The sequence below is a fragment of the Gopherus evgoodei genome, unplaced genomic scaffold (genome assembly GCF_007399415.2).
Source record: "Gopherus evgoodei ecotype Sinaloan lineage unplaced genomic scaffold, rGopEvg1_v1.p scaffold_32_arrow_ctg1, whole genome shotgun sequence".
Lineage (NCBI taxonomy): Eukaryota > Metazoa > Chordata > Testudines > Testudinidae > Gopherus > Gopherus evgoodei.
This window is the reverse complement of record NW_022059994.1, coordinates 16710-87490: the sequence shown is the minus strand read 5'-3', so window position 1 is coordinate 87490 and position 70781 is coordinate 16710. Positions and strand designations below refer to the sequence as shown.

Sequence of the window (70781 nt, the reverse complement as noted above, 5' to 3'; positions counted from 1 at the left end):
TTGACAATTAAAACCCAAATATGTAATTTCTGCACAATTCTGGAGTCCTTTCAGGATGCAGAATAAAAGCGACATTTGAAAATGTGACTCAAAATAATTATTGCAAATTTTGTTTTAAAATTAATGAAACAGCAAATACAAATGTTGAAGAACCTCTAAAATGAGCTGGACTTGGCATGTGAAGAAATGATGAATTGTGGGTATCACCTTTCCACAGACTAAAATCTCACCATCTTAGGAGCTACAGGAAGTAATGGAGTAATAGACAGTCATAAAAAATCTTTGCTGAATAATGGTTAATAAGGAGTACTTATAACAAAATCATGATGTGGACAAAGATAATCATTAATATGAAAAGAAGCACATTAATTTTCATAGATCATTTATTATCTAGCTAGCTAACGTAATTCACAATCAAATAGAAATCTATCTTTATGACTAAATGAGGTTGTGTGTAAGGAGAAGAAATGGTCGTATCTATCTGTCTCTCTATCTAATTACATGATCTGTTTTGTACAGAATCATGCACAAAGATGGTATACTAATACTAATAACTTCTTAGCTCCTTTCTCAGCTTGGAAGTGAGTAGATCTATATGGCATAGCGTACGGAACACCAGATCACTGCAGGCAGATCAATGCATGCAGCCCTGTCTGGGATGATTTAGTTGGTGTTGGTCATCCTTTCAGCAGAGGATTGCATTAGATGCCCTCCTGAGGTCTCTTCTAACCCTAATATTCTATGATTCTATGAATCTGTGTGATGGCACATTTCCACTTACACTAAAGCTAGAACTAAATGACCCCCAAGAAGTAACTTACACCAGTGTTTATGTCACTACTGAGGAGCCCAGAGACTTTGGGCCAGAACCTCATAAGTTTTAAATTGGTAATGTCAATGGGTCTACTCTACATTGGTGCTGGTTTAGATGAGTTGGGATATCAGACCCTTACATATACACCTCTACCCCAATATAATGGGACCCAATATAGCACGAATTCGGATATAATGCGGTAAAGCAGCTCTCCAGTGGAGCTGGGATTCACGCTCTGGCAGATCAAAGCAAGTTCAATATAACGCGGTTTCACCTATAACGCGGTAAGATTTTTAGGCCCCCGAGGACAGCGTTATATCAGGGTAGAGGTGTATGTCACACTCACTTTCTCCAGGCGTCTGTCAGTCATTCTGGATCCTTCTGTATATATACTATTGGCCAAATCCTAATTTCTCTGAAGAGAGGGGCTAAACCTCAGGGAATTCAATGGGATCCAGATTTGGCCTTATCATCCCGAGTTAGATTTTCTTTAGAAAACACTGGAAAAAGTTTCTTTTCAAAACAGGCTTTGTACCATAGCAAGAATGACACAGTTCTTACATAGAGAACATGGTGAGGTAATATCTTTTATTGGATCATCTTCTGTTCATGAGACGGACAAGGTTTTGAGCTACACAGAGATCTTCTTCAGGTTTAAATAATAAAAGACAGCTACCTGAGGCTTTTTGTCATCTAACACACCATTAATAATACAATAATATCCCAACAGTATATTCACAATTACTTCAGGACGAACTTAGCCATGCAGAAACTTCTTTTGCACCCTTTTATGATTGTGGGAGCAAACCTTCAGCTCACTCAGAAGACCCCATCAAAGAGATGACGTATGAGCACTCTCAAGAGAAGGCAAAGATTGAAAATCCTGTCTAGGAAAATACTCACCGTCTCTCCAGCCCTTCCCACCTGCAAATCCACCTGGAACAAAGAAACAAATAAAAACAACAAACAACCAAACAAAAATAAAATAAATATTTGACAAAAAAACAAACAGAAAAAAAACAAAGAACAAATGAATTGATACCTCAGTCAGAGTTATTATCCTGAAAAATAAGAACCAGAGAACCCACTAGGGATTTTGCTGTGGCTACTGATTTTATGTGCAAGATTATCACATAGAAGGGTGATGGCTAGCAGTGCATAGATAGATAGATAGATAGATAGATAGATAGATAGATAGATTCTGATCTTAATTACATCGATAAAAACCTCTAATAACTACTTTTTTTCTTGACTTAAGTTTGTCTGGATTTTTATTAGTGGAAATACCCAATTCTGCATAAACAGATTGCACAGTATGTTCTCATGAAGCCGATAATGTTATCAGCCGATTACATTTATAAAAAACACAGAATGAAACTGTGATCAGTGGAGAAATACAGACATTTTATTCTTGCTGAATAACCTCCAACCTATCAGTTTACTGAGTGCACCTTTCATTTCCTTGTTTCTCATGCTGTAGATGATTGGATTCATCATTGGGGGCATTATGGAATAGAGAACAGCCACCAAGAGATTCCGATCTGAGGTTGAGTTGGAGGTGGGTTTCAGAAAGGCAAAGGTGCCAGTGAAAAGGAATAAGGAGACCACAGTGAGATGAGGGAGGCAGGTGGAGAAGGCTTTATGCCGGCCTTGCTCAGAAGGGATTCTCAGCACTGCTTTGTAGATCTGAACATACGATACAATTATAAAAGCAAAGCAGATTAAAAATAAAAGCACACTAAAAGAAATAACAACAACTTCACCAAGGTATGAGTTAGAGCAGGCGAGGTGGAGGAGCTGGGGGATTTCACAGAAGAACTGATCCACCATGTTGCCTCCACAGAAGGATATGGCAAATGTGTTTCCGGTGTGCAGTGCAGAGTAGAGAATACCACTGATCCAGGCACTGGCTGCCATTTGGACACAAGCTCTCCTGTTCATCACCATCTCATAGTGCAGTGGTTGGCAGATGGCAATGTATCGGTCATACGCCATTATGGTCAGTAAGGCAAAATTTGCTGAAGCAAAGAATATGTAAAAAAAGACTTGGGCAACACATCCCGAATAAGGAATCGATCTGTTGTTTGTGAGGGAATTGGCCATGGATTTGGGGATGGTGACAGAGAGGGAGCCGAAGTCTAGGATGGACAGATTCATCAGGAAGAAGTACATGGGGTTGTGAAGGTGGCGGTCAAAGGCTATGGCTATGATGATGAGAAGGTTCCCCAGCAGGGATGCCAGGTAAAGCAGTAGAAACACCACAAAGTGTAAAATTTGCAGTTCCCGAACGTCTGAGAATTCCAGGAGAAGAAATTCGGTCACAGTGGTTTGGTTGGACATTTTCTTCCTCAGTACGCTGTGCGATGGCTGTGCACGGAATTAGAAGGACAATGGTCAGGATCAGAGTGACAGAAACAATTGCCCAGATTCCCCTATCTTTAATATTTTATTATATGAATGTCAAAGGTGCACAGAACTCATCACTTATAAAGACTAGGTGTTGTTAGTGCTCCTCAGCTCTGACAATCCATCAGTCATATTATCATACTAGTACAACCTCCTTTAAACTCAACAGAGCTTCATCACTGTACAAGATCTGAGGATTTGGCCCAAGGTGTGGCTTGATAAATGCACTGTGAAGGATGGAACAAAGCACACTCCAAATCCAACAAGTCTTGTAGTGAAGGTCCTTCTATAGTGACCATCACCAAGCTCACAACTTGGGCATGAAACTAATAGACTAAAATGCCAACACAGCCTGAGTACCACTTGGAAGAGCAATATGAAAGACTCCTCCAGCATCATAAGTAGCAGCTCATCTGCAAGCTCTGTGCCTAGATGACCTGATACCTGCTTACAAATTGATTTATGGGAAATACTCCCAGCTGCACTTCTGTCTGCGTGTAACAATGGACTGGCAGCATCCCTCTCTCACCACTATGTTGTATCATTTACCCTGCGCTATCCAGTTCAGCAGTTGTCAGGACACCTAGGCTCTACTCTAGTATCTGCTAGTGACATGCTGTGTGACCTTAGGCCAGTCATTTCCCCTCTTTCTGCCTCTTTTTCCCACCCTCCCTTTCTCTGCCATGTCTACAAGGACAGTAAGGGCTCTCGAAGAGGGGCGGTGGAGCTGACTGTTAGAGGCACTTAGTGAGATTTTCAAAAGCATCTAGGCCACCAAAACCCTTTTGAATCAATGAGATGTGAGCTCCTAGGTACTTCTGAAAATCCCACTAGATACCTAAATACCTTTGAAAACATGGCGCCATGTCTTACTCTGTGAAAGTTCTGTGAACCCATTTACAGTGTTTATACTCAGCTGGCAGAAGCGTGGAGCTAGACCAGGAGATCAGGGTTCTACTCCCAGTGAGCTCTTGTTTGTCCTTGAATGGGGTCAAGAGAGACAGGGTTTGGCTGCCTGGTTCAACTCTAAACCGGGGTTTAAAGAGACTCGTCTGTATAAAATATTCTGTGCGCTGCCAACTTTACTAGTTATTTAATTGTTACCTCTACACAACAATTCCTTGGAAAGAGAAATCACACAGCTGCAATAGAATAAATGGGTTTGAAATCAAGCTCTTATCAGGTAATATTAATGTTCCCCAATTCATTTAAAATTTATGGATGGTTGGGAATTTTCAGCTGTGTTATTTCTAATGGAGATTGGTGTTTCATCTAAACAACACCACCAACAAAATTGTTGAATCTGTCTACTTCCCTCTAACATTTTGGGATTCTTTTGTAAAGAATCTGAAAACTCAAAACTCAACCTTTTTTGGTTTTGTGATTAAAAAAATCCAGTTTTCAGCAGAAAGTTTTCAATTGGCAAAATCTGAGGGAAAAAATGATTTGGGGTTTGCTGTGAAAAGTCAAAATTTTCCCTAAGGGGGGGAAAATTCCAATCAGTAGCAAGTATTTGATTAAACTGAGAGTAAAAGTCTTAATGAGTTCATAAAGTAAGTCTTATTTAGCATCTTCAGTTTCCCCTGTATGTTGATCCCCCAACATATTTAATTCAAATAGCAAACTTACTGTGCAGATCTTTGCGGATTTTTTTCCCAACATATGACGCATTCAGTCATCCAGCACCAGGATTCTTTGGTCAATATCTATCTATATACCACAATCTAGAAGCTAAAGGCACAGGTATCCGAGAATCCTTTCCACACCTCCTTATTCTGAGACAGAACTAGACTCAAACCTGTTGCTCTTTGCAGATGAGCTGTGTGTATCTGGTGTTCAGCATCACTGACATTAAAGGACCGATGCTGCGGGAAGGTGATTTATTCATGTCTATTTCCTAAGGGCTAGTGGGACTCACTCCCTGGAGCCCTGCACAGCTCAGCAGCAGATTCCTAGAGCCAAGTGCATAGATGAATAGGTGATAAAGCCAAAATAACCATTCTGTCTCTCAAGTCTGACCCCCTCATAGCACAGGCCTATGATCTCCCACAGCGTTCCCTGATTCCAGCCCAGCTTCGGTGTTATCTGTGGGCCAGGATCAAAGAGATGGAGACAGGCACCTACAGGGATTGATCAATGCTCCCAAATTTGCTAGGTGGCCAAGTCCCATGGTCATTCAGTGAGAGTGAGGATCTTAACTTGCTTAGATGCTATTGTCAATTCCAATAGGCACCTGTCTCCTTCTTTACGTGTCTTTGTCTGCTCCTGTGTCTATCTTGTTCACTTCCAAGGCCCAGGCTTCTCCTGAATTTCAGATAATGAACTCTGGGATTCGCAAATGAGCCTATGGGAGTAAGGCATGTACCTTTTGGGCTCCTAAATTCCTTAGACTCCCTTGAGAATCCCAGCCTGAAATGGTAACTAGTACAGCCAGGGATCTAGAGAGAGGAGGTCACAAGATGCCAAAAACTAGACAGCTATGTTACTTCAACTCTCTGTGGCTCACTTCACCAAAATTTAGGGCATAATAATTGAGGCTGCATGAGAAAATTCATCATGAAACTTTGATTTAGAGATGATCCATGATTCAGTTTTCTTTGAGCTCTTAATGAATTTTCATAGATCTGGGTGAAGTATTTGTCTTTTTATTTCCCAAACAGAATTTGCCTGTGTTCCACAGGAATATAGAAATGACCAGAGTCCAGTGTCCTGGCTCTGACAGGGGCCAGCAACAGATACTGCATCACCCGCAGCCTGGAACAATAAGGATAGGATGGGGAGATCTGGGGAGATCTGCCCCCACTGAGTCTGAAGAGAGCCTGAGACAATGGCTCTGGGAGAAGGGAACTACCCCAGGCATCTCCATAGGGTATGAACTCGCAGCCCCATGGCTCTGGAGGACTCCACCAACCCCGTCTTAGCAGATTGCTCGACATTCAGGAGGAGGGGAAGAGCACAGCAGTCCTGACCCCCTCATCCAAGCAGATCCACCCTGGTTAGGGAGGTAAGGACTCAGAGTACCATGACTGCCCCCTGCCTGTCTGTGGGCACCATGCTGATCCCAAGGGGTTGGGAGACAGTCACCTGCTCCTCTTCTGGGACAGAGCAGAGGTCCAATGCCACAGTCCCAGCCTGTCTTTGAGGGCCTCCTGCCAGTGACAGTCCATGTGGGACACTGGATCAAGGGGACAGAGTCCCTTGCATGGCCCTGGAGTGTCTGAATCCAACCCTGAGAATCAGCAGAGCTTGATGAGACTAAATGTGCCTCTTTCCCCAGGCTCCTGGGAACAGCTCAGCTCAGATTTCCCTATGATGATGCAAGGGTTCCCCAGAAGGGATGCCAGGTAAAGCAGTAGAAACACCACAAAGTGTAAAATCTGCAGTTTCCGAACGTCAGAGAATTCCAGGAGAAGAAATTCGGTCACAGTAGTTTGGTTGGACATTTTCTTCCTCAGTACACTGTGTGATGAGAAGGACAGAGTCCCTTGCATGGCCCTGGAGTGTCTGAATCCAGCCCTGAGAGTAAGCAGAGCTTTATGGGAATAAATTTGCTGCTTTCCCCAGGGTCCTGGGAACAGCTCTGCTGAGAGCAGTGACTCCTGAAGGGACCAGCGCCACCTACTGTAGAGGGAGGGGCAGGGATCCTGCCCGTCCTCAATGGACAATTCTGCACTAACCTCCACGTCAGGGTGATTCCCTGTGAGTGAGTGGCTGGTTGGAGACCTGCACCATGGTGGTTTAATTCATTTTCTGATCGAATGTAACTGTGAAGGCTTTCATGATCCCTGTCAGTGTCTCACCCTTCTGGTCATTTTGTCTCAGCGATATCTTGTGGCAGTGAGTTCCCCAGGTTAGCTGTGTACTGGGTGAGGCTGGGCAGAGGCCAGCCTGAAAATACTGTTCAGAAAAGGGACTGGGCTATGCAGAGGAAGAATGAGAGTTGGGAAGGAAGGAAATGGTGGCCAGGTCTTGTCAATGTGGAGAAGGAGGAGAGAATGGGCAGGTATTTGGAGTTGAGGTGGGGCATGCTCCCTGGGGCTGGGGCCACTTTAGGGGAGTGGGGCTGAGCACAGGAGGGGACAGGTGGACAAAAGGGTTAAGCAGGGATCTCTGAGAAAGCTCAGTCAGGAACTCAGGGTGGGGGAATTGGTTCTGGGCCATGGAAAGAGGAACCTCAAAGAACAGGGGCTGAGAGGGTCTGTGGGGTGGAGGGTTGCAAGAGGGAGGGAGAGGATTAGGGGCTGTGGGTGTTTGTTTGGGGGTCTGGGTTGCGTGAGGCAGAGGGAGGGAAACACTCAGGGAGTAGGATAAGGGGGTTCAGGGGGTGGAGGATGCAGCAGGGTCTGGAGTCAAAGGGCCTGAATCTCCTCTTCCTTAGAGCAGACCTACTCCATTGTAACACCATGGACTTACCCTGCGGAGAGTGAGAGGGGAATCAGGCTCCTTGACTGCAATGGAATTACTCCTGATTTACACCAAGGTGAGCAAGAAGAAATCAGCCCCATTGACTCCAAAGGAGTTACTTCTAACTTTTCTTAATGTTGGTGTGTTTTGGTGCTTGGTGTTTGGTGATTTTTTGTGCCCAGATAGAGGTCAAACCAGGGCTCAGATCCTCACAGTAGGAAGCATTTCCAGTGCTCAAGGCCACCCCAGCTCCCTTCAGGGGAAATAAAGGTACAGTGTTATTAGTCAGAGAGTTTAGCTCTCAGTTGTGTCCTTTAGCCTCAGAAGTGCTTGGAGTCATGCCGAATGGATTAAACTGACCACGTGCATGGAGAGAGCATGAGCTGGTTGAAAGCTACCTATAAGGTGGAGTGTTCTGGCTGGCAAAATTTCAGGCCAGCTGAGCACTTTGAGTTGAGATCTAACCCCATGCAGAAATCTGAGACTAAGAACAGGAGGCACCTGACTCTCTCTCAGTGGTTTGAATTGTGGGGAAATGTCACCTGAGTACAGCAGGATATTTAAGAGGTGCTGAAACTATTTTTGAAATGCACTTACCTTCTGGGAGGGGAGGATGATGAGGATGGGAATTAGGGGAGAAGGGTTTTGGGGGCAGGGAGGACAAGGGTGATTATGGGGCGGAGGATGAAAAGGGTGGGTGGGTAGGAGGTGGGTTGGGGGTCAGGAGATGAGGAGGGGTGGAACACTGGGAATGGGGGATATGAGGGTGAGTGACAGGGGGACTGAGACAACAGAGGGGTGTGATGTCCTCTTTCAATGTTCAGGGGGCTCTATGCTCTGCTCTCCCCACCCCCAGCGGAAAGCCTCACTTTCCTTTTTTAGTTTCAATTTTTCAATGGCGAATACAGCACCCTGCTGTCTTTTCATCAGCACCGTCTGTGCGTGTGTGTCTATCTCAGGGATCAGCAACCTTTCAGAAGTGGTGTGCCGAGTCGTCATTTATTCAGTCTGATTTAAGGTTTTGTGTGCCAGTCATACATGTTAATGTTTTTAGAAGGTCTCTTTCTATAAGTCTATAATATATAACTAAACTATTGTATGTAAAGTAAATAAGGTTTTTAAAATGTTTAAGAAGCTTCACATAAAATTAAATTAAAATGCAGAGCCCCCCAGATGGGTGGCTAGGACCTGGGCAATGTGAGTGCCACTGAAAATCAGCTCGTGTGGCGCCTTCGGCACGCGTGCCATAGGTTGCCTACCCCTGGTCTATCTCCTTCTGTGCTGGATCCAGATCTAGAATAAGGGGCAGGGCACCCGACAGCCCCACAATCCCCTTCCTTGTGTGTGCCAATATCGGTGGGGGGCTCTCTCTGCATCTTTGGGGATCGGACCCCCCTTCCTCTCTCCCTTTTGTGATCTTGCGGGCTTTGATCTTGCCCTTTGGCAAGGCGGGGGGAGAGATGAGGCTGTCTCCTTAACACCCACCCCAAAATGTGTGCCAGGGTCTGGGGAAGCGCTGCCCTTCAGGGTGTCAAGCTGTGAAGAGGCAAACAGGGACATGCACTCACAACACACAGAACAGCCTGCTGGCACCTGGGTGCCTGATATGAGTGGAGCAGTTCACACCTCTCTGAGCGATTGTTTCAGGCTGTACCATCTCCTGGAGGTGTTTCTCACTCTGCTGAGAATAGCTCATTGAGATGAACAGCCCACTTCACACGTCTCTGAGCCTGCATTACTGCAGATGGCTGTGTCCAGCTTTGTGCTGCGTTTACCGAGAGGTGGGGGATGGATGCGAGGGGACCCCAGATTGGTAAAGCAGTGCACAGATTACAGCTCCTTTCCAGAAAAATGTAATGGTTCTTAAAAAAGCCTTTTGCTCTACTCATCATTCATATCCACGGCCACCTACAGCTGCCACAATGACCACTAATTCTGACCAACAAACTTTCTTTCTCTTAAAAAATTAGGAAATAAAATGGCTGAAAATTTCATTAACACAGAGTTAAGGTTTCCCAGTGACAGCTCATGCCTGTCCAGAAGGTCGAGTTCAGCTAACCTCACGCTTCTAACAAGGAAATGCAGAAGTGAATTAAATGCTCTCATAAACATAACTCCCCTGTCCCTGTGCGATGCCCCACAACACCCATAACACACATGATGTCCTGTCCCTTTCCATGTTTGAGCACTCTTCCCTCCCCAGTGCACAGCCTCACTTTCATGTTACTTTCCATTGTGGAGCTAGAAAAAGAGCATAGCACTCAACTGTGTTCCTGTCAGCTTCCTTGGTTTTATGTCTACCTTAGAATCATAGAATATCAGGGTTGGAAGGGACTTCAGGAGGTAATCTACTCCAACCCCCTGCTCAAAGCAGGACCAATTCCCAACTAAATCATCCCAGTTAGGGCTTTGTCAAGCATGACCTTAAAAACTTCTAAGGAAGGAGATTCCACTGCCTCCCTAGGTAACCCATTCCAGTGCTTCACCACTCTCTGAGTGAAAAAGTTTTTCCTAAAATCCAATCTAAACCTCCCCCACTGCAACTTGAGACCATTATTCCTTCTTCTGTCATCAGGTACCACTGAGAACAATCTAGATCCATCCTCTTTGTAACCCCCTTTCAGGTATCTTCTTCTCTGCAGGGTGCAAACATAACAGCACACACTTCCACTCTGCCTTGTCACTGGAGCTACCTTCACCTCCCCCACCCTCAAACACAGCCTGCTCCCCTGACAGAACACCACACTGTGAAATTTAACAGCCACTTCATGCCCTTTTACAGCCTCTTTACATAGGAGATCACCTAAATTTATACTTCCCTACTCATCATTAAATCCACAGCCTGCTCTCATATCCCACTTCATTACTGGCTATACCGTGGCAAGAAGACACCAGTGCTACTGACACGACCTACACATTTCCGTATTGAATTGATGCAGACAGGTCCCTTGAGGGACAGGTACACCTCTCTCCTTTGATCACATACATGGGGGGGACTCAGACCCAGATCTTGTTATATCACAGTCATGGCTCTGTGTTGTTCCTCAGCTAATCCTAAAATCTCCTCATATGACAATCACACCTCCACCAACTTGCCCCACCTACTGCCTCCATTATTCAATACAGGTACAGCTAGCACGGTAAATGCAGCTGGGGGCAGAATTAAGGTTATGTGAGCATGTACCTTAACTCTATTTCTTGGGTTTCCAAAGTTTAAGTATTGCTGAACTTAATGTTCTGGTACAGCAAGAGCTATCACTAGATGATAGATAGGTAGGTAGGTAGATAGATAGATAGATAGATAGATTCTTTAAAAGCAGCAAAGAATCCTGTAGCACCTTATAGACTAACAGACGTTTTGGAGCATGAGCTTTCGTGGGTGAATACCCACTTCACCAGATGCATGTAGTGGAAATTTCCAGGGGCAGGTATATATATGCAAGCAAGCTAGAGATAACGAGGTTAGTTCAATCAGGGAGGATGAGGCCCTGTTCTAGCAGTTGAGGTGCAGAAGCCAAGGAAGGAGAAACTGGTTTTGTAGTTGACAAGCCATTCACAGTCTTTGTTTAATCCTGAGCTGATGGTGTCAAATTTGCAGACGAACTGAAGCTCAGCAGTTTCTCTTTGAAGTCTGGTCCTGAAGTTTTTTTTGCTGCAGGATGACCACCTTAAGATCTGCTATAGTGTGGCCAGAGAGGTTTACACTTAAACCTACAGTATCTCCACTGACTTCAGTGAACTTAATCTGGATTATTACTACTGTGAACATAGAGTTTTTGCATAAAAAGACTGCACATCACATTCCCATGGAGACAATAATGTCATCAGTTGATTATATCTGTAAAGAAGCACAGTATGCAAGCATGGCCACTGGAGAAATCTGGAAATTTTATTCTTCTTGAATAACTTCCCCTCAGTTCGTTGATCTCCTTGTTCCGCCTGCTTTAGATGACTGGATTCATCACTGGAGGTGCCACAGAATAGAGAGCAGTCACCATGACATCCAGCCCTGATGCTGAGCTGGAGGTGGGATTCAGGTAGGCAAAGGTACCAGTGCAAAGTAACAAGGAGATCACAGTGAGGTGAGGAGGACAAGTGGAGAAGGCTTTGTGCCGGCCCTGCTCAAAGGGGATTCTCAGCACTGTTTTGAAGATCTGAACATATGATACAATTATAAAAGCAGAGCAGTTTAAGCCTAAGAACAAGAGAAAAAAAGTAACAATAACTTCACCAAGGTATGAGTCAGAGCAGGAGATCCTGAGTAGCTGGGCGATTTCACAGAACTGATCCACCATGTTGCCTCAACAAAAGGTTAGTGCAAATATTTTCCCAGTCTGCATAGTAGAAACCTGAATTCCACTAATTCAGGCACTAGCTGCCATTTGGACACAAGCTCCCCTGTTCATTATAATCTCATAGTGCAGTGGTTGGCAGATGGTGATGTACCGGTCGTAAACCATGATAGTGAGAAAAGCAGTCAGCCACAGTGACGGAAATGAAGAGAAAAACTTGGGCAACGAATCCAGCATAAGAAAACTACCTGGTGTTCAATAGAGAATTGAGCATGGACTTGGAGACAAGACGGAGGTGGATCTGAGGTCTAGTATGGACAAATTCATCAGGAAGAAGTGCATGGGGGTGTCATAATATAATTCCCAATTCTGGACCTTAGCGTCCAAAATATGGGTATTAGCATGAATTCCCCTAAGCTTAATTACCAGCTTAGATCTGGTAGGCTGCCACCAATCAGGACTTAGAGTAGAGCGCCTGATCGACTTTAGTCTCCCCCAAAAACCTTCCCTGGGGGTCCCAAGACCCAAATTCCCTGAGTCTCACAACAAAAGGGAATAAACCATTTCCTTCCTCCTCCCTCCTTCCTCCCCAGCTCCTTCCCGCCCTGGGAACACTAGGAGATCACCTGATTCAATTCCGTGAATCTAACACAAAGAGGAACTTTACCATTCCCTCCCTCAGGCAATACAGACTCAAGCTTCTTTGAGCCTTAACTAGGAGAAAACACTCAAACAGGTCTTAAAGCAAAGCTTTTAATAAAAAAAGAAAGAAAAAAGTAACAGGTTTATCTCTGCACTTTAGATGGTAAAAAGTTACAGGGTCTTTCAACTTATAAACAATAGAAAGAAACTTTCTCCAGCAGAAACACAATTTAAGCTACTTCCAGCAAGTACACATATGCAAATGAAAAAGAAAACAAATTAAAATACTATGACCACCTTTTCTACTTACAATTCTGAACAGATAAGAGACGGTAGCAGGGAGATTGGCAGAAACCTGGTTACACCTCTAGCCCCGTCCAGGACTCAAAGAGAACAACACCAAACCCCAAACCCACAAACAAAGGCTTCCCTCCCATGAGATTTTAAACTATCTTGTCTCCTGATTGGTCCTCTGGTCAGGTGTTTGGGGTCCCTGTTTGTTAACCCTTTACAGGTAAGAGAGACATTAACCCTTAACTATCTGTTTATGACAGGGGGTGTGAAGGCGGTGGTCAAGCACTAAAAGGATGGTAACAAGGAGATTTCTCACCAGGGCTGCCAGGTAAATCCCTAGAAACACCACAGAGTGTAAAATCTGCAGCTCCTGAATCTCAGACAATCCCAGGAGAAGGAACTCAGTCATGGTGGTTCAGTTGGACATTTTATTTCTCAGTACATCATGGGCTGCCTATGGAAGGAAGGGCAAGGGCAGTGGTCAGGCTAGAGCTCTCCTGCCCCCTCACTTCTGACAATCACACTATTAGTGAGGATTATTGTCGCACCAGTGTAAATCGCCACAGATCCCTGTAACAGGGTGGTCACCCACTCCTGCCCTGAGGGATTTAAAGACAGCCCTGGGAGAGGGCTGTGGCAGGGGAAAAGCTACTAGGCTGATGGGGGAAGCAGCTGCAGCTGAGCCACACCCTAATCAGACTTCAGCTGGCCCTATATAAGAAGCGGGGAGGCAGGAGCTCAGTAGTCTCTCTCTAGCTGTAGAGCGGGATGGGCCTGGTTGCAGGGAGCAAGAGACAGGGTACCTGAGTGGAGCAGGGGAGAGGCAGAGGATCTGGGGAACTCCAGCCTGGAAAGCCTCAGGCTGTGGCCTAGCATAAAGCAAATAGGTACTGGGGGTTGCAGAGGGCAGCCCAGGGGTAGGCAAAGGCAAGAGGTCCAAGCCCAACCTTGCCAGTGATGAGTGGCTGATACTGCAGTCTGCCCCAGGGCACAGGGGCTAGATGGTGACTGGCGGTAGCCTTATACTGAGGCGAGGTGGGGATAGTGGGTGGGAGTTCCCTGGGGAGGGGAGACCATGAAAGAAAGGGGTTACTGTCAAAGGGCAGCACCCCAGATAACAGGGCACTGGGTCTGGGAGGAACACGGGGGCCAAGCGGCAGCAGGACACCAGCCTGCAAAGGGTGCTCTGGAGGCTGCATGAGCTAATTCTCAGAGACAACCAGCAGAAGGTGCCGCAGAGGTGAGTCTGCACTCGCTACAAGTGGTGGAGAATGTGGGCACAGGCAGTTTGCCCTGATACAAGGGAAAGGCAAGGACTGGGACTATTGCCTGGAGAAACTGAGGAAGGGGACAATGGAACCTGCGTATACTGGGGCTTACTTTGCAGAGGCCCCAGGTGTTAACTCTGGTTGGGGACAGGCATCAGTGCCCTAGCAGAAGGGGGCTGATGACCTACAGAGACTATGGGAGGTGCAGTGGGCCCTCCATGGACAGTTGGGCCAGCTGGCGGAAGAGCAGGAGGCCCTAGTAAAACTCCTCCAACAGGAGTTTTGGAGGAAACAGGGAGAGTGGTGTGGGAGGCCAAGCACCAGGGCCAGGAGGTCTGTGGCAGAGCGTAGGGCTTGCTATGCCTGAGGCTGGCGAGGACATTTCAGGGTGGACTGTCCCTCCTGGGATGGGGGCCAAGAGCCTCACCCAGAACAGGGGAAGGGACAAATCCCTACAAGAGTCTGCCAGGTGAGGGAACCCAGGCGACTGAGGACCTGTTGGGCCTGTGGCTGACAAGCCCACATGCAGTGGGCACGCCCAGGCCTGAGGTGGAGGGTCCAGGTCAGCCCCAGTGGGGGGGGAGGGCCCAGAAGGACCCCAAAGGGTCCAAGGCAACCAAGAGGTGAGGAACCTGCTGGGACTGCCACACACTGGGCCACATTAGGAGGCACTGCTCCCGCAAGGGAACTGAGGGGCAGCTGAAGGAAGTGCCTAGGGGCCCGGAAGGGGCGAAATTGGACCAGGTGGAGGTGGCCAGACAGCAGGGCCACCCGCAAGAGGTGGCGGAGACAGCAGGCGGGACGCAAGGAACCCAGAGAGAGGTCAGGATCAGACTGTTGCCAGGCAGGTCTCACACCAAGGGATGGAGACCAAGTGGGCCCGGAAAGAGACTGGGACCCAAGTGGTCCACAATCAGGCCACCAAATGGACCCAAACCCTGAGGGTGGAGGGTCGGGGGAGGCTGATCTGAGGGTGTGGTTGGAAACTGCGGAGCACGCCCGCTGGAAGACGGAGGCCAACACCTGGGAGATGGCCTGAAACTGGGAGGAATCTGAAAGTAAGCGAGAGGCTCTGCAAGGCTAATTTCGAGGAGCCCAGGCCATGAATCCCTCCATCCACAGGGTTGGGGATTTTGAGGAGGGGTGCGTGTAGTGGGGTGGTCACCTGCTCTGGCCTGGAAAGGGTTAAAGCCAGCCCTAGGAGAGGGTTGGGGCTGTGAGAAGCAGCTAGTCTGATGTGGAAGGCAGCCACAGCTGGGGCCATGCCCCAATCAAGTTGCAACTGGCCCTGTAAAAGGCCAGTGAGCCTAGAGCTTAGGAGACTCCCTCTCCAGCTTTTGAGAGGGAAGGACCTAGCTGCCTGGGAGCTGAGCAGGGACCTGAGGTAAGGCAATGCTGGGGGAAAGGCAAAAGGGGCTGGAGAGCTCCAGCCTTGTGTGGGGCCTAAACCATGTACTGGGGTTGCCCAGGGGCAGCCCAGGGCTAGGCAGTGGAAGCAGGTCCTACCCACCCCTTGCCAATGATGAGTGGCTATTACAGTCTGCAGTCTGCCCTAGGGAGCGGGGGCTAAATGATGACTAGCAGTTGGCACTGAGCCAAGGTGGGATTAGGGGATTTCTGGGGACGGGAGACCCAGAGACTGAGGGGATACTGATGGAGCAAAACCCCCAGATAAAGGGGCACCAGTGTCCGGGAGGGACAAGGGGGGGCAGCCAGCGGTGATGACAGCAGCCTGCAGAGGGCGCTCTGGAGCTGGAAAGCAAGCCAATTCCCAGACAGCCAGCAGGAGGCGCCACAGGGATGAGTCCTGAATTGCTACTGTAAATAGATGGTGGCCCGTTCCATGATCTGAGGATCTGGTCCAAGATGAGGCTTGATAAATGCAGTGTAAATATGGAAAAAGTTACAACCCAAACCCAACAATCTTAGGAATGATGGTTATCCTATTGCTACAAGGGAGAGCTATTTGAGGAGAGAATAAGGCTACATCTACACTACAAAATAGGGGGAGTGATTCCCAGATCGCATACATTACTTGCAATAGCTCGACGACAGCTAGCACAAGTCTGAAAAGTAGTATAGCCATGGTAGCATGGGAAACTGTACGAATACAGTACATAGCCCCAGACTTCAGGTGGGTTTGTACTCAGCATGGCTAACCCATGCTGCCAACCATGCCACCGCAGCTACCCTGCTATTTATACTCCTCAAGCTAGTGTGAGTACATGTATGCCAGCTGATGAAATACAGCCCTAACTTGTTGAGTAGATGCAGCCTAAAAGAGCTTGGCTAATTTAACCTGGCAAACGCCAGCTGAGAGGGGTAATAATCACTCTTGTTATAAATATATCAAAGGAGTAAATACGAGGGAGGGAGCAGAGCTATTGATGCTAAAGGACAATTTCGGCACAAGAAGGAATGGGGATAAATTGGCCGGGAGTAAATTCAGCTTGGAAATGAGAAGAAGGTTTGTCCCCATCAGAGGAGGGAAGCTCTGCCACAGAGTCCAAATAGGAGCAGTTGGGGACAAACAAGCTAACTGGTGTTAACATGGGGCTGGATCAGTTTTTGATGGGGATTATATGACTGGGTTTCCAGTCAGAGCAGGGAATTGGACTCGATGATCCAAGTCCCTTCCAGTCAGTTCTTCTTAGGACAAACAGCAAGGTAACAACTTGGACAGGAAACTTCTAAACCACCAGCACTGCCTGATTCCTTCTTCTCAGGGAAACACGACCAGGGGCAGCTCCAGGCACCAGCACAGCAAGTGAGTGCCTGGACTGGCAAGACGCAGGGGGCGGCCTGCCGGTTGCTGTGAGGGCGGCAGTCAGGCAGCCGTTTCTGTAGCGGTGTTTCTGTGGGAGGTCTGCTGGTCCCGCAGTTTTGGCAGCAGTTCGGTGGCAGGTACGCCAAAGGCGCGGGACCAGCAGAACCGCCGCTGAATCCGCGTGACTGGTGGACCTCCTGCAGAAACGCTGCCGAAGGCTGCCCGATTGCTGTTCTTGGGGAGGCAAAAACCTTGGGTTGCCCCTGAACACGACACAGACACACACAGTGTGCTGAGCGCCAGCTCATCTGTGATTCCACACTGAGTTCTGAGACGGCCTGCTACCTGCTTAGAGATTGATTCATGGCTGCAAATACCAGCTGCGCTTGTGTCTCTGTTTGATGATGGGCTAGGTGACTCCTTCTGTTACTGCTCTGTTTTATCGTTTCCCTTTCTACCTTCATGTCTGTGCCCTGTGGGTCAGTGGCAATCAAGAAACTTGGGTTCTGTTCTTGATTCTGCCACTGACCTGCTGGGTGACCATGAGCAAATCACTTCCCCTCCCTGTGCCTCTGTTTCCTTCCCTCGCCCTCCCCTCCGGGTCCCTCCCTCCCCTGCTTTCTCTGCCTTGTCTACTAGGACTGTGATCTCAATTATAGAAGGGCTGTGTTTTACTATGTGTGTGTTCTGTGCATCTGTTTACAGCATTGGTGTTCAGCTGGCAGCAGTGTGGTTCAGAGGATACGAGGTGCAAGCAGGAGATCTTCCTTCTATCCTACTTGACCTCCTCTCTGTCCTTGAGCAGGACTGAGCTAGAGAGGCATCAGGTGGCTGGTGCATCTCTGAATCTGAGTTTACAAGTGCTAGTGTGTATAAAACACAATCTGCGGGCTTTGCTGCTTGCTTGTATTTTACCTTGCCTTAAGTATTCCTTTGAAACAGAAATAAACATGGTTGCAATAGAACAAACAGGTTTGAAATTGCTGTATTAAAAATAATAAAAAAAAGGTTCCCCACCTTTCTTTAAAGTTCAGTTTCCAATTTGGGGTGGTTAGAAATTTTCCGTCCATTTTTTCCCCCCAAAATGGGATTTTGAACGAAGCAAATATGTCTGGGGAAAGATTCTTCTCTACTTAGAAAAAATCTATTTAATTTTTTTGGAAAACTGAAAACCACAATTTTCCTCTGCTCTTAACTTAATATTTCCAGTTAACATAAGTAATTTAGATAAAAACAAATACATTTTTGATTGACAAATCCTGAAAAAAAATCTGATTTTGGGCTTCAATACCAAGTCAAAATTTTGCACTGATTTTTTTTTCTGATTGGGTCTAGATGTCTGACTTAATTGACAGCTAAAGCCTTAAAGGGTTCAAATTGTAATTTATGTTTAGCGTCTTACATGTCTCTGTATATTAATCAACAACAATATTTATATAGTGAACTTACTGTGCTGGTCACTGTGGATTCTTCCCCAGCTTGTGATGCATTCGATCCTCCAGTACCAGGCTTCTTTGGTCATTATTTCTCTCTCCATTGTTCCTACTGCTGTAGTATCTAGAAGCCAAAGACACAGATGTGTAAGAGCCCGTTTCCCCCTCACTTTGAGAATGAACTGACAGAATTAGATTCAAACCTGTTATTCTCTGTAGGTGAGCTGTGTGTAGCTGACATTGAGCTTCACAGACACTAGAGGACTGACACTGTAGAAGGCTGTCTATCTACGTCTGTTTCCTAAGGGCCTGCAGGACTCCCTCCCTGAAGCTCTGCACAGCTCAGAAGCTGAGGCTTAGAGGCAAAGTTCATAAATTAATGGATTTCAAGCCAAAAGGTGCAATTATGAGCCCCTTGTCTGACCCCTGCATGGCACAGGCCTTAGGATCTCCCGCCGGTACACTTCCTCTACCCTAGCTTCTGTAGGCCAGGATTATGGAAAGATTTGGGCATCTAAAGATGGAGACAAGCACCCAGTAGGATTTATCAAAACTCCTAAGTGAGCTAGTTGGCTAAACCCCATGAACATTCAATGAGAATTAGGTGCCTAACCTGCTTAGGTGGTATTGAAAATCCCAATAGGCATCTATCTCCATACTGAGGTGCCTAAACCCATTTGTAATCTGGCCCTGTGTCTATCTTGTTATTTCTAAGCGCTGGGCTTTTCTTGAATCTCAGAAAATGAAGGGTGGGATTCCCAAAGGAGCCTAAGGAAGTAAGGCATGTACATCTTGGTTGCCTAAGTCCCTTATACTCCCTTGAGAATCCCAGCCTCAAATGATAACAAGTACAGCTAGGCAGCAGGGACTAGAGAAGTGATCAAGACACTAGAGCTACTGTGATCTAAGCTCAGATATGTGAATAAATTACCTCAAATCTCTGTGCCTTGGTTTCTTCAACTGTAACATGGGGGTTACTTACAGAGAGTGGATAGGTAATTCGCTAGGAGACATTTATTTAGACCCGATCTGTAATTTTTGGCACTTTGGGATATCAGCCTATAGTCAGGCGTTTTGGAGCATGACCTTTTGTGGGTGAATACATGCATCTGACGAAGTGGGTATTCACCCACGAAAGCTCATGCTCCAAAATGTTTGTTAGTCTATAAGGTGCCACAGGATTATTTGCTGCTTTTACAGATCCAGACTAACATGGCTACCCCTCTGATACTTGAGCCTATAGTCAAAATATTTTGTAGAGAATTTTGTCTTTATCCCTCAAGAGCTAGGTGGATTTTGTGCCATCTCATCTCCTAGTCCTTCCCCCTTTCTCTACAATCATAGAATCATAGATTAGGGTTGGAAGAGACCGCAGGATCTCAAATTCCCCCTCACTGTTTTCTTCTGCAGACTAAATAACCCCAGTTCCCTCAGCCTGTCCTTGTAAGTCATGTGCTGCAGCCCCCAATCATTTCTGCTACCCTCCTCTGGACTCTCTCCAATTTCTCCACATCCCTTCTGTAGTGGGGGGACCAAAACTGGATGCAATACTCCAGGTATGGCCTCACCAGTGCTGAATAGAGGGGACTAATCACTTCCATTGATCTACTGGCAATGCTCCTACCAATACAGCCCAATATGTTGTTGGTCTTCTTGGCAGACAAGGGCACACTGCTGACTATGTTGGCATAAGCATCAAAGTCTGTGCCTTGTGATGGCTTCATGGTGGCCTTAAGAAATGGATTGGGGATCTTTGTGTGGTTCCTAGAGGATGTATCCCCAACACACAAATGTCAACATCACTGGAAATATATTTGCATCCTTGTGCTCCATTACTACAGAGAGGTCCAGGAGTGTGCAGAAAAGAATCCTCTGTCATATACAGCAAGAGTCCCTCCAGGGCAGGGTAGAAGCACACGTCCAGGGAGTGGTGACTGAGGGAAGATTGCACAGCTGCCACCTCAGCTTCTATATGTACTACTGAAAAATGTCAGATTTCAGAACCTTGGGCTAATCATCTGGCGGGTTAAGGTTAGGGTTGTGCAAGGAAAATGAGGATACACGGGGACAAGACAGAAATCTCTGTATATTAAGTCTGGGATATTCAAAGGGGTATAAGGAAGTTAGTTGCCTAACTCTCATTGTGCAGTCAGCGGGAGTTGGGCACATATGCCCTGAAGTCACTCTGAAAATCACTGTCACAGCTCATGGCCTGTAGTAAAAGTTGACTGTATGGTTACAGATTCTGCAGCACCCACAGCCCCTTGTGTCTGCTCTAATTGCACAAAAACTCAAAAACTAACAGCAAAACAAATTTTAGGTATATGCAAAGCAGGAAGTCTGCCAAACAATCAGTGGGGCCACTGAACAATCGAGGTGCCATTGCAGAGAAGCTAAATCAATTCTTTGTCTCTGGCTTCACTGCAAAGTATGTGAGGGAGTGGGGTTGAAAGTCCAGACTCCAAGGTTTTATTCCCAGTTTTGGGAGGAGAATCTAATTTAGTGGTCAGAAAAGGAGGACATGGAAGTCAGGATCCCTGAGTGTTATACTGGGCTCCAGGAGGTAGGTGAGTGGGTGGTTATAAAGGGAACAGGAATCACGCCACCTGGGTTTTATTCTCATCTTCGCCAGTGACTCAGACAAGTTACTTGGGCCCAGATCTCACAGATATTTAGGTGTTTAATTTTCAGTGGGAGTTATATGCCTCAATACCTTTGAGGATCTGGGCCTTCATCTCTTTCTGTGTCTGTTTCTCCATCCATAACATGGCAACAATGATACCTACCTTTGTACTACAGACAGAAAGGAAAATTCTATTGTGAAATACACTAGTTTAAACCTGGAGCAACTTCACTGAAGATAATGGGGTTACGTCAGTGTAATTGAGAGAGCAGTCTGGTAGGAAACATTGTACACAAGGGATTTTATTATTTTCCTTGGAAGATTTTGCCAAGATTTCCCACATTTATATTACCCGCAAATGTTATCGATGTCCTGTATTGTAGATCCCTCCCACAGCTTTTGTTGACTCTGAATCTGTGTATATATTAGGGTTGCCAAAGGCATTTAAGCAAATTAGGTGCCTAACCCTATGGGAGTTAGGTGCCTAGCTACTTTTGAAATTTGGCTCTCTGTTGCCAGTATCCTTCTGTATTGTCCAGTCCTGGGACTTCAGAATGAGAAAAATCCCAAATACTATATAAATCTGTTGCCGGCAGATAACTGCCTGAGGCCAAGCAACAGCGGGGGGGAGGGGGTCCGTCGCCTGGTGTGCCGCGCCAATAAACACACCAGGGTGGAGAAGCAAACCAAGTTTATTTGAGATCTCAAAGCGGTGCAGGGAGATTGACTCAGATCAAGCACACCTAAAACAAGCAGTCTGTTCCTTTATATCCATGAGAACTTTTCTCACTGACTAGCAATCCCCCGTTTCCCCTCCCTCCTGCTCCTTCCTCCCCCTGTAGCAATTACGTAAGCGCAGGTGCATTAAGTAATCTTGGCCGCGGCAGCTCGTTAGTAAGTTTTCCTTCTGCAAGTTATCTTGTCCTTCTGCTAAAGGTGCACAGGCCTCATTATTTCTGCTTTAGACCAGTTAGAACTGTTGCAACTGATAACAGCTGTTACACCTGGCCTTTTAGGTCGATTAAAGTTCAAACATGGAGGGACTCGTCTGCTGAGGCCTAAAACCAGGAAGGCTCCATACTCTTGTGGCCTTCCACCCTCCCGAGTTACGTAGGGTTATGCTTAGTGACACCAACAAATGTGAATTTTTTTTTATTGATATTACACTATTTGTAAAGGTTTGGGGATCAAAATGACCCCAAAATTCCAGGGCTAAATTTTTCAAAACCAGGAGCTTAAATTTTTATTCCTACACCCTGATTTAGCCTCCTAAATAAGTGACTTTCAGAAATGCTGAGTAGGGTTATTCAGCACTTTTGAATATCAGCTCCATTTAGACCCTACAATCAGGATTTCTGGACAGTTCCTCTAAGAACTCCAGCCTAGCTTTTAAAATGTTGGCCCAAGTTTGCATTCTCTAATACAGACTGAAAAATCTTTTTGAGAGATTTCACAGAAAATCACCGATTTCTGTCACACATTTTCCCTAAAACCAGCTCTGTAAAGGTCTCTAGCCACATGGTTTGAAGCCTCAACGGTTTAATGTTTGGCATCTTGCCTTTTTGATTCAAGGAAATGAGAGACTGACAGGTTTATGCTCTCAGCCAATTGCAAAGCTGCTCCCTTCTCTGTCCCACCTACCACTTCCTTTCATCTTTCTCTCTTTCAGCATCACTGTGCTTCCTGCACGTTCCCTGTTCCTGTGCTCCCAGACCAGCGTGCTTGGTAAGTTGCAAGATCTTTAGCTCGGTTTGAATCCTTCGCCATCCACCCATGTTTTAGGATTGGAATAAATGTAGTTAAACTGTGTATGGTGGAGAAAGGTTTTCCCTTGGATTGAATTTGGCCTTAGGGCTGTTGAATTCAGAATCCATAGGCCACCCCTTCACGTAGGGCCAAAGGCAGGGGATTAGTGGGAAAGTGATTTGTTAAAACTGGTGCTGTGTGATCTTCAGCGACACCCCTGAAATCCCCATTGTCTTTGCAGTCCCTGAGTGAAACAGACGGCATGATTTGTTCCTGTGTTTTAGTAAATTACTGTGTGTCTGCAGTGTTCCTCTTCAGGTCTGCATGAAGTCACACATGCTGTAGAATGAGTTTATCCATCTTTCTCTTCTCCCTGCCCCTGTATGATTTGATGGCTTGTTTCAGGGCACTCAGGAAGTGTGCTGCAGAGCTCGGAAGCTGAGGCAGGAGTTCTGATGCTTCATTCTGCCCTTTGCTCCAGCAGATTCCCTTCCAGAGCTGTGAGTAGAGAGCAGAGCCCTGAGATCCACTCCTCCTGTCATAGGCAAAACATCATAAACAGCAGCAGATGTTTTTATGTACAGATGTTTTTAAGAGGAAAAACCATGTGGTGGGTGAGCTGAAGGTTGAACAAAGAATGTCCTTGCTGCAGAGGGAGGCTGGGTTAGCAAGGTGCCTTCTTCTGTTCTAGGAGTCTCTTCAGGGGTGTTGAGTGAGCCGGAAGTGGGTTTGACTTAGTGTTCAAAAATGCTGCTGCTGGTAATGGTGAAATTGCCCATGCTGTGTGTGGCCCATATGCTGGGGGGAGAGTGTGGGAGTTGAAGGTGACTCCAGGCCTCAGTTTTGGTCTGGCAATTCTCCCCACTTTGTAATTTGCGGATGAAACTGCATGCTGCACCACTGAAGTAAATAAATGGAAGCTTAATTACAGAGAAGAACGTTGAGCGAGTTCTGCTGGCTTTGAAACACGGGGTGGAATTCAGAGGCTGTCTTGAGCCCAGTCTGACTCCAGTGGTAAAACTTCCACCTGCTTTGCCGAACCCCACGTGCCATCCAGACCCCCTTTTTAAAAAAGCAGTTTCATGATGGGGGTGGGTGAGCAGGGAATTAAGACTCCTGGGTTCTACCCCAGCCCTGGGAGAGTAGTGGGGTCTAATGGCTGGTGGGCTGGGAACCAGGACTCCTGACTGTTGGCTCTGATGCTATCCCAGGGGTGACCTTGAGCAAGCCACTTTGCCCTTTCCCCTCTGTACCTCAGTTTCCTCACCTGTACAATGTGAATAATACTTCATAGGAAGCATGTGATGCTTGATTCATTCATGATTATAAAACACTCAGATCTTTAGATGAGAGTTCCTAGAAAAAGAGCAAATTATCAAATATTGTTGTTTTTGATTCCTTATTAGCTACTAGTGGTTGGGTACTTCATAACCTGTGAGTGATCCCAGACTGCAACTTTTACCTGATCTGTAGCACCTACCACGATAAAGAGAGCCAACAACTTTTATGCAGGTTAGAAAGATATCCAAGAGCCCAGTATCTGAAGCCTCAAAGGATTTCAGATACAGAATGCAAACGCCATAGGCTGCAAGCAGCCAGGCTTTAACAGAAAGGTTCTCTCCCCTGCTCTGGGGGTTGGATCTGCAAGTGAGGCAGTGGGATAAAGTCTGGAGGCTGATTCAGGGCAGTAATGGGTTCAGTTAAGGATTATTCTAACACAGAAGGTTAGAGCTAGGTAGAATGTGTGGCCTAACAGGCCTGTCGTCTTGGGGTTAGTGCAGGATTGTTCCCTACAGTCTGCTTTCTGTCACTTTGTTCGGTCTAGTTTTAAAAATCCCAAAGTAAATCAGGAAGAGCTGGGACTGGAAGTGTAAAGCCTTTTGGCTGAGAGGAAGGATGCACCAACAATTAGGGTGCTAGCCTGGGATTTGAGACATGGGCTTAATATCCTGCTCCCCCACAAAATTCTTGTGTGACCTTATGCAAGTTTTAGTCTCTCTGGGCCAGATTTCTATAGGTATTTGGGCACCTAAAGATGCAGATCATAGATTCTTAGGGTTGGAAGGGACCTCAGCCGATCTAGTCCAACCCCCTGCTTAAAAGCAGGACCAATCCCCAAATGGCCCCTTCAAGGATTGAACTCACAACCCTGGGTTTAGCAGGCTAATGCTCAAACCACTGAGCTATCCCTCCTGCCATGCATAGTGAGATGTTCAGAAGTGCCTAGGTGCCTAACCCCTACTGATTTTAATCTGCCTCTTTAGGTGCCCACAGACATTTAAAAAACTGGCCCTCTGCCTCAGTTCCCCATCTGTAAAATGTGAATAATAGCAATGCACTACATCACCAGGAATAAATTGTGAGGTGCTCAGATAGTTGATAATGGGAGCTCTGTTTCTGGTGCTGGGAGGAGGTGGGGCTTACTTATTAGAGACAGGCGAATTGAGATTGACCTTCATTTGGTCCTATTCATGGCTCTGCCTCTCGCTGTGTGACCTTAGGCAAGTGATTTGCCACTCTGTGCCTTAGTTTCCCCAACTATACAGTGAGGATGATATTGACTTCACAGGGTGGATGAGACTTAATATTTGTAAAGCACTTGGGCTGGGATTGTCAGAGAAGCCTCAGGGGATAAGTAAGGTGCCTAATTCCCTTAGACTCCTCTGAAAGCCTTTGTTGGAGATTTTTGGAAGAAAGGAGCTAGAGAAGGACAAATGCTTATTACTGTATTAAAATTAGTGGTTATGGCTTCTGCATTATTGGTGACTTGCTGCTGCTTACTCCTAAAGGTGGGAACATCCTGCTATGGAGGCTTTTACAATCCTGTCTCTACTGTAACTCTTAAAAATCAATTTTCTGACATAGCTATGTCAGGGTTGGATGTGGTCTGGTTGCCATGTTTTGCTCTGTGTATCCTAAACCACTGTTGATATCTCTTCATTTTAGGCTGAAAATGGAATTGATGAGCTGGGAGGAAACAGTTGCTTTGGAGAAATGTCACGTTCCAGATATGAGACTCAGTGAGCTGGTAAGAGATTGGTTTTTTACAGAGAAATGGAGAATAATCCCTGCCCGGGGGTTAAACACTACATAACAGCAAAACTGTCAAAATCTAGGGGCAACTATAATGGGTTAGAACAGGGGGCTAGGAGTTAGGACTCCTGGGTTCTAGTCCCAACTCTGGGGGAGTGTGGACTAGTGGTTAGAGCAAGGGGAATCACTTCTAGTTGTAGAGAAGGGGGACTGGGAGTCAGGACTCCTGGGTTCTATTTGACTACCTCTCTAAGTGCTTTAGCAAGACCTAAAATTTCCAACCTGGAGAGAGGACTCCAGGGTATTGCTGTTAGGTGGTCTGGGAGGCCTAATCCTGCCCTGATCTATTTCCCTTCCCCCAAATAGTGCAGGCTGAGGTGTGTCAAAAATTCAGCTTTGGCCTTTGTAATGTAGCAGATGTTTTTCAACTCTGACTTGATCTGTTACCTGCTGTGTTGACTAATCCAACGTTCAGCTCTGGCAATGGAATGTAGGAGTGACTTGTGGCTTCACACGTCTTGAGGCCTTCAGATTTTAAATCCTCATTTTCCAGGACTAGTACATCTCTTCCTCCTGCCACTGCAGATAAATTAATGCTTTCTGTCTGAAGCTGTTCGGTCTTTTGCTTGAGGCCTTAACAAAATTTGAGATCCTGCGTGCTTACTGTGGATGTTAAAAGGGCCATGTGATCTTCTGTAAGCATCAGGAGGGAGCTTACCCACTTGTCCGCTAAAATATTCCCCTCCCTTTTCCTCTTGAACTTTGCGCTCACTGCCTCCCTCCATCCCAGAAGTGACTTCCTTTTACTCCTGCTGTTTTCCCCTCTATGTATAGTGTCATCTCTTTCTGCCTAGATATGCTCCCGTAGAACTGGGCTGTGGTGTGCTGGGAATCAGATATAGATGCGTCCAGTGGCAACTCTGATCTCTGGTGTAGCTGCTACAGTAGGAGAGAAGAAGAGGCTGTGTTGGTCACGCTCTTATGAATGTTTCTTTGCCCATTTCAGATTGTGGAGAGGCTGAGGATGAAGACTGACTCCCCACCCCCATGAAATGATCGGGGCTGAAGTGGAAAAATTAAGTACTGTAACTGAATCTTGAAAATGGTCTGTAATGAAATATCCTGGACCTGAGCCCCAAGGACTGTAGGGTAAGGGCCTCCAACTGAGTAGGGCCTTGAAGAAAAGGGACTGAGTGGTTTTATGGCCTACCTGAGCTGAGGTAAAGATAATCAGCTCTTGTGCTTTCAGGGCTTGCTCTGGTCTCTTAGGAAGTAGCCAGGGATGTGTTGCTAGAGGCAGGATGCTTGACTTGATGGGTCCATCCACTGTTTTATTAGTTGTATTACACTGTAGCCTGTGCTAGGGTTTGTACAGACACTTTATTAGAGACCATCCCTGTCCCAAAGATTTTTGTTGGTTTTGTCTACTTAGGTTATAAAGGATGGAAAAGAGGAAGTATCAGCATTGCAGATGGGAAACTGAGGTACAGAGAGCTGAAGACTGAAATTTTCAAAGGAGCCAGTGGAGTTAGGTACCCAAATCTGAGATTTAAAAGGATTTGTTTGAAGTCACCCAGGGAGTCTGTGGCAGAGCTGAGAACTGAGCCCAGATGTCCCAGTCCAGAACCCTCACCACACAACTGTCCCTGTGCTTGAGGCACTTTTTAATCCTTCACTTTCTATGGCAAGACCTATGTTCCTATGTCTCAGACTCCGGAAATATTGGGGATAAGGTCCTCGTTCTTGTGGCACAATGAGTGTCCCTTGGACAGACACTTAGTATTGGGGGAAGTGCGCTACTGTATGAGACAGCCCATAATTGGATGCATGGGGGCTATCTTGAGGATGAGTGTGAAGGGGAGACACAGCCTACAAGAAGTTTCTTCTCAGACCCATGAGACCCCTCTTTTTGCCATTGGTGATGTTGCAGCTGGATTTGAGGGTGTGGGTGGGGTCTGCCATGATGAACTGTATGTTCAGTCGATCTTTCATCTGATCCACCCTGATGCCACATGTGCCCTCAGCAGACCCCACTACACCAAGGAAGGAGAGAAGCATTAACTCCCTGTGTGGCTTCCATTTCAGGCCTGCAGTGAAATCTGGGCATTTCCCATAGTACATGGAGTCAAGGTTTAAGACCATTATAGCCATCTAGTCTGACTTCCTGCATTGTACAGGGCATAGAACATAAGCTAGTAACCCCCACTATGACTCCCTGACTCCTTCTCCTTTCTAAAACTCAGCCGTTCTCCCCGCATGGTCCTTTAAAATAGTTCCCTGCACTAGCTCTCGCTTCACAGCATCTCCAGGTAACTTCACTGTGCCATTTCCTTGTCTGTAACTGCTGTGCCCTTAGCAGCTGCTCAGATGGCCATATTGAAAAACCAGATCTTTGTACGCCAGAAGGAACCGTTAGATTGCCTAGTCTGATCTCCAGTTTAATACTGGTCAGAGAATTCAGTCTGGATTGGAAGACAGCAAGGAATGGAGGAGCATCCACCGTCCCTTGGGAGTTTGTTCATTCACCCTCACTGTTAGAAATGTGGGCTTTATTTCTAATTTGAATGTGCCTGGCTTTAACTTCCAGCCATTGGTTCTTGTTCTGCCTTTCTCCACTAGATTAAAGAGACCTATAGGACCCTGTATTTTCTCCCCATGAAGGTACTTGTACCCTGTAATCAGGTCACCTCTCTCAAGCTTCCTTTTCTTGATTTAAACTAAACAGATGGAAGATCTTAAATCTCACTATCAGGCATTTTCTCCAGCCCTTGAATCACTTTTATGGTTCATTTCTGAACCCTCTCCAGTTTTTCAATGTCCTTTTTAAAATCTGTACACCAGAACTGGATGTGGTATTCCAGTATCAGACTCACCAGTGCCATATACAGGGGTAAAATCACCTCCCTGCTTCTAGTAGCTAATCCCCTGTTTATGCATGTAGGGATTTTATCTGTCTTTCAGGTGAAGTTGGGAAGCCAGGGAGTCCATGTTGCAATGTGAGGAAGTTGGGTAAGGAAGCAGCTAAAATTCTCAAACACTTGAGGTCTCAGAGTCGGGGTGGTTTGTGTGTGGGAGGGGCAACCACATTGCCACTTTTAGGACTAGGAGGGGTCTGCTGTGATGAACTGCATGTTCAATCCGTGTTTCACCTGATTTACCTTGATTACACACATGCCCTGAGCAGACTAATGAAACAAACACCTGTAGCTGAAGTCTGATTTGGGGAGTGAGGGGAACTGATGTTCTAATGGTTTCCAGTGCAACCATATGTAAAGTCCCAGACAGTGAGGGGCATAAGTAGCAGATCCAGGGGACCTCTTCAGAAACATGGGTCTGGTTTCTGTGCAAATGAAGAAGGAACAGAGATACAAGGAAATGAGTTTTCCCTTTAGCTGGTAGCATGCTCTTTTAATAAATAAGGTCATGGCCTGGAAATAATTCCTCTGCTTCTGTAGGGGCAAGAACTCTGAAGACAAGATTGGCTGGTTTTGCTTCTCCCTCCTCACCCTGGATCCCTTATAGGAATCACAGATGTAAGTGCTGCAGGAAGTTCGTATCCATCCAGTTTCTTAGTGTGGTCCCAAATTGGTACCCCCAGCCAATGTCACCATTGAGGAAGGTGTGAGACAAAAAAGGGGTACTATGGTAGACATAGTTTTCCAGCAGTTAACAAATGTCTGGCATAGAGTGCATCATGCATTCCTCGTTCAGAATTCATTCAGTGACAAACAGTCTCTGAACTGATCTTCCAAACATTGCCAGGCTGCCTTTCAGTGCCTGAAGCTGCAGGTGCTTTCAGAAAGCCATATCTTTCTGCACATATGAACGGGAACTCCCTGCTGTAGAACTTTACTGAGGTAACTGCTTAGTAAAGGTTTGCTATTTGGGGAAATTCACGGATGTTCTTTCTAGGGAGTCCTCTTGCTCTCAGAGCTGTTCATTTAAGGGAGAGTGGCCACGATGACCGTTCCTCTTGCTGCCACGAGCCATGGGCAGTGAGATTTTGTGTCATCGCAGATTAAACTTGGCTTTTCTTCACTCAGGGTGCTCTTGGATGGGTTTGGCTGTCCGTTAGCACCTTCTGAATTTTGTGGGGTCAGATACTCAGAGGCAGAAGGGGACTGGAGTCTGGGGACAGAAATAGGGTTTAAAAACAACATGCTCTGTACATATTGATCTGTAAACTTTAGGTGGTGGGCTATAGTAACCAGATAGTAATTTTTCAATGTGAGATGAAAGATAGCCTGCACTGAGGCACTAGGAGCTATGCTGTCCTCAGCTGGGAGGAGTTAGCTTCAGTGCACCAACTGGGTTTCCAAGACACAACTGTGTGCTGCATTCTGTAACTGTGAACCTTTATCTTTACAGGGATGATTTGAGATGAGCCTTAAAGGAAAGGAAAATGTATCTTTCTCTCCACCAGCATCAACTGTAAGAGAGAATTTGGGGCCTGAAGATTAAAAGATTTGCCCCATCTCCGATCTGCATTACAAAGACTCTGAAGTTATGTCCAGGAAAGGCTATACTAAAAACAGGATAGATAATAAAACTAGATTGAATGGATGTGTAAAAGTTGGGTGTTATTTGTACAAAAGGGCAGTGGTAGAACTGGGGGAAATGGAGCACTCTCAACTCTAATCCACTGGTCTGAATTCAGCCCAGGTCAATAGTGGCTATAGTTGGGATTTTCACAGGAGATTTAAGGCTCCTTTGAAAATCCCATCTTTAATGCATTGCAATTTTCAGTTTCCATTTCTGTGAAATAAGTTAGGGCTTGATCTCCTTTCTGAGATACAATATCTGTCCAGGTATTTTTAAAACTCCTGCTCACTAGTATCTGTTGTCAGAGGTGTGTTGTCAGATGCTACCGTTGTGGTGCTCTGCTCTCTCTCTGTTGGTATCACTCGGCTGCGTGCGTGAGCTCACCCTGTGTGCTGCCCCAGCTCTGCAGATAGCTGATACAGCAGACCCGACGAGAACCCCCAATGACCACAGACTCTAGTAAGGTGCAAAGTCACGTCTGCTAGGTTTATTGCGCTCGGACACAATGGCAGTTCCCTGTAGGTTTCTTAGCCTAATTCAGGGCATACTACGAGAGAGTGCCTCTTGGCAATGGACTCAGCTCAGTCAGTGGCGGGACTTTCCACTACCCCCTCGGCTGGACAAAGACATCGCCCCAGGGATACATTTTTATACACAGGTACAAACAAGTTACACATCACTCCTGATGTATTGAGGTTCAGCCCCTCTACGCAGCAAGGTACAACCCCTCTACGTAGTAAGGTGCCGTCTCTCACCTTGTACATGTTGGCTCGATCAAAACAACTCTATCCATCATATTACCCTTTTGCCCCTGTCATTGGGATGGGTCAGTCTGTTCCTTGTTATCTGTGTGGAATGAGCAAGTATGTGAATGTTCTGATCTCTAGTGTTCAGTACCTTTTAGGTACGTATCTTCTTGCAGCATCAGCCCTTTCCTTTGCCAGCTTCTGTGAGCAGGGCCTGCCTCTGGCTCACAGCTTTACTTTGCTTTATGTTAGCAAAGTCTTGACCATTATTTTAGTTCAGGCTCAGGCCTCATACTGGGCCTTTATCAGGGCCTTCACTTATTACAGTATCTATGCAGTTGTACAAAATTGAGGATCAGGATGTTAACCAACATTGATCTATTTACTGCTGTGTCCAAAATTACTTTCCATTCTTCCATGAATTGACTCCACCATGTCCAGTGTCTGTTTTCTACTACCAACAGCATTTAGGTTAGGCTGAGATTTTCAGATGCACTCAGGATTTGGACACCTGGTTCCCATTTAAAAAAATAATGGGACTTTAACAGGCAAATCCCATAGATTTGAAACTCTTAACCTAAATGCATTTAAACCATGTCTCCCCTACCCTACAGGTGCACACTCGCTCCTCTGACACCAACTCAGACCTTTATTTCGTACTTTGAATGTTGGCATCCTCTATCATCCTGTTTTCTCTTCACCCCAAATAAACAGACGTATATCCTTTCCCATTGACCTGGGAGCCACCACTGCAGTCCTGCTACATCTTGCAGCTGTTGTGCTTAACAGCTGGGAGACAGTGAGAGAGATGGAGCTGAGAGGCAATGCTATGTGAACCAAATTCAGCAACATGTGGTTTTGAGTTTAGGTAACCAGGGGAGTTCTGTTGAAGTCAGGACAAATTTTCAGTGTCACGAGCAGAGATGCCAAGCTGGACCCTCAAAACCAGGGCCGTCTCAGAAAACATGAGCCATTTGGTCATCAAGAGTTCGAACTAGCTTTTGGGGGTTCAGCTGAACATAAGAAACAAGCATTTCCCCCAAATCCTGTATTTAACATTAAACCAGCATGAATCCTGAATATTTGTAATTCTCCTATTTTTATTTGTACTCCATATTATGGGAGAAATTGCAATTCTTTTAACGTGATTGCTTTTTAACTGGGTGAAGGTCTCTGATTACATACGTACAGACAAATACACAAATGCTATGTGATAACTTTTGAACACTGCATGCAATCGTTTCCAACTTTTGTGGGAATGTTTGAGGTGGTGAGGGCCAGCAACCTGTTCATTTTGGGGGAAAATGGGAGGAGGGACAGATTGACACATGGAGCCTTTGCCAACTGTTTAGCACAGCTGCTGCTTCAAGCAACTCTGCAATTGTCTATAGACTAAAGAACTGGTTGATGGAAGCCATTAACCCCTTCCACCATAACAATCCCCCTAACTCATTTGTGTGTCCTACCACCAGAATTTAACATTTGACACCCTAAATAGCTTCTCATAGACCAATAATAGGGGAAGTTGGGGCATGCACACAGCCCCTGGTATGGGGGTAGGGGGAGGAAGGGGAAGTGAGAGTGTACAGAACCTGGTGAGGCAAATCCGTTTTGGGGGAAGGGGGCACACAACTCCTGACATAGAGGGGTATCAGGTGCAGGGAGAGCCCTTGCAATTGCAGGGGGAGATTGGGGGACCCTGCTATAGAGAGATGAGAGCATACAGAACCCCTGCCACATGGTAACTTTGGGGACCTTGGCATGGGGGTAAGTGGGAATAGGGATGTACCCATTGCTGCTGGCAGGGGGAAAATGGAGGGATGCAGAGAGTCCCTAATGTGTGCAATAAGATCAGCCTACAGAAGCTATGAAATGTAGAAGCCACCAAGTTAAATCCAAATTAACAAAATAATCCAAAGATAACAGTATTGAACTCTCAAACCAGCTGGTAAGATTTGCAGTTAGCAGTGAGAGTAGTTGAGTCCATGGGAGTTATTTTATGGCATGGTTATTCGGGCAGGGGTGGGGGGTGAGACCAGTACACACAGGGATATCTTTAGCATCCTGGGAAACGGAGTCTAAAATCACCAGGTGTCACAAGTTCAAAGCTGGCCCCTTCCAGCAGCAGCATCTCCCATCAGTGTAGGAGGCAGGGTAGAGTCAATAATAAGATGGTTGCTGATGTATTGCCCCTAACATGCAGATGAGCACCATTTTGACATGGCTGTTGTTGGGATTCTAGAGGTGCTGTTTTGATGTGGGTTGAGAGGGCAATGTGGGTGCCATTTTGATAGGGGTTGAGAGGTGGGATGTTGGGTGTCTTTTTGACAGTTTTTATTGGCATCTCATTGGTATCATTTTGAGCTGGGGTGGAGGTGGCATGTGGGTGCCAGTTTGACTTGGCTTTTTTGTGGGGGAAGCCTTGGGTACCACTTTGAAAAATGTTGCAGTGGGTACCATTTTTGACATGGCTTTATGGGGAAACTGGATGCCGTTTCGATGCAGGTCAGGGAGCGGATGTGTCAGTGCCATTTTCACGTGGATCAGGAGTGGATGCGTGGCTCCCCTGTTGAAATGGGTTGGGCAGCGGGCGGGCGGGTGGGTGCATGGGTGCCCTGTTGACATGGCTCAGGCAGGTGGGTGCCCTGATGATGTGGGTCAGGCAGGGGGCGCGGGGGTGCACTGGTGATATGGGTTAGGCAGCGGGTGCATCATGGGTGCCCCATTGATGTGGGGCTGGCAGCAGCAGGTCGGGCAGCCAGGGGTGGGGGGCGGTCCCATGGGGCCTGGGCGCTAGCTCAGCAGCAGCACGCGGTTCTGCCTGGGCTTGGCAGGGAAGGCGGCGCTGCGGCCGCTCACTCCGCCACGTCATAGCGCCCCGCCCCCCCTGCCAGTGGCTGTGCAGAGAAGCCGGGGAGGGACTTTCGGACCAAACCATTTCCGCAGAAGGGGGCTGTTTTGTGTAAACAAGCTGAGACCCTTTTTGGCACATTTTGGGATACCAGCTCCTAGTCAACATATTTTGTAGCGAATTTTGTCTTCATGCATCGAGCTAGATGGATTTTGCGCCTCCTCAGCTCCTAGTCCTTTCCCCCCTCTCTACAATGGTACGTCTCATTCTCCTTCCCCGCCCTCCCCTCAAACAGGGCTTTGGGCAGGGCAGGCGGCGCGAGACGCTTGGGGACGCTGAAGGGTGAAGCTGCCCCGCACCGCTGCTGTTGGCGGGTGCGAGCGGGAGGGAGCGGGGGCGGTGCCGGAACGCCCCTCGGCGAGGGGAGGGGGAAGCGGGCGGAAGCAGCGGCACATGCGCAGAGACGGATTTACTCGCCAGAGGGGGTTATTTTCCCGCCTTTTCCCTGCCCGAACGGATATTTTTTAACCGCTGCGTGGTTTCCGGCTGAATGAGCGGGTAGCCACCACATTTTGGGGGATACTAGCTCCTCCCCACACCCCATGTCAGTCTTTTCCACCAAATATAAACGTGTGTCAAATTCACCCTGCAAGGCACGAAGGTACAGCCGCCATTTTATAAAATGGAGCTGTTTGTGGTTCAGTGGCTCTGACAAAGCCAATGGGGCAACCCCCCCCACACCCTGTACACACACTCCTAAAAACGCCAATAGGGTGCCTACTAATCCCACATGGGCTTATATCAAAGCTGCGAGGCACCCATTTTGGCACGTTTCATGCTTGTGCTATGGCGATGTTGGCGATATTGGCTCATGCCAAGCCAGTGTCGGTGGATGCCCTAACAAACCACTTTAATGACCAAAAAAATCACTGGTGTCAGCCAGGCTCACATTAGCAGATAGAAAGTCCCAATATTGCCATGGGATAAAAATCCACCATATGGACTCATGGCAGTAATCTGTTGGCAAACACCACACGCTCAATGGCAGGAAAACATGGCATAGTTGCATTGTCAAAAGGTGCATTATCCAAAGCAAGGAATCCTGTGTAGATGTGTGACCAGACACCATTGGTATTCACTAAACCTGTATTGGTGGGACAAAAGAAATCCGTGTTGGCCCATGTCATAGCCTATAATGGCAGATGGAAATAATCCCTCTACCAGCACCTGTGAAACTGCCATTGGTGCACCCCAAATCTGCACTGAAAGCCTTGTAGAAAACTACAAATACACTTTGGAAGTAGTTGCTTTAATAGCCATATAGTTCCCCCTCAAAACTTGCACACACAATTGACTAGCCCAAGATCACAAAATGAAGCTATAGAGAGTCAGGGTGGGTGAAGTGATAGCATTTACTGGATCAACTTATTTTTGTGTAAGAGACAAGCTTTTGAGATAGAGAGAGCTCTTCTGGACCAGACCTGGACCAAGCTCAAAAATGATTTTTTATTGAACCAGCTTCTGTTGGCGAAAGAGATATCACCTCATCCACCTTATCCCTCTAATATCCTGGGACCAACATAGCTACAACAACACTGCAAAGTGAAACTACGGCAGAGTTGGGAAGCAACGGCAGGAGCTTTAATTTTAGTCCCACCTGTTCTAATCACTAGAAAACAGGCTTCTCTCAGAATTGGGAATAGAATCCAATAGTCCTGCCTCCCAGCCCCCTAGACTCTACTGCCTGCACAGAAGAGGGGATGGAAACTAGGAGTCCTGACTCCTAACCACTAGACTCCACTTCTCTCCCACAACTGGAACAGAACCCAGGGGTCCTAACTCCCAGCCCCACCCTGCTCTAACACCTTGGTATTAATACAGGCCAAACTTGCATTGGCACACTGTAGGCCCCATGTGCATTGGCAGAAGTAAAAAACTGGATAAGCACATACCCAAAAGCTGGGCATCTCTGGCAACCGTGCTACTCTATCACCATTGACATGCACAGGACTCTCCCAATGTGGCTTTTGGACACTATTAAAAGAATTAAAGTTGCCCCTTCAAAATATTAACTAGACTGGAAGAAATGTCACCTCCTAAAGGGACATGGCCGATATCACACATGGGTTGTCCAGAACTCCAAAATGAGGATTGACACTTAGAGTTTCTCCAAATAGCCCTTTAAAGTATCCAGTGTCCGTTTTAGTGGCCAAATGTGGGATTTTGGTTGCCACCACTTTTGAAAATTGGGCCATTTTTTTCTTCACAGAGGCAAGAGGTTTCTGAAGAAAAATATCCAGCTGGTTATTTTGATGCTGCGTAAAAGTGCCAATGTTTCCACTTCAGCTTTTAGAGTGGAATTTATAAAGCAGCATAAGGAAGTTAGATGCCTGAGTCCCATAATTCAATGGGAGTTGGACACCTAACTCTTTTATGCCCCTTTAAGAATCCCAGCTTGTATGTTTGTTTTGCTCTATAGGTTTGGTGTGGTGAGTGGCAGATTCCTTTCCACCAGGGGGTATTTGTTTTGGAGTCAACACCCTTGCTACTGGCTCCATTGAAATGTCCGTGTGTGAGGATATGTTGCTGTGCAATTACCGCAAGTGCCGTGTCAAGCTCTCAGGCTATGCCTGGGTCACGGCTTGCTCACACATCTTCTGTGACCAGCACGGTAGTGGGGAATTCAGCCGTTCACCAGCAGTCTGTCCTGCCTGCAACAGTGCCCTCTCTGGCAAGCTAGACATTGTTCGCACCGAGCTAAGTCCCTCTGAAGAACACAAGGCCATGGTGTTGGCTGGACTTCGGCCAGAGACTGTGCTGGACATCAGCTCCCGCGCACTCTCCTTCTGGACATACCAGGTAAATCCACCCCAGGTGGGGCATCAGCATGATGTCCTAGGATAGGTAGACACTTTCAAAAGTGTCTCTGAAAATATAATTGAGAAGAGATTTTGTTTGTTAAAGGAATGAAAAATCCAAAATTCAGTCTTTATGGCTACCTATATCTCGTACACTGAGGGCAGAGCTGACACCTAGATGACTCCAAAGGGAGGGCCAGCATGCTATATTTTTTGGCCTGAAAACTGTGGAAAGGAGCCAAAGGGAATGGAATAGGATTAAGAAATCCCATTGTTTGGTTTTGTTGGGACCACAGAGAAGGTTCACTCTCCGGTTCAAAATCACCGGAGTGTGGCATTTGCACTTCTCCCTCCCTCCTTCTCTGTCCAACTGTCAGTGTAAAACATTATCACTCTATTAGCCATTCCTCTCTTTCTCATCTGTCACCGTGGAAAGTTCTCTCCATCTTTGCTATACATTCTTTCTTTCTTACATCACAACAGTATCAAAGCACCTCACAAACATTCATGAATTATCCTCAAGGAGAAGTATGTCTCTATTACTATCTCCATTTTACATATAGGGAACTGAAGTACGGACATTAAAGCAACATTTTTAAGTGTCCACTAATTTTAGGAGCCTCACATTTGAGTGCTCAACATGAGACCCATATGACCTGATTTACAGAGATGCTGTGTGTGATAGGTTGAGTCACAGAAACCCCCTTGGGACTGCCACCTGATGTGCTGAGACTACTTCTGAGCCCATTTTCCCTGCCAGCTTGGGACTTCAGTAGCCTGTCTTGTTGAGAAAGACACGCTAACCTGCTACAAACAGACCCAGATCTGAACCACATCCCTCACAAGCTGAAGACTTAACTGAAAACAGCTTAAAAAGTTCTCCTGTCTCTAGCACCCAGATACCTAGTTCCCAATGGGATCCAAAGCCCAGATAAATCCGTTTTAGTCTGTATAAAGCTTATACAGGGTAAACTCTTAAATTATTCACCCTCTATAACACTGATAGAGAGAGATGCACAGTTTTTTGCTTTCCCAGGAATTAATGACTTGCTCTGGGTCAATTAATAAGCAAAAAGTGATTTTATTAAGTATAATGAGTAGGATTTAAGTGTTTTCAAATAATAACAGACAGAACAAAGTAGATTACCAAGCAAAATAAAACAAAAACATGCAAATCTAAGGCTAATACAGTAGAAAACTAAATGCAGGTAAATCTCACTCTCAGAGATGTTCCAATCTGCTTCTTTTACAGACTAGACTCCTTTCTAGTTTGGGTCCAGCAATTACTCGCGCCAATCCCCCACCCTCCCACCCCCGTAGTTACTGTCCTTTGTTCCAGTTTCTTTCAAGCATGTCTTTGGGATGGAGAGGCTATCTTTTGAGCTAGCTGAAGACAAAATGGAGGGGTTTTCAGGGCCTTATATAGTCTTTCTCTTGTGGGTGGAAACCCCTTTGTTCTGCTGTGTAAAATTCCCTCAACAAGATTGTCATAACCTATTCCCAGATTTGAAAAAGTCTTGTTTCCTGATTGGTCCTCTGGTCAGGTGTTTCAGGTTACTCCTTTCCAGGTGAAAGAGACATTAACCCTTAGCTATCTGTTTATGACACGCCCCCCAAATTGCAGACAGTGGGGAAGCTCACTGGCTGTGATTTCCTCCTAGAACTTTACAATAAACAGATTAATACAACACATGCACCTTTACATATACCACTAAGTATATAACTAACAGACTTTAGATTTTAAGAACACTTTTTAACTACTGGATTCTGGGAAACTGTCACGGGAGAGGGCATCAGCTACTTTGTTAGAAGCTCCTGAGATGTGCTGAATTTCAAAATCAAAATCTTGGAGAGCTAAACTCCAACGAAGAAGTTTCTTGTTGTTCCCCTTGGCAGTATGAAGCCACTTTAGTACAGCATGGTCAGTTTGAAGCTGGAACCGCCGTCCCCAAACATATGGGCGTAGCTTTTCCAGGGCGTACACAATGGCGTAGCATTCCTTTTCACTGACTGACCAGTGACTTTCTCTCTCAGACAGTTTCTTGCTGAGAAACACGACAGGATGGAAGTTGTGATCCGTTGCTTCCTGCATGAGAACTGCTCCTATACCACGCTCAGATGCATCCGTGGTTACTAGGAATGGCTTGTCAAAGTCTGGGGCCCTGAGCACAGGGTCAGACATGAGCGTCGCCTTAAGCTGGGTAAAGGCCTTTTGACACTCATCAGTCCAGTTAACTGCATTTGGCTGGGTCTTTTTGGTCAGGTCGGTCAGTAGGGCAGCGATTTGGCTGTAGTGTGGTACAAATCGCCTGTAGTACCCGGCCAAGCCTAAGAAGGATTGGACCTGTTTCTTTGATCTTGGGACAGGCCACTTTTGGATAGCATCCACCTTGGCCTGTAGGGGGTTTATGGTTCCTCGACCCACCTGGTGCCCCAGGTAAGTCACTCTGTTTTGGCCTGTTTGACACTTCTTGGCCTTAACAGTTAGTCCGGCCTGCCTGATGCGCTCAAAGACCTTTTCCAGGTGTAGTAGGTGTTCGGGTCAGGAGTCTGAAAAAATGGCCACATCATCGAGGTAGGCAACTGCATATTCTCCCAGTCCTGCTAGTAGACCATCTACCAGCCTCTGGAAGGTGGCGGGTGCATTTCAAAGCCCGAAAGGAAGGACATTAAATTCATACACCCCCGCATGGGTGACGAATGCAGACCTCTCCTTGGCAGTTTCATCTAGCGGTACTTGCCAGTACCTCTTTGTTAAGTCTATTGTAGAGATGAACTGGGCACGTCCCAACTTCTCCAATAGCCCATCCGTGCGTGGCATTGGATAGTTGTCCGGACGAGTTACCGCATTTAGCTTACGGTAGTCCACGCAAAAGCGTATTTCCCCATCTGGTTTGGGTACCAGAACCACTGGAGATGCCCATGCACTGGTAGATGAGTGGATTATACCCATCTGTAGCATGTTCTGGATCTCCCGTTCTATAGCAGCTTGGGCATAAGGAGACACCCGGTAGGATGGGGTTCTAATGGGATGAGCATTACCTGTGTCAATGGAGTGGTATGCCCGTTCAGTCCGTCTTGGGGTAGCTGAGAACAATGGGGCGAAGCTAGTGCACAGCTCCTTGATTTGTTGCCGCTGCAGACGTTCCAGGGTGGTTGAGAGGGTCACCTCTTCCACGCCACTGTCTTTTTTCCCTTCGTAGTAGACACCGTCAGGCCACTCAGCATCATCTCCCTGGACTGTAAACTGACAAACCTGTAAGTCTCTGGAATAGAAAGGCTTGAGAGAATTAACATGGTACACTCTGGACTTTAGTGAGGAATTGGGAAATGCTATGAGGTAGTTCACAGTTCCCAGGTGTTCTTGGACCGTGAATGGCCCTTCCCATGATGCTTCCATCCTATGGGCCTGTTGCGCCTTCAAGACCATAACCTGGTCTCCTACCTTGAAGGAACGTTCTCTGGTATGTTTGTCATACTAGGCCTTTTGCTCTTCCTGAGCATTCTTTAGGTTCTCTTTAGCAAGGGCTAAAGAGTGTCGGAGGGTGCTTTGTAGGTTGCTTACAAAGTCCAGAATGTTAGTTCCTGGAGAAGGCGTAAACCTTTCCCATTACTGCTTCACCAACTGTAATGGCCCCTTAACCTCGTGACCATACACAAGTTCAAATGGTAAAAACCCTAAACTGGGATATGGTACAGCCCTGTAGGCAAACAGCAACTGCTGCAACACTAAGTCCCAATTATTGGAGTGTTCGTTGACAAACTTACATATCATGGCCCCCAAAGTTCCATTAAACCTTTCCACCAGGCCATTGGTTTGATGGTGGTACAGGGTGGCAACCAAGTGGTTCACCCCATGAGTTTTCCACAGTTTTTGCATGGTCCCTGCCAGGAAGTTAGATCCTGAATCTGTAAGGATGTCGGAGGGCCAACCTACCCTGGCAAAAATGTCTGTTAGGGCCAGGCACACAGTGTTAGCCCTGGTGTTGCCTAGAGCTACTGCTTCCGGCCATCGGGTAGCAAAGTCCACGAAAGTCAGTACGTACTGCTTTCCTCTGGGTGTCTTTTTTGGGAAAGGACCCAGAATATCCACAGCTACTCGCTGAAATGGGACCTCAATTATGGGAAGTGGCTGGAGAGGAGCCTTGACCTGGTCTTGGGGTTTTCCCACTCTTTGGCATACCTCACAAGACCGGACATACTTGGCAACGTCCTTGCCCATCCCCTCCCAGTGGAAGGACTTCCCCAACCGGTCCTTGGTTCTGTTCACCCCAGCATGGCCACTGGGATGATCGTGGGCTAAGCTTAAGAGCTTCCCCCGGTACTTAGTTGGAACCACCAACTGTTTTTGCGGCTGCCATTCTTCCTGGTGTCCACCAGAAAGAATCTCCTTGTATAAAAGTCCTTGGTCTATAACAAACCGGGATCGATTAGAAGAGCTGAGAGGCGGTGGGGTGCTCCGTGCCACCGCCCACGCTTTCTGAAGGCTGTCATCTGCTTCCTGCTCCATCTGGAACTGTTCCCTTGAGGCTGGGGTCACCAGTTCTTCCTCAGACTGTGGACTTGGGCTTGGTCCCTCTGGAAGCAATGTAGGTGATGGGGTTGTTTCTGTTGCTGGTGAACCGCTCTCCGCTGGTGCACCTGAGGGTATTTCAGGCTCTGGCTGAGCCTTTTGGGTATGGCTGCCTGTTGCTTTTGCCAGTTCTGGATCGCTGGCGCCCTCTGGAGTTGAGTTTGAAGATGTGGGTGCAATTGCTGGTGCTGGTTGCTGTTCCAGTTCCGGGCCTGGGACTGGAGGTGCTGTGGCTGTTTCAGTGGTTGGCATGGAATCCGGGTCCACTACCTCTGTCTGAGTCTCTGGTAACACAGACGGGGCGTCTGTGGACGGCTCAGGAACAGGAATGGGTCTGGAAGCTTGCCTGGTTTGGCTGCGTGTAACCATTCCCACTCGCTTGGCCCACTTCACCTGGTTGGCCAAGTCTTCCCCCAGTAGCATGGGGATAGGATAATTGTCATAGACTGCAAAAGTCCACATTGCTGACCAGCCTTTGTACTGGACAGGCAGTTCAGCTGTAGGCAAGTCTACAGCTTGTGACATGAAGGGGTAAATTGTCACTTGGGCCTTTGGGTTGATGAATTTGGGGTCTACGAAGAATTGGTGGATAGTTGACACTTGTGCCCACGTGTCTCTCCACGCAGTAACCTTCTTTCCGCCCACTCTCAAATTTTCCCTTCGCTCCAAGGGTATTTGAGAGGCATCTGGGCCTGGGGATCTTTTGGGTGATGGTGGTGTAATGAACTGCACTCGGTTGGCGGTCTTTGGGCAGTTGGCCTTGATATGTCCCAGTTCATTACACTTGAAGCATCTTCCATCTGATGGGTCACTGGGTTGAGGTGAGTTACTGGAGACTGGTGAGGTGGAAGAATAGTGTGTCTGGGGCTTTCCTTGGGTTGTAGGTGGGGTCTTTGGCTGCCCTCGGTTGTAGGGTTTATGGTCGGTGTGCCCTCTGGTGTATTCGTTCCCCTTGCCAGTAGCTTTCTTGCTTTCTGCCACTTCCATCCATCTGGCTCCAATCTCCCCCGCCTCGGTGAGATTTTTGGGTTTTCCATCTTGTATGTACCGTATTATGTCCTCAGGAACACCATCCAAGAACTGCTCCATTTGTATGAGGAGGTGCAGTTCTTCCAAGGATTTAACATTGTGTCCTGATATCCAGGCCTCATAATTTTTCCCAGCGTAGTAGGCGTGTTTGGGAAATGACACATCTGGTTTCCACTTTTGGGTTCTGAAACGCCGACGGGCATGATCCGGGGTTATCCCCATTCTGTATCTGGCCTTGGTTTGAAAAAGTTTATAGTCGTTCATGTTCTCCTTAGGCATTTCAGCTGCCACCTCTGCTAAAGGTCCACTGAGCTGTGGCCTCAATTCTACCATGTACTGATTTTCAGGGATGCTGTACCCAAGACAGGCTCTTTCAAAATTTTCCAAGAAGGCCTCGGTGTCATCACCTGCCTTGTAGGTGGGAAATTTCCTGTGCTGTGGAACAAGTACTGGCGAAGGGTTATTAGGATTGGCTGGAGCAGGTTGCTTAGCCTTTTCTAATTCCATGGCCTGTCTCCCTCTGTTTTTCTAGCTCTCGTTGGTGGGCTGCATTGTTGGCTTCTTCTTGTTTTTGTAGCCTTTCCATCTCTTGTTTGTGAGTTGCCTCATCTCTGGCCATTTGTGTTCTTAGCAGTTCTATCTGTTTTTCCATTGCTTCCAGCTGTACTGCTTCTGGTTTTCGTGACATCCTGTTTTCTTGTGTTGGGGTGCCCTCCAGTGTTTGTTGTCTGAACTGCAGGTTCTCTGTTGCCTCCTGGGGTCTGCCTACCAACAGTGCCTTTTTCCCTTTCTTCCTCTAGTTAATCTTTTAAATGTAAAGTAAACCAGAAAAACCACTTTATTTGCATGTGTATTGTGCTGGTAATGACCCTCAATGGGAGTGCTATTGTCACAAAAGACCCTTAATAGCTCCTTAGTGGTTCCTTGCTTAATATGCAAGCCGCAACTGCCAGAGAGAGCAGAGAAAAAAAAATTCTCTCTGGTTCCTTTTAAAACCAAACCCTCTCTGCTAAAAAGCCCCTAGCAGAGAAAAGAAAAATATAATATTCCTACTGGCTTCTGGATTCTATCTATCTATCACACCACTGCACACCATGTCATAACCTATTCCCAGATTTGAAAAAGTCTTGTTTCCTGATTGGTCCTCTGGTCAGGTGTTTCAGGTTACTCCTTTCCAGGTGAAAGAGACATTAACCCTTAGCTATCTGTTTATGACAAAGATGGAGTTTGCAGTCACCTGGGCAAGTCACATGTCTATGAATGATGCACTTTTTGCAGACCGACACCACTCTTTACATGTGAGTGTGAATGTTCCCAGGAAAGCTCAGATGTGGATTGGCACCTCACAAAATCCATTGTTAGTTAAATGTTTCTTGATTGGGCACTTACTGAGAAGAGTCCTTTCCAAAGAAGCTGACCAAATGCTTCACTGAGGCTACTTAGAACCAAACAAGTACATAGTCAATATTCATAACTTTGAATACAAAAAAAAAGATACACACATACAGACAGCATAATCATAACCAGCAGACTACAACCTTTCCATAGACACCCACTTGGCCTCCTTGTACAAGACCTGGTGCAACCATAGGACCCTGGTTGCAACAAGGATTTATACAGTCACAGTGTATGTCAATAACATCACACTGTGCACCCCACAGCTCTTATCAACTTCAGCTGGAGTGTGGAGTGCTCAGCACATCTGAAAATCAGTCCGTAGATGTCTCATGTTGACAACCCTAAATTTGTGGTCCCTCTTGAGAATATTGACCTAAGTGATTTACCCAAAGTCACTGTGGCAGCAGTGGGAACTGAATCCAGATCTCATAAGTCCCAGTCCAGTGCCTTAACTCCAGACCATTCTTCCTTTGGTACACTATAGTCATGCTACGATATCTCAGATGCAGTGACTTCACTTTCCTTTGACAATTAGTGGTCAAAGAAGCCTGTCACACCTGTCATAATCTCCACATGGCAGGTTCACCAGGAGCACCTGTACCAGGAATACACCTACAGCAAGGCTAAGGGACACCTGAAGCAGATAGAGAAGGTGTACACTCAGCAGCTGCAGAGCAAGGACATGGAACTGACCTCCATGAAGAGCGAGGTCTCCTCCCTGAAGAAGGTGCTGGAGGAGTACAAGAAGAAGTTCAGCGAGCTCTCTGAGAAGCTCATGGAGCGGAATCGCCAGTACCAAAAGCTCCAGGGCCTCTATGACAGCCTCCGTCTGCGCAACATTGCCATGGCTAATCAGGAGGCTGCCCACGAGCCTCCCATGATGCCTCAGCCTGTTGTCTTTGGCTTCCCATTGGGTAAGATCTGTGGAGAGTTCTCATTTCACTGCTCACAGAGGTTGCAAAAGCAGGCATAAGGAGTGACTACACTGACACTATTAGTGGAGGGGACAAGGGTTTAGTGAGCTATAGAGACAGAACTCTCCCTCCATGCCATAGGACAGGAGGAGGCACATATGTGCGTGTGTTTGAAGGAGAAGGGCTTCACACAGAGCAGTCACTCTCCAAGTGATGTGAAATATTTGATTAGACACTCCTGTGTGAGACAAGTTGATGGGTTCTCAGCTTGGACAGTTGTCCATCTATCAAACCCCACTCACGCTAATAGCCCCCCTCCTTGGCAGCCTAAGAGGAGAGACCATGGACTGAATGGGCCATGGAGATTAAGCTCTTTTCTCCTCCCTCAGAGGGGATTTCTCCAGAACATGGGTTAATTCACACCCTGAATCCGAAAGCTTTGAACATCCCTTGTAATTTCTCCAACCTTAGCTAGCCATGTGGTATCACCAACACACAAACTTTACTGTGAGTCTCTGGGCATTTGGTGTGTTTAAAAAAAGGGTAAGTTCCTCGCCCCCATGGTTGCAGAGAAAAGAGGGAAACTGTGACCAATAAATGCTACAGAACCAGAAGGAATTTTTTTATATAATATAATTTTAAGAACATCATGATTTTGTAAGCAAATCTCATGAATTTTGGGGGCTGGACTCTTGAGCATTGCATTTGTCTCTTTCATGGCTGGTACCTTCTCATCAAAAGGTTTACGAATCCAGGCTAATGGATTTAGGTCTAAATCAAGCCTTCAAATTCCACCATGTCCTGTGACAAACCCAACCTTAGCTCCTGTATTTAAATCAAGCTGTGGTCACTCATGGTCTTAGATTTGGAGATTCTATGTTCAATCCCTGAATTGTCACACTACTGTTGTCACTAATGTCTATCTTGATAGAGAATCCAGCATCCAACTGACCCTGTATCACCCCCTTCCTAGGTAATGCTGCCAAGTTCCCTGGGGATGCCACACCGGTCCGGGGCAGGTGTGGGGAGGGAGACTTCCACTTCAAACCCTTCTTTGCCACATCCCCACCTGCGGATGAATCCAGCAACAGCTTCTTCACCTTCGCCTCTCCCAGTAATGAGCTGGAGCCACATCCTGGAGCCAGCAGGGCCTACAAGATGAAGAGGATATAATCAGTAATGTGCCTTCCACACTTGCCTCTTGGAAATTCAGCCCATCCATCAGCGGGGGAAAGAGCGAAAATGCATATTGTCTGGATTTGAGATTCTCCTCAGTATGGGATATTTCTTTTAGGTATCGTAATGTAATCAACCTCTGACTGGCACTGGCAGATTGTCTTGACTTCTCATCCTAATCTGTAATGCCCTGTCACCTCTGAGTGTCAATTTCATTGTCACAATCTGTCACCAACAGACTGTCCTTCAGACTGTAAATCTCTCACTCTTGGATTGCCCCTCTCAGATTGTAAAATTGACACCCTCTGACTGTAGTATCCCATCGCATTTGGACCAAGATCCTCAAGGCACCTAAATACCTTTGAGGATCTGGGCCTGGTTCTGATGTACTCTGCTTAATAGGTTACAAATTCATTGTTGTTGTCTGTGCATGAGAGAGAATGTATTTGTGTGTGCGTGTGTGTGTGTGCGTGTCTATGTGTGCATGCAAATCTATGTGTGTATCCTGGTGTGTTTGTCTCTGTGTGTGTATGTGGGTCAGTCTATGTGTGGGTGTGTTTGTCTGTATACATGGGTGTATAAATCTATATGGCTGTGTATTGTCTCTGTGTGTAAGTCAATATGTGTGCTTAAATCTGTGTGTATTTTAGTGTGTCTTTCTCTCTTGTGTATGCGTACAGATATACATGTGGGTAGGTGCCTGTTGCTGTGTGTGTGTTTATCTCTGAATGGGGGAGGGTGCGTAGCTCCTTGGGTGTGTACATGCATAGTTCTGTGTAATTGTATTTTTGCTTCTATATTTATGCTTGTGTTCATATGTGTGTGTGTATTTCTCAGTGTTATCCAGTGTGTTCACCTGAGTACACTCCACCTCATCCTTCCCTTTGCAGTTATTCCCCCCACCCCATTAAAGTTCAGCCATGTTCAGTTCACACTCATTCATTTAGCCCTCACGTTCATGAGGATTTAAAATCTTTGGGCCCCACAATGGGAGAAGCAGGGTTGGTTTTGGCATCTCGATCCAACCGATGGATTTGTGCACTGTATAAAGTGACCTTTGTAAATAGGTTGTTCCCCCTCTCAGAAATAAGGATTAGCAAAAAAAGAGAGGAAAAAAAAAGATCTTTTGTATCTTGCTTTCTAGTTCTTGTTGGATCAAGGATGTCTGCAGTGGGAGAGGCAGGCAGCGTGGGGAAGGCAGGTTGGATGTGGGGATATGAGATCAGGGAAGGATCCCAGGAGTGAGGGAGGTAGGTGGTGTGGAGAGCACAGGCTAGGTGGGAGGGGAGTGGTAAACTGGGGAAGGGATCCCAGCAATAGAGGAGACAGCAGCGTGGGACATGCAGGCAAAGAATGGGAATTGGGGAGAGATCCCAGCAGCAGGGAGGAGGGTGGTGTGAGGAGTGCAGGCCAGGCTGCAGGGGCATGGTAAATTGCTGGAGGTGGGCGGTGTGGAGAGTGCAGGCTGGGGGGGATGCTGGGGGAGGCTTGGTGAGGGAACCTGGTAGCTGGCCAGGGGGGTGGAATCAGAAAGGGATCCCAGCAGAGATGGAGGTGGGCAGTGTGGGGAGCACAAGCCAAGTTGCAAGGGAGTGGATGTAAATCAGGGGAGGTGGATGGCAGGGTGTGCTCAGCCTGGGGAGGGGTTGGGCAGCACAGGCTGGGGTAGGGTTATACCTCCCAATATTTCAAGTGGCTACAGTGGGATGGGTGCCGCCCCAAGGGGAAAAGAGGCCTGTGGATGCAGGGGCTCGGTGCTGCCTTGGGGTGGAAGGCCCCTGGAGGGACAGGTGCTGCCCCCAGGGTAGGTGGGGGGGTGGGTTTCAGAGTGAGCCTGTCTCATACTCACCCTATAGTGGCAGCTTCAGTCCTGCAGGGCTGGCTGGGCTCAGCTCCCTGCTCTGGGCATTATGCCCTGGTTCCTGGTGTGTGGAGTCACAGCAACGTTTGTGTTTGGCCTGGCCATGCCCTCGCTTCCCCCTCAGCGGGGCTGAGCCAAATATGAGCGTTGCTTCAACTCCATGTGCCAGGGATCAGGGCAGAATGCCTAGAGCGGGGAGTCGAGCTCAGCCATCCCCACAGGATAGGAGCTACTTCAACCGCGACAAGGGGTTGGGGTCAAAGCGGGACAGTCCCACAAAACCCAGGACCGTTGGAAGATCTGTAGGGCTGCCACCTGTTAGATACAGCTGGGACGGTCCTGAGCCCATCACACTGGACAGCTGATAGCACGAACCAAGCACCCAGACAGACTTCCCAGGACAGATATCTCAACAAAGGGAAAAGGGTTTTCCTGGGAAAACCTGGACAGGCGGCAACCCTAGCAGAGCATAGAATTAAAAAGGGATCCCAGGAGTGGGAGAGGTGGGCAGTGTAGAGAGCACAGACCAGGTTGTAGAGGGCAGGTAAATGGGGGGAGGTAGGAGGTGTCTGGACCAATGCAAGTGTTGTGTGGGTGGGTGGTGCAATGCAGGGGCTGGTGGGGAGGAGGAATGCAGAGGTTGCGATGCAGGGAGTGTGTGGGAGGTTGCAATGCAGAAGCGATGTGTAGCGATCAGGGCTGTGTGTGTGAAGAGCAATGCAAGGGTTGTGGAAGGGGGGTGCAGTTCAAGAGCAGTGCGTGTGTGTGGGAGGGGTGCAGTGAAGGGGCTGTGTGTGTGCAGAACATAGCATTCCCCCTCCAGCCCAATAGATGTCCCTGCCCTGTCCAAGCTCCGCTCTCCTCTGGTGAAGCTCAGAGGTGGAGGAAAGGGAGGAGCTGGGCAATCATAGTTGAGGAGGGAGAAGGAAACCACCAGGTTGCAAACTCTGCAAGAAGTCCCCTCCTTGCCCCTCCCCACACACTGGTGCCTTCACACACAGCAATGCTCGCATACACACATTGATTCCTGCATACACACACAGCTGTCCCTGCACACACACACACACACACAGAGCAATACACATGCACTGTTCCCTGCACGAACAACACATACGCTGATCTCTGTGCGCACACACTGATTCCTGCATACACATACACACAATGACACACACACTCTGATCTTGCACACAAACACACACTGATCCATGCACACACAGCAGTGCACACACCTACACACACACTGGTCTCTGCACACACACGCACACTGATCCCTGCACACCGATCCTGCACGCATAGCAATGTACACATACACACTGATCACTGCGCACACACACAGCAGTACACGGACACATACAAAGCGATGAGAACACACAGTGATCTCTGTGCACATGCAGTGACACACACACACTGATCCCTGAACACAAACACACACACACACACACACAGCGACACATAGACACTGCTCCCTATACACACACACACACTGATCCCTGCGCACGTGCGCGCGCGCACACACACACGGAGTGATGAACACACCCAGTGATCCCTGTGCACACACACAGCAATGGTCACACACAGTGATCCCTGTGTGCACACATAGTGACACACAGTGATCACTGTGCACACACACACTAATCCCTGAAGACATGCACACGACACGCACAGATGCTGCTCCCTACACACACATACACACACAGTGATCTCTGCACACATACATAGTGATACACACACAGTGATTCCTGCACACACACATACTGATCCCAGCACACACACAGCCATGCACACACAAACATCCCCCCCACAGCTTTGCTGTATATCACCCCCTTAGATTGCCTTCTGCTTTTGCAATCCCTGTATGTGATTTAGCCTTTCCATTTTTCCATGTGCTTTTCTCTGTGCCCTCTCTCTGAGCATCTGGGCGGCTTTAGTCATTTTCCTTTTGCTTTTTAAAGCCCCCAGCCCAAGATCAGTGCAAATAACAGGCCTGCAACAGGAAACGGTCCTAGTATGCATCAGGTGAGGTATGTCCAGTAGAGACAGGGAAGAGTTAGTACCATTGTAAAAGGCACTGATGAGACCTAATCTGGAATACTGTGTGCAGTTCTGGTCTCCCATGTTTAAGAAAGATGAATTCAAGCTGGAACAGGTGCAGAGAAGGGCTACTAGGGTTATCAGAGGAATGGAAAACTTACCTTATGAGAGGAGATTCAAAGAGCCTGCCTTGTATAGCCTAACCAAAAGAAAGCTGAGGGTAGATAGGATTGTCCTCTAGAAATACATCAGAGGGATAAATAGGGAGGGAAAGAAGTTACTTTAAGTTAAGCACCAAAAACAAATGGATATAAACTGGCCCTGAACAAGTTTAGGCTCAAAATTAGGCGAACGTTTCTAACCATCAGAAGAGTGAAGTTCTGGAACAGCCTTCCAGGGGAACAGTGGGGGAAAAAACCTAACTGGCTTCAAGACTGAGCTTGATAAGTTTATGGACGGATGATGGGACTGCCTATGATGGCATGTGGCCCATTGATGACTGCCTGTAGCAAAAATCCCCAATGCTGGTGATGGGACACTGGATGGGTAGGGCTCTGAGTTACTACAGAGAATTCTTTCCCAGGTATCGCCTGGTGGGTCTTGCCCACATGCTCAGGGTCTAACTCAGGGGTGGCCAACCTGTGGCTCCAGAACTATATGTGGCTCTTCAGAAGTTAATATGCGCCTCCTTGTATAGGCACCGACTCCAGGGCTGAACTACAGGTGCCAGCTTTCCAATGTGCCAGGTGGTGCTCACTGTTCAACCCCTGGCTCTGCCACAGGCCCCGCCCCCACTCCACTCTTTCCCACCTCCTCCCCTGATCCATCCATGCCCTCACTCCTTCCCCCACCCCCCATAGCTTCCTGCATGCCACAAAACAGCTGATAGGGAGGTGCAGGGAGGGAGGGGGAGGCGCTGATCGGTTAGCCTGACAGTGGGTGGGAGGCACTGAGAGGGGGGAGCTGATGTGGAGCTGCTGACATATTACTGTGACTCTTTGGCAATGTACATTGGTAAATTCTGGCTCCTTCTTAGGTTCAGGTTGGCCACCCCCATTCTAACTGATTGCCATATTTGGAGTTGGGAAGGAATTTCCCCCCCAGGTCAGATTGGCAGAGAACCTGGGGGGTTTTCGCCTTCCTCTGCAGCATGGGGCATGGGTCACTTGCAGATTTAAACTAGTGTAAATGGTGGATTCTCTGTAACTTGAAGTCTTTAAACCAGAGGTTTTCAAACTGGGAGGCATGCTCCCTAAGGAATATTCAGTGGGGTTCGGGGCAGCACCGCGCAGGGGGGAGAGTTGGAAAGGGAGCGCCACCTCCATCCTTGACTCACCTCAGCAGGCCATCCAGCCTGGGGGTCAGTGTAAACACCTGCACACTCAGTGCTGGCTCCGTCTCTCGCTCTGCCTCCAGAGACCATAGCATCACCTTCCCCCACCCTGAAAACCTCATGGGCGAGGGGCAGGTATTGGGGGGGTACAACCCAAAATTGTAACTTAAAGGGGGGGCTCAGCTCAAAAAGTTTGAAAACTGCTGCTTTAAACTATGATTTGAGTACTTTAGTAACTCAGCTGTAGTAAGATGAGGCCCTGAAACATAAACCCTTATATCAGAGGCCCGGTATGAGGCCTAAGGCCTGAGCTAAAGTAATGGTTAAGACTTTGCTAACATAAAGCAAAGCAAAGCTGTAAGCTAAAGGCAGACCCTGCTCACATAAGCTGGCAAAAAGAAGACTGATGTTGCAAAAAAACACATACCTGAAAGGTACTGGACATTAGAGATATAAACATATGCCAGGATAGTACCAGAATGCTCTGATACTAACACATTCCACATAGAACATGCTGACCAATCCTAAAGACAGGGTCAAAAGGATAATATGATGGATAGAGTTGTTTTGCTTGAACCAACATACACAAGGTGATAGGTGGCACCATATTGTGTAGAGGGGTTGTACCTCAATACATCAGAAGTGATGTATAACTTGTTTATACCTGTGTATAAGACTGCACCTCTGTGTAGTTGTCTTGGTCTGGCCTAGGGGGCAGTGGTCATTCCCACCACTGACTGAGCTGGTCCAGGACCCCAACACCCAAATTCCTTGAGTCTCACAACAAAGGGGAATAAACCATTTCCCTTCCCTTCTCCCTTCTAGGTGTTCCCTCCCTGGGTTCCTGGAGAGATATACAGAAGCAAGCTCCGTGAGTCTAAACAGAGGGACGCCACCCTCCCTGTTTCCAGTCCTGAAAACACAAGTACTTCCCTCTTCACCCAGAGGGTATGCAAAGTTAGGCTAGTAAATCTAACACACACAGATTTCCCCCTGACTTCTTCCTCCCACCAATTCCCTGGTGAGCTACAGACTCAATTCCCTGGAGTTCCCCACTAAAGAAAAACTCCAACAGGTCTTAAAAGAAAGCTTTATATAAAAAGAAAGAAAAAATACATAAAAATGGTCTCTCTGTATTAAGGTGACAAATACAGGGTCAATTGCTTAAAAGAAATATGAATAAACTGCCTTATCCACAAAGAATACAATTTAACACATTCCAGCAACTACACACATGTAAATACAAAAAAAACAAACCTATGGTCTTTCTATCTTTGTACTTACAACTTGGAAACAGAAGATTAGAAAACAGGAGACAGAAATCATCTCATAGCCGAGAGAAAGTACAGGCAGAACACTAGAACAAAGAACTCAGACAGAAACTTCCCTCCACCCAGATTTGAAAAAGTCTTGTTTTCTGATTGGTCCTCTGGTCAGGTGTTTCAGGTTACTCTTTTCCAGGTGTAAGAGACATTAACCCTTAGCTATCTGTTTATGACAGGTCCATGTCAGGGAGCACATATGTACTAGTAGAACTGTAGACATCTGATCCGGGGAGCTGGAGACTGTTTCATTTGGCAATAAACCTGGCCGGATGCCTTCGTACCTTATCAGGGTCTGTGGTCCTTGAGGTTTCTCTCGGGATCTGCTGTGCCAGAGGAACACGCACACACACAGCTGACTGTTATGATCATTGAACAGCATGCTCTGCAACTTCCTGCCCTTCACCTGGCTCTAGGGAGAGGAGAAAATACCCCAGCGATATACCTCCATTCAGCCGTCCATTCTCAGCTATGCAGCTATGTCCCACCATCTCTCCATCTTCAGCTATATCCATTCTCAGCTATGTCCCACCATCTCTCCATCTTCAGCTATGTCCATTCTCAGCTATGTCTCACCAACCTTAGATATATCCATCCATCCATCCATTCAACCCTCCATCCTTGATCATAGAATCATAGAATATCATGGTTGGAAGAGACCTCAGGAGGTCATCTAGTCCAACCCCCTGCTCAAAGCAGGACCAATTCCCAACTAAATCATCCCAGCCAGGACTTTGTCAAGCCTGACCTTAAAAACCTCTAAGGAAGGAGATTCCACTGCCTCCCTAGGTAACCCATTCCAGTGCTTCACCACCCTCCTAGTGAAAATTTTTTTCCTAATATCCAACCTAAACCTCCCCCATTGCAACTTGAGATCATTACTCCTTGTTCTGTCATCAGGTACCACTGAGAACAGTCTAGATGCAGCTATGTCCCACCATCCCTCCATCCTCAGATATATCCATTCTCAGCTATGTCCCGCCATTCCTCCTTCCTCAGTTATAGCCATCCCTCCCTCCATCCATTCATCCTCAGCTGTATCCATCCATCTCACCATCCATCCTCAGCTATATCCGTCTGTCCATCCTTCCATCCATCCTCAGCTGTATCCATCCATCTCCCTCAGCTATATGCTTCTGTCCATCCATCTTCAGCTATAGCCATCCCTCCACCCATCATTATCTGTAGTCATCCATTCAATCCTCCATCCTCAGCTATACCCCTCCAGCCAGCCAGCCATTCATCTTTGATGCCCTCTGTCCATCTGTTCTCAGTGCTAACCTCTCTGTCTTTCTGCTACAGACATCCTAGGAAATGCCTACCTCTCCTGTTCTTCAACACAGGCCAGAACCCCAATATCTCCCAGCAGGCCCTAAGTGCCTATGCCTAGGCGGTAAGTACTGCTCTGTCTTCTGTTGGCTGCAAGGGAGCCCTGTTCTGCAGGGAGTGGGACAGAAGGCTTAGTAAAGGGCACTCTTCTTTAGGAGCCAATGCTGGTGCCAGTGCTCCAGCACCATGCTGGAGGTGCTGTGCTGCAGGGAGCAGGCAGGAGGCTCTGTAGGGGGTGTTCTGACATTGTTTTCCTCTCCACACTAGGAAAAGGTGGATCCTACAGCATCCTGTAACTCAGACCTGCACCTCAACAGAGCTACAGTGAGAAGGTGGGAGGGAGGAGAGCGGAAAGTGTGATTGAAAGGCATTGGGGCTCAGTAGGGGTGCTCTCTTCTGGATGTCAGTGCTGGCATCAGTGCCCCAATGTGGTTCTAAAGTTGCACTGAGCTGCAGGAAGCAGGGCCAAGACTCAGTTGAGGTGCCTTCTCTTTGGCTGTCTAGTTAGAAAGAGCTGTGATGTACTCTGGGTGTGTGTCTATGTCTGTCTGTGTGCCTGCTGCCCCCTGTTGGAAGGAATGAGCTCTGCTCAGGGTGTCTGTATGTCACTGCTACTTTCTGGTCTAACCACTAGACCCCTCTTCCCTACCAGAGCCAGGAACTGAACCCAGGAATCCTGTTTCCCTGCACATGCTGTTCTAACCCAGTGGACCCACCTCCACCTTGAGCCAGGAATAGAAACCAGGACTCTTGGCTCCCAGCCCCTTCACTCTAACCCACTAGACCCCCTCAGGCCTGGAGTAGAACCCAGGAGTCTTGGCTCCAAGCCCTGCTGCTGTAGGCATAGGATTGTGCTGTGTTTCTCTTGGATCAGCTGCATAAATATGAGGAGAATTACACGGAGGCCCTGGAGAGTTTTTTCCATGCAGCATCCTTTGAGTCATCCTGGCCCAAACCCTGGCAGCCCCAGCAGCAGCTCCTAGATTTCCTGGAGTGCCTCCTGGAGAACATGGTAGAGCATCCACCCTGCTCCCTGCCCTTCCCTGCCTGGACTACCTGGAGACATATCTCAGTCAGTGACCCTGCCATCCTTCCTCCCCATGCAGAGCAAAGTGAAGGGTAACAAACTGCAGAGCACACTGGGAAGCCTGCACCCATCCCAGCTGGGCCCCTGTGGGGATGGGCGGTACCAGGGGTCCTTGGGCCAGAAGGTGGCACTGGAGCATCGGCTCCTGAGTGCCCTGTAGCTGTGTGTGAACATTGGGGCCATAGTTCTGGGCAGGGTGGTCTTCAGCCTTACCATAGATGAGAAAGTGCCCTTGTGAGTACCGGCCTGTCCATCCATCTTTAGTGCTTTCTATTGATGTCATATATCCATCTTCCGCGTCATCTATCTGCCCATCCTATTATCATCTGTCTGTCCTGAGTTCTGTCCATACGTCCATCCTGCTATCCATCTGTCAGTCCAGAGCCCTGTCCATCCATTCATCCTGCTATCCTTCAGTCCTGAGCTCTGTCCAGCCTGCTATCCATCTGTCAGTCCAGAGCCGTGTCCATCCTGCTATCCCTCTGTCAGTCTTGATCTCCATCTGTCCATCCATCCACCCTGCTATCCATCGGTCACTCCCAAGCTCTGTTCATCCATCCATGCTTCTTCAGTTCCATCCGTCCATCCATTCATCCTCATGACCATTGGTGTGGCCTTCCATCCATCCACCTATATATCCTCAGCACCATCCATCCATCACCTCAACTCCTGTCCCAACATCTTGCTCATGTTCTTGCCTGGTTTCCTGGCAGCACGTTCAGCCTGGCTGACTCTGAAGGCCCCTGTTTTGCTGTCACTGTCTATAACATGGTGCAGTGCTGGGGTGTGGTCATCGGTGATTTGGTGGCCATCCCTGAGCCGCACATCTAGCACCACCACATCCAGCACCAGTTCAGACTGGTCCTTAGTGCTGGAGGGATTCATAGGCCTGGCCCCGTGGGGAAGGAGGGATATGGGAAGTCACCAGAGATAGCAGGTTGAAACAGGACTGTAGCCCTTCGTCAGTTAAAGGATTAATCCCCACCCTTTCCTCACACCCCTCCCTCAATCTGTTGTTTCCTCCCACCCCCACTACAGTGGTGGGAAGCATGAATGAACTCGAGACTTCCTATCTGCAACACTTCCTGTGTGGAACATTTGACCTCAGTTACAGGACCACGGTCCCCGGAATGTTGGGGCCACAGACCCTGGAATTGGGGCCTATGTCACCATAACAACATAAGAACGGCCATACTGGGTCAGACTAATGGTCTGTCTAGCCCAGTATCCTGTCTTCCAACAGTGGCCAATGCCAGGTGCTTCAGAGGGAATGATCAGAACAGGCAATCGTCAAGTGATCCATCCCCTGTCCTCCACTCCCAGCTTCTGGCAAACAAAGGCTAGGGACACTCAGAGCATGGAGTTGCATCCCTGCCCATCCTGGCTAATAGCCACTGATGGACCTATCCTCCATGAATGTATCAAGTTCTTTTTTTAACTCTGTTATAGTTTTGGCCTTCACAACATCCCCTGGCAAAGAGTTCCACAGGTTGATTGTGTATTGTGTGAAGAAGTACTTCCTTTTGTTTGTTTTAAACCTTCTGCCTATTAATTTAATTGGGTGACCCCTAGTTCTTGTGTTATGTGAAGGAGTAAATAACACTTCCTTATTCACTTTCTCCACACCACTCAAGATTTTATAGACTTCTATCATATCCATATCCCCTCTTACTTGTCTCTTTACCAACCTGAAAAGTCCCAGTCTTATTAATCTTTCCTTATATGGAAGCTATTCCATACCCCTGATCATTTTTGTTGCCCTTATCTGTATCTTTTCCAGTTCCAATATATCTTTTTTGAGATGGGGCGACCAGATCTGCATGAGTATTCAAGGTGTGGGCATATCATAGGTTTATATAGAGGCATTATGATATTTTCTTGTTATCTGTTCCTTTCCTAATGATTCCTAATATTCTGTTAGTTTTTTTGACTGCCACTGCACAGTGGGGGCAATGTGTGTTTCCCAGCCCCCTTGTTATGGGGTAGAGGTGGAAGTGCCTTTAAATTGAGGGAGGGGCATCACAATTCCCTACCCTGGTGTTATCCACCCCCACATTCAGGGAAGCAGAAGCCCACTAGTTTCACAGGAGTGCATAGCAGGGAAAAAATTAATTTTGACACTTGCTGGAAGACTGGGCACCTCCTCCCTCACTCGAGCACATCTTAGTCTTCTGTAGGAAGGTGGGGGGATGACACTCTGGCTTTTCAGGTTTTTACAGCTGCCTAGGGGATTTGGGCTCCCAACACCTGTTAAATTTGGGAACCCAGATCCCTTAGGCAGGTTTAAAAACCTCAGCACATGAACTGGAAATCATCATCAGTAGGATCTAGAGCTAATGTGCCCTGCCTCTTAAATGGGTTGGGAAATTTCAACCCATTATGTGCAAACAGTCATCAGTAGGATTCAGAGTTAACGACCTTTCTGACTGACTTCTCTTTCTCCACAGTACCCCCAGAGCTTCTCCTTCCCTAGAATCCTCATGGAGACCCCACTCCTGCTGGTGGTGAGCAGCAAGACGCAAAGACCCTGTACCCATCAGCTACTGTGGCCTACCACACACAGAGCAAGTGAGGCCTGCGAAGAGGTCATCGATGCGGGGAAGCGAGTATTGCTCTGCACACAACACTGTGTTGACAGTGACTTTAAAACTCCGCAAATCCAGAGAGAGCCATCCTTCTTCACTATTAGGACGATAGGAGTGACCCATGAGCTATGGGTAACTGGTATTAGGACTCCATTGGTGACCAGGCGCTCCAGGTCTGCTTCAACTTTTGGCCTGATGGCATATGGCACAGTTCGGGCTTTCAGATATTTTGGTGGACTGTCAGGTTTAATGTTCAATGTCACAGTGATTCCCTTCATACTTCCCAAATCATCTCCAAAAACAGCAGCATGTTTCCTTAGTATAGGGCTTAGACTGGTTTCTTCTTTAGTCATCCGATGCACTTCTGCCCAGTTCAGCTGAATCTTCCCAAGCCAAGACCTACCCATTAAGGCTGGATAGTTACCTCTCACCACAAACAGTGGCAATTTGGCAGCCTGTCCATTGAGCTTCACCTTAACATCAGTAGTGCCCAACATGGGCACAGCTTCTCCCGTATACGTCTTCAGAACAGTTTTTGTTGCCTTAAGCGGAAGATGCTGTAGCTTTTCTTTATATACAGTCTCGGAGACCAGCGAGCCAGCTGCACCGGTGTCCAGTTCCATGCGTATAGGTTTGCCATCCAATAACGGGGTTACCCAGTATTTATGTGAACCCACTGCCAAAGACAAAACATGCAGTGGCACTTCCGCTAGCGATGAGGTGTCACCTTGATCATCCTGGGTCTGCTCTAGGGTATGCAGGGTTCCTCTTTTTGTTGGCCAGACCACAGGCCTCTTTTTCTTTTGTTTACAGGCACACTCAATGTGTCCCTTTTGCCACAGTGTGGACACACCAGGTCCTTACACCAGCATTCTGATGCCTGGTGACCCGGCTTACCACAGCGGTAACATTCTTGACTCTGCACAGTTTTGTGGGTAGGTTCTTGTGACACTTTTTGCACCCTAGGGGATGCACCGATGTATTGCGCCTCCCTTGTAGCCAGTTCCATGGAGACAGCGATATCAACAGCCTTCTGTAATGTAAGCTGAGCCTCTGTCAGTAGGTGCTTCCATATAGCTTCACTGTAGAGGCCACACACTAACCTGTCACGCAGGGCATCATTTAACATCTCCTTAAATTCACAGTGTTCTGCTAGCTTTTTTAAAATTGCTACAAATTGTACAACTGTTTCATCCTCTTTTTGGTCTCTTTTGTGGAACCTATGTCTTTCAGCAATTACCAGTGGTTTTGGGGAAAAATGGGACCCCAGGATTTCCACAACGTCACTGTAAGATTTAGTCTCAGGCTTAACAGGGTGTAAGTAGTAAGCTGCGTAGCAGGGAGTAGGTTTTAGCCCCTACAACACTTAAGAATATTGGCACCTTCTTCACTTCTGTAATGTCATTTGCAATAACAAAAAGCTCAAAACGCTGAGTATACACATGCCACTTCTCTATATTCTAATCAAAAGGTTCCAGTGGCCTGGTCAGAGTAGCCATGATTTTTAGTTTCACTTTCACAGTCAGTGCAAATAAGCAGTTTTTTTGTTTGTTTGTTTTTTTTACCTTGATTTCTACTTCCTTCTGTTACTGGAGCAGCACCGGAATCCCATCCATTGTTGCCACTTGTTATATCCTTGGGGGCAGCCGGTTTAGGAAGAAATCACTTGAGGCCGGACAGCAGACAGCTAACAAACCTACCATTTATTTACACACACAGAGCTCACCTAACCGGCCGCAGCAGGGTAGGCTATCCCCTAATAACACTGGTCTACAATTTTTGAGAAGTCGTCTGCTTCAGAGATAAAATGTGCTATTTATTATGTATTTTGATGTGCTGAATTCAAATATGACAATTAAAACAACAATTGGCTACTGTTTCTAAGATATTTAAGTTTTTACATTTTATGTCTATGTATATTGTGTAGATAGTAGAGTTTTAATCATAAATTGTAAACCTAGGTCTTTTCATGTGTTTATGGTTGCTTTATATGATAATATTTCACCTGTCCTGTTTATGTAACACTTTAAAAAACAGCAAAAAGGTTATGTAAATAAAATTTATTATGAAACAAAAGGCAAAAACTATTATGTACATAGTTTAGTCCTATTCAGTGTCTACTTGGCGTTTCTTGGCTTGTCTCTTGTATTCTTTAAATGGAGCATCTCTTGTCACTGTCCAGCAATAGTCTGCAAGCATTGATGGGCTCCATTTGCCCTGACAGCCTGCCAGGAGATTCCACTGCTGTAGTCTGGAACCCAACAGCTCTGCCTTCCTCTTGGGTAGTTCCAAATCCCTGACAAGGTCATTCAGTTCACCTTGTGTTATGAGGTGTGGTTCAGAGGAGGAGGATGGGAGAAAATTTGAGTTTTGTGATATTGATGGTTCAGGACCAGAAGTTTCATCCTCTTCCTCTTCCTCGTCTGACTCAAGTGAGAATGATTCTGGTGCATCAGGAACCGGCAGTCCTTCTCCGTGGAGTACTGGGCGTATAGCTGATGGAATGTTTGGATAATGCACAGGCCACTTTTTCTTCTTTGACACACCTTTCCCAACTGGAGGCACCATGCAGAAGTAACAATTGCTGGTATGATCTGTTGGCTCTCTCCAAATCATTGGCACTGCAAAAGGCATAGATTTCCTTTTCCTGTTCAACCACTGGCCAAGATTTGTTGCACAAGTGTTGCAGCATATGTGTGGGGCCCACCTCTTGTCCTGATCTCCAATTTTGCAGCCAAAAGAAAGGTGATAGGTTTTCTTAACCATAGTGGTTATACTGCGCTTTTGTGATGCAAAAGTCACTTCACCACAAACATAGCAGAAGTTATCTGCACTGTTCACACAAGTACGAGGCATCTCTGCTCACTTTGGCTAAACAGAAATTTGTCCCTTTGCAAAATCAAACACTGACAAATAAGAGAGCACGACACTGTATGATTTCTAGAGCTGATATAGGGCAATTTCTTCAGCAGAGTGATGTAAGCTTCGTTATGATTGCATCATCCATGACATCTAGGAATAACATGATGCAATTCATATCATGTATGATGTAATACCAGCTTCAGATTGCATCATTCATTGTTTTTCCTAAAAAGCAAGTACTGTCCAAACCCAGTCATAGATTTATTCATAGATCCAGTCAAAGATGTATTTTAGTCATTTCTGGTTTAAATTGAGATCCCTTCCCTTTATAACCCACTTATCCTCCGCCATTTCCAAGTCAAGGGTCGTATATACTGACCCAATAGCATATCTTGAAAACTAGAGCCAATCAACAATTTTAAGCATCATTTTTGTTCTCAGTGACCCAGAATTAGTAAAGTTGGACTACATTTATTTCAGAAGCATTTTGGCTGTAGAGCAGTGTAATCTAACTCAGTTGCCATGGGAACAAAAACCATGACAACCAAATACACAACAGGTGGAGAATCCATGAAGATGAAAGAAAATCCAACCACCAGTCATTGACACCTGATGGCCAGCACCCTGTGGGAGATGGATTTCCTCACTTCTCAGCAGGGAGGCCGAGAAATACCCCCCAGCTCCAGAACAAAGGACTGGGGAGGGGTGGGGGGGAATAGGGGTTCAGTGCTAGAGGGAGTTGGGGTTCACACCTGGGGACTGACCCAGGGGATCAGACACAGCTTGAACATGGGGTTGACTGCAGCATGGCTGGGCCTCTGGGCTGACCAGAATGGACCATGGTTTAATTGTGCTCCCCAAAGAACCCCATGTGCTGTGTGCCAGGTGACTAACAAACCCAAGTATTTTTCTGAAGCGGATCCTCCTAGAGACCGTTCCAAAGCTGGGGCCGTAGCACCGACCCTGGGGCTCTGTGACAGATGGTGGTAGAGGTGGGATGCTGAATGCACTAGGAATATTGTGACCTGCAGCAGTAAAACGAGGGTAGTCAAAGGACACAGGAAGAGAATGGCGTATAACCAGCTCTCGAAGAAGAACATCATCAAACTGTGATGGAATGGAGGGGTGGGTGCCGGAGAGCTCAACAAGGCGGAGCTGGTTTCCCAGCTAGAGAAGGTTGATTGGACCCAGGCAGGGAGCCAAGAGGGTCTGAGAGCCACCGAGGTGGCAGCAGGGCTAGCTGGCCGGGAGATGGAGCAAGCTGAGACCATGTGAAGCAGCTAAAACAGGAACTGGAGATGGAGAAGGGGAGGGACAGGAGAACCTAGAGAAGGGTCACTGGGGAAAGTCCCCGGATGCCATCTGCACAGGGAACCTGATACCAAATGGTTGCCCCCACATAAGGAGGGGGTGGCTGCCCTGGGACACACTTTGAATTGCCGGAGCTCCACACCTCAGTCCCACTCAGGTGTTGGTTGGTAACTGCCTGGTGCATGTCTGGTTACTTGCTTTAGCCAGTCAATAACTCTCTTCTTCCTCTTCCACAGTGAATAAACCTTTCGCTTGCATATTACAGGACTGGCTAAAGATGCTGTCTTTGGTGTAGGGTCTGGGGCACCAACTGAGCTGGGGTTAGTGACTGGCATCCTGGGACTGCAACCAGCCTGACTGTGGTGTGATTTTTGGGACCATTCATCATGAAGTCCAGTTTGTCTGGGTGGCAAGATAGACTGGAGAGGCTAAGGGGTAAGACTGTCACATTTGTTACTGGCCTGGTGAAATTATACAACAGTCCACCACTTTGGGATGTCTGCCCTGGTTTTGACAGTCTGCCCTGAGATAGGCACTCACAGTCATGAACCACACAGGACATCATGACAATGAGGTGAGCAAAGCGTCCAGCATCCTGACTCTCCAAAACACCTGCTCTAACCCACTAGCCCTTACTCCTCTCCCAGAGATGGGGAGAGAACCCAGGAGTCCTGGATCCCAGCCCCCCTGCTCTAACCACTAGACTCCACACCCCTCCCAAAGCTGGAGAAAGAACCCAGGAGTCCTGGCTCCCAGCCTCATTCTCATGCCATGTGTCCCGGGCAGGTAAGGCTGGAGTTTTGCAGTGGGTGTCTTACTGGTCAGATTCCAACTCCCCTGAGCACCTAGGGAGCAAAAAAAGAGAAGAGGAAGATATTAATGAATGTGTAGGAGCAGATGAGTGTGGGGACTTCCAGAGGAATTGCTGGGACAGTAGCTCCACCCACAATTCCCCAAACTCCACCCACTGCCCCAGGACAGCCCTGCTGTCCTCATGCCAGCCAAAATTCCACATCTGTCCTGGGAATGTGGAATGGGAATGAGGCTGGCAGCCAGGAATCCTGAGTCCTATCCCAGTTGTGGGAGGGGAGTGAGATGGGATAAGGTGGTATCATCAGTCTTAGGGACAAGAGTTAAGGTTGTCATGGGACTAAGGTTATAATGGGGTCATGGTTAAGAATATCCTTGGCTGAAGGTTCTCATGGGGGTGAGGTTCTGGATTGAAATGTGGATTTTTCTTTCTTTCCCCTTTTTATTAAGATTTAAAAAAATATATCAATCTAGCTAAATTTCAAAAGAAAATGTTGCTTCAAAGTGAAAAGTGCAAATGGTTCCTTTGGAATATGTCCAAGAAACACTTCCACTTCTCTGAATTTTTTTTCATCTGAAACTATTTGGCGAATTCAGTCTGAATATGTGACGTTTTAGTCGACCCCTGTCATGGTATAAACCCCCACTCTGAACCTTAGCGTCCAAAAGATGGGGTATCAGCATGAATTCCTCTAAGCTTAATTACCAGTTTAGTACTTGTAGCAGTGCCACCAACCATGAATTCCAGTGCCTGGTACACTCTGGTCCCCCCAAAACCTTGCCCATGGACCCCCAAGACCCAGTCCCTCTGGACCTTAACACAAGGAAAGTAAACCCTTTCCCTCACCATTGCCTCTCCCAGGCTTCCCCTCCCTGGATTACCCTGGAAGATCACTGTGATTCAAACTCCTTGAATCTTAAAACAGAGAGGAAAATTCACCTTCCCCCCTCCTTCTCTCTCCTCCTCCCAGACTCTCCCTGAGAGAGAAAGTAATCCTAACACAGAGAGAAAATTAACCTTTCTCTCCCCCTTCCCTCCTTTCTCCCCACCAATTCCCTGGTGGAGCCAGACCCAGTCCCCTGGGGTTTCACCAGAATAAAAAAACAATCAGATTCTTAAACAAGAAAAGCTTTTAATTAAAGAAAGAAAAAACAGTAAAAATTATCTTTGTAAATTTAAGATGGAATATGTTACAGGGTCTTTCAACTATAGACACTGGGAGTACCCTCCCAGCCTAAGTATACAAGTACAAATTAAAATCCTTTCAGCAAAATACAAATTTGAACTCCTTCCAGCCAAATACACATTTGCAAATAAAGAAAACAAACATAAGCCTAACTCGCCTTATCACTTAGTACTTACTATTTTGAATCTATAAGACCCTGTATCAGGGAGATTGGAGAGAAACATGGTTGCACATCTGGTCACTCTCAGAACCCAGAGAGAACAACAACCAAAAACTAACAGCACACACAAACACTTCCCTCCCTCAAGATTTGAAAGTATCCTGTCCCCTGATTGGTCCTCTGGTCAGGTGACAGCAAGGCTCACTGAACTTGTTAACCCTTTGCAGTCAAAAGAGACATGAAGTACTCCTGTTCTATTAACCCGTAACTATCTGTTTATGACAACCCCAAACTACATATTTCAGTGAATAAATATATCAATCTAGCTAAATTTCAAAAGCAAGTGTTGCTTCAAAGTGAAAAGTGCAAATGGTTCCTTTGGAATATGTCCAAGAAACACTTCCACTTCTCTGAATTTTTTTTCATCTGAAACTATTTGGCAAATTCAATCTGAATATGTGACATTTTAGTCGACCCCAAACTATATATTTCAGTGAATAAACCATATCTCCAAACGGTGTCACTCAGCTGTGCTGGCTAGCACAAGAAATACACAGCTCTAGACAAAACAGCCAGCACACCTACGTGCAATACCCTGGCTTGGGTTCCTCATTGCTAGGGAGTGTGCAATGCTTTGCTTTGGACAAAGTACCGTGGGGTGCCCCATATCCTTTCCTCGCAGCTTGCAGCTTTTCTTCCAAATCAAGGTGGTTTTCCCACTCAGCTAGCTTTCTCTGACTTTGTCTGTCTACAGTTAAACAGGAATCTCCTCTCAGCTATCAAAGCATGCCCATCTCCTCCCCTATCATTCCGGTCTTTGCCTGGCTTCTGCCTGAAGTTTCCTGCTTCTGTGAGTCTTCTCTCCAGTTAATGTGTCATCATCTCAGCACCTGGTGTCTCTGCTTCTCCCTGGTTGATTTTTTTGCTTCCCCCTGCTTGCACAGGAACCGGAGGGGTGGACTCTGCCAATCTCAGAGAACCCAATTTCCAAGGTGTGTCTGCCGGAATGGGTGACCATTTAAGGTCTAACGAATGAACATTCTCCCTAGTTTTGCTGACCCAGCCCTCCCCGGTCAAGAAAACGTTGGGCTCCACATGAAGGCTCCACAGCCCAACAATTTCATAATACCGACTTTACACAATCAGCTGGAATTCCCGAGCTGGATGGGGCAGATCCCCAAATCGTCACTGGAGTGATGCCAAGAGAAGAGCGACAGAGACAAAAAAAAAGAGTTGAAAATGACACTTAAACCTAAACCCCACTATAAACTCAATCTCAACTCCCATGATACCCTTAACCTTAACCCCATAATAACCTTAACCCCAAGCCCCATGATATCCTTCACCTTAACCCCGCAATACTCTTAATCCCATGATAACCGTAACCTTCAAAGCCATGATATCCTTCATGTTAACCCCATGATACTCTTTACCCCATGATAACCTTAGCCCCAATCCGCACAATACCCTTAACCCTAAATCCATGATATCCTCTACCCCATGATAACCACATCCCTCACCTAGGCACTGTCCTTGTCACTCTCTTCTGAGCACATTCAGTTGGCAATAACAGAGGGGAAGTGAAAATCACCACCCAGTGACCTGGGCCATCACACTTTTTCGTTTGGTTTTCTAGGACGCCCGTACTGGGGTGACACCAGGCAGAGCAGAATGAAAGCAGTCACAACCTGTTCAGCATGTTAAATTTAGCAGCTGTTATTTCTTTGCTTAGGTTCCCAGAAAATCAGTCTCCGTTATTCTCTATAGATCTAGGGAGGGACACACAGATGCCCATAAAAACCTGCCCCGGCACTTACATTGCCCAGTCGGGCTTTGGTCGGAGCACTGGAGGCAGCTGCATGCAGCCAAGACAGGCCTGGGGAAGGCTGAGCCATGGGGTGTCTCTGTTCCCCAGTGGCCCTAGCACTGCTGGTGATGACCCTGCTGCAGGGTGAGTGTGGGGTGGGGATGTAGGGGGAGGGGAGTGAGATACAGATTGTGAGGGAAGGAATTGGGCTAGTGAATAACAGGGGGATCAACCCCTTGGCTCCTCATAGATCCTCCAGCCCATCCGCCATGGATTTGTGCATTCAGTCCTGAACTGCCCCTCTCAGATCAACGGGGAGTGTTGATTCTTGCACCTACTGGTGAGAATTGTGGCTGGTGCTGAGGATGGCAGGGCTGCTCTGGGGCAATGGGTGGAGCTACTGGCACTCAGTCCCCTCCACACACCTTCTGCAATGCCTGTGAATAGCCCCCTCACCCCCAGCACACACATTAATATCTTTCCCTTCTCTTTCTTCACTCCCTAGGTGCTCCGGGGACCTGGAATCAGATAGGTAAGACACCCATTGCAAAACTCCGGCCTTACCTGCCCTGGGCATGTGCCATGAGAATGAGACTGGGAGCTGGACTCCTGGGTTCTATCCCCAGCTCTGAGAGCGGAGTGGCGGCTACTGGAGGGAGGGAGAGGGGCTGAAAGTCAGGACTCCTGGTTCTTTGCTCTTCCCATTTCAATGCTGTTCCTCTCCAGGGTGTGGTCAGCCCAGAATCTCTGGCCGAATTGTTGAGAGAGGGGACGCCGCAAGGGGCCAGTGGCCATGGCAGGTCAGCATCCAGTACAATAGACACCACTGTTGCGGTGGGTCCCTCAGCCCAGTGGGTTGTGTCAGCAGCTCATTGCTTCCTATTGTGAGTAACTGGGATGAGTAGGGACCGGTACAAACGACAGACGTCCTGCCTGGATCTATGCCAGGCACACCTTCTCTGGATGGCATCACTGTGTGGCTGTTCCCCAGATGCCTCACCCCAGAGGTGGCTGCATCTCAGAATCAGGTGGACCATCCCCATGCGGCGTCCTGGGTGGTTTTCTTCCAGCTGCCCTGCCCCAGAGGTGGCCGCCTCTTACCGTCAGGTGTTCCCTGTACCCAACTGCATTTTTGCTTGTATTTGCAATCCAGTTTCCCCCACTGATCATTGCTTTCCCTCTGCTTCCCAGCTCTTTCCCCCAGTCTGCCTATCGTGTGAACCTCAGGGAGCACCAGCAGTCCAATCCCTCCCCGAGCTGGGTCTCGTCCCCTGTGCGCCAGATCCTTGTCCACCCCGATTACAACAGGGGGACCCGTGCAGCCGACATTGCCCTAGTGCAGCTGGCGGAGCCAGTACGACATACCGACGAAATCCTCCCTGTCTGCTTGCCTGGCCCCTCCGACTCCGTCCCTGACAATCACATGTGCTGGGTCACTGGTTGGGGGAGAATAGACTCTGAGGGTAAGACAATCCCCCAGGGGAGATGCTATCACTCTGTGACTCAAGCCCTGTGCTCCTGGAGCCCTGTGATTCCTGCTGCATCACGAAATAATCCCCCCCCAGCTCCCTGCTGCCCCCTGCCAGCTGGCTACCCCCGACTGGCTGTATCCCTCAGCCATCTGTGAGGCAGCTAATCTATTGATCTCAGGTGGGAACCTTGTGTTTTAGATACAAATGGTCCCTGCAGTGGAACCCCCCTCTGGGGGCAGCGCGGCACAGACTGGGTCCTATGGGGCTGGGTGCGGCTCTGGAAGCTGGGTGGAGGTGGGGAATGGATGCAGGGAAGTGAAGGGAATATGACATGGGGAGGAGATGGGGTGGAGGATGGCTAGAGGGGAGGAGAGTGAGTGGGGGAGGTAGCTGGGGACAGGAATTTGTCAGGCATGGGGGTGGGTTACAGGAGGCGATGGATCCAGTACCCTGGTTCTCTCCCCTCCAGTCTCTCTCCCACCCCCCAAGATGCTGCAGAAGGTTCAGGTCCAGCTGATCGACACTGCAGCCTGCAACGCCCTCTACAACATCGACACGGCCTCGAACATCGGCAGGGACCACATCAAACCCGACATGATCTGTGCCGGCTATGCCGAAGGGCAGAGGGACTTCTGCCAGGTGAGCGAGGTGTTTGGGTTGGGTGGATGCACGTGCGCCCCAGCCTGGCTCCCTGTTGCCATCTAGGGCCTGCAGTGAGTAGAATGGCTGCTGCAGCCACAGAGCTCTAGACCCAGCTTCCTTCAAGCAGGCAGGAGCACCTCTGACTTTTAGAGCCATGTAGAGTCACAGCGCCATGCCTAGGCCCCAGCTCCTGGAGTCCTGTGATTAGGGCAAAGCCCCAGCTTTTATTTGTGGTTAAAGGAATAGTAGAACCTTTGTGGTTGGGTAGAAAAGAGGGACAATGTGGCTAGAGAGTAAATGAGGCCTGTCTGAGTCTGCAGAGAGCCTGAGCCAGTCACTCTGAGATGGGTAAATACTCGATGCATCAATATGGAGGGTGTTAACTCCCAGCCCCACTGCTCTGGGGAGCCCTGCCACTGGTGTCTGTGTAAGGCATCAAACTCTGCTCCCGGGTTCCCGGCTGGGTTCAATGGGCCCCTGAGGAACACCAATTGTGTCTGCAAGACCTACAGCCTCAGACAATCCCTACCCCATCTGTTCCAATGAGGGACTCATCAGTGTCACAACCGTTCCAGCCTCAGCTTCCATAGCTACATTTTCAAATTTGGGGGCTGCCAAGCTGAAATCCTGCCGCACCCCCTGATGTGCCCTCAGATGGTCCTTTGGGTAGCTTTGGGGTTAGTCCTGGGACCCCACTCTGTCCTACACACCACTTTAATTACTCAGCTCAGTGCTGTGGAGGGTCCTCTCCCACCCAAGGTTTATCCAGCTTTGGGCTCTCATCCTTCTTTCCCCTAGGATTGTGGGACCCGAGCAGGCCCCGCTTCTAAGTTTCCCCACATGACCTTACAGGGAACCAGAGAGCTGTGGAGCTGGAAGGGATCTCAAGAGGTCAGCTAGTCCAGCCTCTCATGCAGAAGCAGGACCATGTACATCTGGATGAGCCCTGGCAGGGGTTCATCAAATTTGCTCTTAAAAGCCTCCAGTGATGGGGATCCCACAACCTTCCTGGGAAGCCTGATCCAAACGACCCTGAGAGTAGATTGACCCTGATAGTGGATCCCTAGAATCTCACCATCCTGTTGAAACACTTTGGATTCAAAGCTTCACCCATAATCTGTGCGTAACTTACCTGGGAGCTCAGACCTGGTGAAGGATTCATTCTCTGGGACCCCGGCGACTGTTCCAGCCTCTGGATTTCTTAGGGGCCAGTTTGTGAAGTTGTCCATAGCGACCAGCCAACATTTGCTTCTAGATTCTGTCTTCAGCAAAGCCTCAACCATGTCAGCAGCAACAGGCCCCATCAGTGCCCCTAACAAGTTACCGCTGCGTCCTGGCGCTGGCTGTCTTAGGTGAGCTCTTTTTCACAAGCAGCATCACGTTTCCTGCCTCTGATTTCTACATCCACCCAGCAGAAATTCGCCCTTCACTTGGCTAAGGTTTTTGCAACCCTGAAGTGTCCAGTAATTTTAAGATCATGACATAACCCGTTTCAGAGTGTCCTTTTCTAGTGTCTTTGGAACAACCAGCTGATCCCTGGATTCATCACCTGCTGGCGCTTCACTCCCATCACCAGATGGCAGCAGAAAGCTCCTTCCTCAGCACAAGGCTGGATGAAAGATTTCAGATGACACTTTTTTTTCAGCTGTGATCTGTTTTGGCAGGAGGAAAGAAATCCCACAGATTGCAAAATGTTTTGATGATCAATTTTACGAAAGAAAAAGCACCAGGGGGCTCTGGGACACCCCCATGCTAGACCCCATACCCCACCCAAAGCTGGGGACAGAACCCAGGAGTCCTAGCCCCCGCTCCCCTCCCAGAGCCAGGGACAGAACCCAGGAGTCCTGGCTCCCAGCCTCCCTTGCTCTGACCCACCAGCCCCCACTCCCCTCCCAGAGCTGGAGAGAGAACCGAGGTGTCCTGGCTCCCAGCCCCGCCCCCCCCAGCAGTGGCTATTAACAGCCTCCCCTCTGGCTACACCCCTCCCACCCCTGGGAGCCGATCTCCTGCCGGGCAGCGCGGCTGTGGGGCAGGAGGAAACAGAAACCAGCGGAGGTTTTACTTTCAGTTCTGCCGGAGAAAATGCCGGGGAGACAAAGCGAGCTGTGGGGCAGGTCATGGAGGGAGAGTGGGGAACTACCATCCCCGGGGGGGGGGCCAGGATCTCCCCCTCCAGTCGATTTCCCCCTCTGGGGCAGATTTGCCCCCTCCAGGCTACCCCTACCCCCAGATGTCTGTGACTCTCTCTCGGTGGGAGGCTGCTCTGGTTCCCCCTTAGCTTGGAACACGCACCAGCACCAGCAACCAGGCCAGCTGAAAGCCCAGCCCCTCCCCCTCCAGGCCAGCCCCACATGTGCCCTGGGGCCGGACAGCTCGGAGATGGGGAGTGATCTGGGCCGGCCCCCGGCTGGGTAAGGACACAGGACAATGGAGGCCCCAGTCCCAGGAGGCCTTTGGGGCGGGGGGGCTGGAAGCTCCTTCACTGGGCGGTTTAAGAAAGAGGCTGCGAAACCATCTGTCCTGGGTGGTTCAGACACAACAAATCCTGCATCTTGGGGGCTCTGTTCAGGCAAAGGATTAAAGCATGTGGGGCCTGGTGTACTGAGACCAGAGGCGCCGACTTTCCAAGGTACTGGGGGGTGCTCAACCCCTGGCTCTGCCCCAAACCCTGCCCCTACTCCACCCCTTCCCCACCCCACCTCTTCACCCAATTCCATCCCCTCCCCCGAGTGTACCATGCCCTTAGATTCATAGATTCTAGGACTGGAAGGGAACTTGAGAGGTCATCAAGTCCAGTCCCCTGCCCTCATGGCAGGATCAAATACTTTCTAGACCATCCTGGATAGACATTTATCTAACCTACTCTTAAATATCTCCAGAGATGGAGATTCCACAGCCTCCCTAGGCAATTTATTCCAATGTTTAACCACCCTGACAGTTAGGAACTTTTTCCTAATGTCCAACCTAAACGTTCCTTGCTGCAGTTTAAGCCCATTCCTTCCTCCCCCCTCCTCCCAGCACCTCCTGCTTGCCTCAAAACAGCTGATCACGGTGGAGGGGAGGCGCTGGAAGGGAGGGGGAGGTGCTGATTGGTGGGGCTTGCTGGTGGGTGGGAGGCACTAGGGGAGAGGAAGGTAGCTGATGGGGGGCTGCCAGTGAGTGTCCAGCACCCA

At 47.8% G+C, this 70781-nt stretch overlaps 2 protein-coding genes, 1 long non-coding RNA gene, 3 other non-coding genes and 1 pseudogene across 12 annotated transcripts; 6 read left to right on the top strand and 1 right to left on the bottom strand.

Moving 5' to 3' along the window:
* Nucleotides 1–2197: 2197 nt before the first annotated feature.
* On the bottom strand, nt 2198–3154 carry LOC115640679 (olfactory receptor 14A16-like). The gene has a single exon (XM_030543553.1). The coding sequence runs from the start codon at nt 3152–3154 to the stop codon at nt 2198–2200; it is 957 nt and encodes a 318-aa protein (XP_030399413.1).
* A 19256-nt stretch (nt 3155–22410) lies between these two features.
* On the top strand, nt 22411–30294 carry LOC115640966. 7 transcript variants are annotated; one of them, XR_003997990.1, is made up of 7 exons: nt 22411–22668; nt 23095–23189; nt 24096–24201; nt 25636–25717; nt 26729–28731; nt 29178–29255; nt 30091–30294. It is a non-coding gene; the product is annotated as an uncharacterized LOC115640966 (long non-coding RNA). The 7 variants fall into 7 exon arrangements; XR_003997994.1 differs by lacking the exon at nt 24096–24201 and having other exon boundaries at nt 22413–22668; nt 26729–26871; nt 27155–28731; XR_003997993.1 differs by lacking the exon at nt 24096–24201 and having other exon boundaries at nt 22413–22668; nt 26729–26942; nt 27155–28731.
* Nucleotides 27675–27752, top strand: LOC115640982. Its single transcript, XR_003998000.1, has one exon. It is a non-coding gene; the product is annotated as a small nucleolar RNA SNORD126 (small nucleolar RNA).
* On the top strand, nt 28832–28909 carry LOC115640981. The gene has a single exon (XR_003997999.1). It is a non-coding gene; the product is annotated as a small nucleolar RNA SNORD126 (small nucleolar RNA).
* LOC115640980 lies at nt 29681–29828 on the top strand. The gene has a single exon (XR_003997998.1). It is a non-coding gene; the product is annotated as a small nucleolar RNA SNORA79 (small nucleolar RNA).
* Nucleotides 30295–36260: 5966 nt separating the features above from the next.
* CCNB1IP1 (cyclin B1 interacting protein 1) lies at nt 36261–51887 on the top strand. The gene is made up of 4 exons (XM_030544020.1): nt 36261–36720; nt 44300–44633; nt 45607–45809; nt 51860–51887. The coding sequence occupies exons 1-3, from the start codon at nt 36424–36426 to the stop codon at nt 45804–45806; spliced, it is 831 nt and encodes a 276-aa protein (XP_030399880.1). The 5' UTR covers nt 36261–36423; the 3' UTR covers nt 45807–45809; nt 51860–51887.
* LOC115640678 lies at nt 51441–67759 on the top strand (annotated as a pseudogene).
* The last annotated feature ends 3022 nt before the right edge of the window (nt 67760–70781 follow it).

Excerpts from the sequence above, each read along its gene's own strand:
- LOC115640679 (XM_030543553.1), bottom strand. The coding sequence starts at position 3,154 with ATGTCCAACCAAACCACTGTGACCGAATTTCTTCTCCTGGAATTCTCA.
- CCNB1IP1 (XM_030544020.1), top strand. The coding sequence starts at position 36,424 with ATGTCCGTGTGTGAGGATATGTTGCTGTGCAATTACCGCAAGTGCCGT. Across the intron at positions 36,721-44,299 it reads TCTCCTTCTGGACATACCAG|GTTCACCAGGAGCACCTGTA; the intron begins GTAAATCCACCC and ends TCCACATGGCAG. Across the intron at positions 44,634-45,606 it reads TGTCTTTGGCTTCCCATTGG|GTAATGCTGCCAAGTTCCCT; the intron begins GTAAGATCTGTG and ends CCCCCTTCCTAG.